The following is a 72,089-nucleotide window of genomic DNA, read 5'->3' as shown; positions in this document are numbered from 1 at the left end:
TGTAAGAAGAAATATTATTAACTCAATACTTAACTTTTCTTCACCTTCTGAAAGAATTTTTAACATTATCCATTAAATCGGGAAACAAAGCGTATACATTGATTAATGCGCATGTTCCCACCAATAAATCCAATCGAAAAAATCCACAAATGATGGAAGACTTCTGGTAATTGCTAGAAAAAACTACAGCCACAATTCCAAAACATCACATAAAAATTCTATTGGGAGATTTTAATGCCAAAATTGGTAGAGAAAAGAAATTCAGGACCATTGTAGGACTATACCCAGCGCACAATAGGACTAGTAAAATGCAGAAAGATTAACTGACTTTTGCAAATATTTTGATCTGAAATTAATGTCAACACATTTCCGAACGCTTCCACACAAGAAAAACTTGGAGATCTCCCAAATTTTCACTTAGCAGAATTTCAAATAGTTTATGTGGCTATTTCCAAGAACAATCAAAAATAAATTATGAATGTTAAAGTTAAAATAGGAATCATTAACTCTGACCACTATCAATCCTTAATCAAGGTAAGATTTCAACCAAAAAGGTCCAAACCAAGAAAAACAAAAAAACTGCGCGTCGATCCGAAATTCCTTAAACAGAACACCAGTACTTTCACTGAAAGTATTTCTACTCACAATCCTTTGAACTGGGTAGAACTCAAAGACATACTTTTGAAGGCTTCTCGAAATGTTGGCACACCACCTGGGGAACGCAAACATAGGTGGTGGAATGAAACCTGTGACAACGCCATAAACTTTAGAAATAAAACCTGACAGAAATGGAATTCTCATGAAACTGAACTAACCTGTCGGGAATTCACCAAAATACAGAAACAAACATCAAAATATCATCAAGTCTGAGAAACGCAAATATGATCAATGCCGATAGGGGCCGATGACCTAGATGTTAGGCCCCTTTAAACAACAAGCATCATCATCATCATAATCATCATCATGATCACTACAGATTGGCAAAAATTGAACAAGATTTTACAAAAACAGTAAGCGTAACTTCTACAAAACTTTCCTAGAAGAATTGTCAAATTGTCAGACACGTGGTCTTTGCTTCAAACGCCCGGATGGAACATTAGAAACGAATAATCAAGAAAACTGCAAACTTCTAGCACTGTATTTCAAGGATATTTTAAACTGTGAATCCCCTAAAGAAATAATCCATGGTCTCAAAAATAGAAAAGCCCTAGGGGAAGAAGGCATAACTGCCGAAATGCTGAAGATAGGAGGTGAGAGCTTAGCCCGGAAAATCCATTCTATTCTTCAAAACATCTGGATCACTGACGAAATCCCTGAAGATCGGAAATGTGTGCTAATCCACCCAATACACAAGAAAGGGGATAGAAAAAACATCAATAATTATAGAGGAATTAGCTTGATACCAGTTGCTTACATTTTTTTCCAAAGCCTTGCTCACTAGACTTCAGAAACAAACAGACCATCTAACAGGTAAATACCAGGCAGGTTTCCGAAAAGGAAGATCTTGTACAGAACACATCCTTAAATCTTAAAACTATCCTACAAATACGCAAAACCAGACAAACTGTTATTATTTTTGTAGATTTCAAAAAAGCATATGACTCTATATACCGTCAAACACTTTTCAATACTATACAGGAATTTCACGTGAATGAAAAACAAGGGCATTAATAAGATAAACATGAACTGGTACTACTTCAAAAGTTAAATTCCTAGGCGAAATATCTGAGACGTTTATTATTAACAACGGAGTCCGTCAAGGAGACGGATTATCTCCGTTACTGTTCAATCTTGTACTTGATAAAGTAATCAGGACCTAGCAGACTACTTAAAGATAGAATTCACTTGCACTGTCTGGCCTTTGCGGATGACATAGCAATACTTTCCAATAAAAGGGAAGGAGCAATTCATTCCATTGAAAAATTACGTGAAATTGCCCTCAAAGCGGGACTTCAAATATCGTATGAGAAAACTCAATACACGGAAGAAGCTGCACGATAATTAGATGGACAACCTATGATAACTAAATTAGGCAAAATCTTTCAGGTGAACCAATTCAAATATTATGGATAAATTTTTCAGCCCTCTGGTTTAAACCGCGAAGCAAATAAATAATTTCCAAATTACTGAAAGCTTACAGGATCATGTGGAACTGGTACATTAAAAATCAATATCTCGAAAAGCAAAACTTGACACTATAACACAAACCTGAAGCGTTATATGCTTCAGAAACCTTAATCATTGGGGACGGGTCTCCAACTAAATACATGGAGAAACAGGAAAGGAAAATTTTAAGAAACATTTTTGGCCCAGTTTGTATAGAGGAAAAATGGAGGAAAACATCATCCCAGGAAATATATTGTCATTCTGAAAATATATCTTACACTTTTCGAAAAATACTATTGAAATTTTGTGGACACATTATCAGAATGAACAGTAAGAGACTAACTAAGATAATTCTCAACCTGGCCCTTTCATCGAAAACCAAGAACAGCTGGCTTCGTGAAATTGAAACAGGTCTCTATAGGAATTCAACATCCCGGAAGACATTGTATAGGGCAGATGTACATTCAGAACCAAAATCGACAATCACCAGTTTGAAGATAAACCCAACACCAGAGCCACTATAACTTGGACAGAACGAAAGAAGAAGCTCAGCGAGAGGATGAAGAGATTTTGGGAGGAGAACAAGGCCAACACATCAGCTAAGCTGGTTCAGTCGAGCTCCTAAGTAGGGCATAACGATGTAAAAATATGTTATATGTTATGTTATGTATAGAGACTAGAATTTGCCTATTTTATTCCTGTGTTCGGAAACGTAAGATTTTGAGATATAAATTTGTTTAGGGTCTTTTTAGCTATATTTCGTTAGTTTTATTGTGTCCATAAATGCCTATATCAGGAGTGTGTGCCTATTTGGAGTTTAATTGCCTATTTGATGCCTTTTGACTGTATTTGAAAAAAGCCGATTTTCTACCAGTGCATTAAGATTGTAGGTAGTGTGCTCGACAGAATTATCTTCTCTTTTATTAATATCTGGGGGCATAATGGGAGTGTGATGCGTCGTTGTAATCCATCTTGCAACAATAACATAAGGACTCGGCAAGTTTGAGTCCTCTAGCCTCTCACACTCCAACTCCAAGCACGTAACCTACAAGAGGTGTCTCCGTTAAGCCGAGCAACCCAGCGGAAGGTTCGGGTAACCAATCCCAGCGGGAAGCTGGGTCGGCGAGCCGATCAGTGCGGGAGGATCACCAATCCGTCAATGAAGCAGGCGTGGTGATTATGCTTCACATCCTTTAAGTCAAAAGACAATGAGTGATATTAAGGTGAAATTCCTACATTCCGGAGGTAAAATATCCCCACAATCGGATCTCCGGGTGGGTGCTACTTTGATGTCCCGTGAAAGAGAAACAACCACAGGAAAAATCCAAACCTACCAGCTCTGCACGTACAACTGTCGTTCTCTATTAAGCAATAACAGATTAGAAGAGCTCGAAGATGAATTTGGAAAGATGAACTGGAGCGTAATCGGTCTATCTGAAGTACGCCGTAAAGGAGAAGGGTGTTACCTTTTGAATTCTGGTAATTTATTCTATTACTGTGGTGAACCAGAAGGAGGGCTTAATGGAGTAGGATTCCTAATCAACCGACATCTCGTAAGCAAGGTCTCTGTATTAGAAGGTACTTCAAGTAGAATTGCGCGATTAGTTCAAAAACTTTCTAAGAAATACGAAATGCACATTGTGCAAGCGTATGCGCCCACATCAAGCCACTCAGACGAGGAGTTAGAATTTTTATGAGAGTCTACATGAAACCTGTGAGAAGGGGAGTGACTGTCACTTTCAAATAGTAATGGGTGACTTCAATGCGAAGGTTGGAACCTGTAAGACTGGTGAAACTGTTATTAGAAACTATGGGATAGACGAGAGAAATGAGAGAGGGGAGAGATTGGTCCAGTTTGCCGAGTACACCAACATGCGTATAATGAACACATTCTTTAAGAAACACTCAGGGCGTAAATGGACATGGAGAAGTCCCAATTTTGAATTCACCAATGAGATCGATTTTGTTCTCTGTAACATCCCTCAAATTATTAAAGATGTATCAGTCCTCAACAGATTCAATACCGGTAGTGACCACCGACTAATAAGGGCTAGAGCCGAGTTAAACATTAGGGAACATCGACTTAAACTAGTGCGGGAGAAAAAGAAACAAATAAATCTTAAACATCTAGAAGAAAATAAAGAGAAATTCCATAAAGCCCTTCAACAAAGCCTACATGACACAACTGGTGAAAATCTGGCAAAAATGCTAATGGATACGGCTGAAGTAATTGGAGGGTTGAAAAAGAATAACACTCGTGATAAGAAACTCAGTGACGATACCAGGAACCTGCTAAAGAGGAGGAGAGAAATGAAAATTCAGTCCGACTGTGACAAAGTACAGTACTCTGAGCTGTGCAAAACCATAAGAAAGAGAATTAAAGCCGACTTAAAGAAATTCAACGAAGATACTCTGAGAACTTGCTTGAAAAAACAAGTTTGAAGTCTGCTAAAAGGAAGCTACAGATCGGAAAGAAGCAATTAATTGCATTAGATGGGGACAACGGACGAATTACTGATAGGGAAGAACTTCTTGAGTTCATCAGGAACTTTTATAGCAAGTTGTACGAGAAGGCTGATGATAACCTGTCCTTGCCTGACTTATCCAACATTTCCCAAGTCCCGGAAGTTCTCCCATCTGAGATCAGACATGCTATAAACAGTATGAAAAAAGAATCAGTCGCAGGTAGCGATAACCTTTCAGTTAGCGTTCTCAAACTTGCTGGTGATGAAACTTTAAGCCACTAGGCAAAAATATTCACGTCTTGTCTACACAATGCATTCATCCCACCATCTTGGAACAGAGCAATGATAATTCTCCTGCACAAAAAAGGGAACATACATGACATCAGAAACTATCGTCCTATTAGCTTGCTTTCTGTCCTTTACGAGGTTTTCACCAAGGTACTGACAAATAGAATCAGTTCAACGCTTGATTTTGCCCAACCAATTGAACAAGCAGGTTTCCGCCGAGGTTTTGGAACAATCGACCATATACTCACCCTTCGTGAAGTTATCAGCAGAAGTAATGAATATCAAATGCCGCTCTGTCTAGCCTTTGCGGACTTTGAAAAGGCTTTTGACTCGGTGAGCCACGCTGCTGTTATGCAAGCCTTAGCTGAACACGGCGTCGATGCTGCCTACATAAGAGTTCTCCAGCATATCTACGAAACCTCTTCAGCCTTCGTGAACATCAATGTGTCAACCACGGATTTTCCCATTCAAAGAGGTGTTAAGCAAGGCGACCCCACATCTCCCAAGCTGTTCTCAGCCGTATTAGAAATGGCCTCAAAAATCAACTGGCAAAGCACAGGAATCAAAATCAATGGGAAAAGGCTGAACAATTTAAGGTTTGCAGACGACATTACACTTTTGGCCAACGACATCGATGAACTACAAACTCTAATACAAGATCTTGTCTCAGCCTGTCAAAAAGTGGGACTATCCATGAACTTTTCTAAAACCAAAGTAATGCTTAACAAATGGGCCCCAGCAGGAAAGCTGCATGTGGGAAACACCACATTACAACAGGTCAATGAATTTGTCTATCTTGGGCAACTTGTAAAACATGAAAGGGGACTTAAGACCGGAAATCTTCCGACGTATCAAACTAGGATGGCAAGCCTACGGAAGAAATTCTTCAATCTTCAAATCCAACATGCCACCCCACCTAAAGAAGATAGTCTTTGACCAGAGTGTTCTCCCCGTACTGACTTACGGTTGTAAAACCTGGACATTGTGCGAGTTTGTTAAGCAAAAACTCAGAACAACCCAAAGAGCTATGGAACGGTTCATGCTAGGCTTGACGAAGAAAGACAGGAAGAGAGCAGATTACATCAGGTCAGTCACAAAGGTCAGTGACATTTTAGAAAGGGTATTTACCCTAAAATGGCAGTGGGTAGGCCATGTTGCTCGGAGAACTGATGGTAGGTGGACAAAGCTTGTGCTTGAGTGGTGTCCGAAAGATCATCTCAGACCAAAGGGAAGACCACCGGACAGATGGGATAAAGACATCCGGAAGATTACTGGGATCAATTGGCAGAACATCGCTCAAGACCGTCCCAGATGGAGAGACCTCATGAAAACCTACCTTGCTTCGGACTTAAAGAGGCCACATCGTAAAAACGATTGAATATGGCTGATAGTGATAGTGATTATTAATAACTGTTTACCGCACGAACAAAAATGGGAATTCTCAGAAGTCACCAGAAATTGTTCTAGAGAAAGTTCCATCGGGAGAAACAAGGAACAATTTGACCTCGAAGCCTTCAACCCCTCCAACCTCCTAAGACATATGCGAGAACCAGTCAACGTCGAATTATGTTGCACAACCCATATGCCCTGTACCTCCCTTTCGATGCGAACTGTTGTACGCGTACGCTTTATGTTCAGAACGTGTTGTGATTTATTGTAAAGTGGAAGATGAAGAAGAAGAAGTGTATTTGGGTCAATGCCCAAAGAAAAGTCTTCGAAGTCCTACTGGCTGAAGCAGTGGATCACAGGGGATCACAATTTCACTACGGATGTAAGGGTAGTCTGTCAAGCTTGCTGTAAGGAGGTAAGTTCGTACGTTCCTTCTTTTTTTTTGTGGTTGAGAACTATGATTGCATTTCATTGTAGCATATATAGGCCTATTAATGCATGTGTTGTGGCAAGTTGTTTTGTATCAATGCTGTATTAGTCGTGAACTTCCAATAATTGATATTGCTAAAATGTAAATAATCATTAAGTTACTGAACGAGGAGTTAGTTCGCCGGTGGTCTCTTGTCACAGAATGGATGAAAATTAAATCGGTATTTTTAACTGTGATTCATTTCCTGTGCAAATAGAGATTTACAAGTGAAATACAATTTTTAAAACTCCCTTTAAAAAATCGTGAATTCTATTACACTTTCGCTAAGCCTTCGCGAAACACAGGTTGCAGATCCAATGTAGCCCGGCTAGGACTATGTTTTACAAGGTTGCCAAGACTATATTTACAAGACCAGGCCAGCGAAAAGACCGTTGGTCTGGATTGGTGAGGTCCGGTTAGAACCGTTGTGCTTGGGGGGTGGCAAAGAGAGTCTGAGGGGCGTAAGCTTCCAGGTTAACAAGCCTCTAGCATCCCCTCTAGAGTCTTGCTAAATTGTGACAAAAATAAGGTTATTGGCGTATGTCACGACAATTTCAATTTACGCGGTTTTTAATTTTCAACGAGGGTTGCGGCCTTGTGGGAACACATGATGCAGGATCTATTCCAGGCAACAGAAAATAGTCTTCATGACACATGACCCGGCTGACCAAAGCCGGCGAATATAAACAAATAAAATGTTCACAAATCTGCGATTTATAATGCCTCCATTTTCATTCTTCCATATAAGTAAGAATACTGCTAGGGACAGCTTGATGGGTCCTTGGCAAGCATAAAGGACGGATCTCTCCTCCACGCTACTCTGGTCTCGTTTCACGTCTTTTTTATCATATTTTTCACCCGGTGAACTCGACACGGTACTGCCAAATTACTGAAAATCCTTGAGGACATATTTCCATGTAAATTACTAATTCCCTTGTTCCTATTTTCAAGTTTTTTACTTCTAGAAACATCATCTCTAATATTCTTTTTCTTTATGAAACAAATGCATGATATATACTAAGCATTATTGCCAATTAGCACAACTGTAGACATTTAAGATATAGGTATAATCTAATTTATGTCAATTTTATTATTTTTCAGATCAAATGTGAGTAAAATACCACATAGATCAACTTAGAAATACTGTGATGCATCTGATGCTAGTACAGAAATCTGTATCAACGCAACCTTCCTACCAGTCCACTTTGGGTAACGACCAACAACCATTTCCTTCAGACATATGCACTGCAATATTAGGAGCTAATATGGCCCTGCATAAACCGGAGCATCTTCAAATTTTAACAAGCTGTCGGGAGCAATCACCAATTTGGAGAAGAGTGGCATATCCCTGGTGGAAGCATTTAGAGTTGTGGAAGATGTCAGGAGAACCTTTGGGAAGGCAGCCGCTGTCAGCGAAATAAAACCAGATGAAGTGACTTCACTGAAGTTTTGTCCAATCACTTCATGTGTTGTTGAGAGATATTTCTCTCAATACAGAAACATTATGCATGAGAGGAGAATAAGATTGTTACCGGAAAACTTTGAAACGTTGTTTGTAAATTCCTTTTATAGAAATTGAGTGTGTTATTAAATTATAAATAATTTTTTCATGCCTATTTTGTTGCCTACTGCACACGTTAGTGCCTATTTAAATGCCTATTTTGGCTCATTTAAGAGCCTTTACCTGCCTATTTTAACTGTTTTCAGTGGCTATAATTCTCGTCTCTAGTTATGTTATGTTATGTTATGTTATGTTATGTTATGTTATGTTATGTTATGTTATGTTATGTTATGTTATGTTATGTTATGTTATGTTATGTTATGTTATGTTATGTTATGTTATGTTATGTTATGTTATGTTATGTTATGTTATGTTATGTTATGTTATGTTATGTTATGTTATGTTATGTTATGTTATGTTATGTTATGTTATGTTATGTTATGTGGGAGTGATGGCCACTTTAAGAAAGCAATAACAACAACGACAATAACGACCATCATTGCCTGTTAACTCTTTATCAAGACGATTGAATGATGTAATTGATTCCATGTCAGCAATGCTCGCCACAGCTCTAAAAGTCTTACTTCGTGTGTATATCTGTTAGCATAGTCCGTACGGTAATATGTATGGGACATTAGTGATCGGAAATTGTAGTTTCTGCAATGTTTGTTATGTGCAATTTTTAGATATAACTGGTATTTCCGGATATATTTGAACTTTTGTGAATAATGTAATAATAATGAATGGCTCCATTATTATTCCTCATATGGTAAAATCGCATCATACATATAAGATCGAAAACTCTATTTCTCTCAACTTTGAATAAGCTATGTATAGTTTATCGATACAGCTTATATAAAAGTAGAAATTTGGCATTTCCTGTTTTGGTCCCTTTAATATTGCTACGCTGATGTATATTTGTTGAATATAGCCTAGTGCACACACCGGCTATTTCTGAATTTAAAAATACTGAGAAATTATATTTAGCCATTCTACCGGTATGTCGCCATAAGTAAACAATAAAAGCAACCAAAAAGAAACACAATTAAACAGAACCTATTTTCGACTTTGTGTACTTAGACGAGATAAAAACAAAGTACGAACAAAGAATTAGAAGTCTACAAACAAAATTATAATTGTATTTATATGTACTGCATAATTTAGTCTATTGTTCGTACAAAAGATAGAAAATGTGTCATAATTGAAAACTGACTTACCTTATACCTAGTCCAAGATTATTCGTGACAGATAGGCCTACTATACTAATACAAACAATAACTGAACAGATTAACATGCATAGATCTACTTTATCTTTTGCAGCGAATATTATGTAGAAATCATTATTTTCACCACCGAATATACATATGAAATATATATGTAATACACATATGTAATATTACACTTGTTACCGTGATAAGTGATAAGTGGGTGTAAACCTAATAACAATGATAACAGATATGATACTCCATTAGAAGTTTGCTATATCAAAGAAGTAAGCTGATTACTTCTTCGACACAGCAAATACCCGATAGATTACAATGTCTATTAATACAGCCCGTGAAACTATATTCTTCTTCTATCTCTTTTCCCACATATGTGGTAGTCAAGGGTGCGAGCTGCGTCGCACATGTTTATTTGGTCCTGTTTTACGTCCGGATGCCCTTCTCAACGCCAACCCTATATGAAGCGATGTAATCATTATTGCGTGTTTCTGTGGTGGTTGGTAGTGTATTGCATGAATATTAAAATCCCCGACCGGGCCGGGAATCTAAGCTGGGGCCCTCTGAAACGAAGGCTTCAACGCTGACCATTCAGCCAATGAGTCAGACAAAAGTATCAATCTAAATTAATTAATTAATTAATTAATTAATTAATTCTTGGGGGTTTTAAAATACTGAGACACCCTCCCTCCAGGGGTTATAAATATGAAGGGCGCTAATATCAACGGTAGTGAAGGCGCAGGGAATGGATCTCGATACGGCGGAACTAGCGGAAGAGACAGCTAAAAGAACAAAATACAGTACATTTCGCGTCTGACTAGTAACAAGCGGCGAAATGGTCAGCGTCAGCGTCAGCGTCTGTTCACCAGAGGTTCGTCTGAAAATATTTCCTCGGAGTTAACACCCTCGAGTAGAATTTTAAAGGGACTTGTTCCCTTAACCCATCAAACAATCAACTATGTATATGCACTTTGTAAGAGAGTTTACCTCAGGGAGTAACCAATCTCCCATTTCCAAGGAAATTAAAAGTGGTCATGCGGATTCTGGGGGCCCAAAACATTGTGCAAAGGATGAGTCGGAGCATCCTAAAACCTGCCTTGAGCAACAATCATACAAAATTAGGCACAGAAACATCAATTACTTGGCTACTTTTAATGTGAACTCACTTTTGAAGACAGGAAAAATTAAAACATTGACAGATATTTCTAAGAATTAAAAACATTTTTGTAAGAGCACTTCAAGAAACAAGAAATACTGATGAAAGTCACTTTGACTCAGATGGATTCAGGATATTTAAGGGAAAACCAGGAAAAAAGAGTTATGAAGAATGTACCTCAATTTGGAACAGGTTTCATTGTAAACAAGAATATACTAGATTCTATAATAGAGTTTAAATCTCATAATGGAAGACTTTCAACGCTAACCTGTAAATCAACGAATAAAATCTACACTATTGTAAATCTACTGTACATGCACCTACAAATGAAAAAATCAAAACCCAGAAACAACAAACAAAAATATTTTGGCAAGAAGTTTCAAACACCTTAGAACAAATCCCATCCAAAAACGGTACACAATAATATTGCTTGGAGATTGTAATACTCAAATCGGCAAAGAACGTTGTCATCGATCTGTAGTAGGTAAATTCCCTGCTCATCGAAGAACAAATGCTAATGGATGAAGACGCATTAGTCTATGCATAGAACATAATATAGTCCTAAAATCTACATTCTTTAGAAAACTTCCATGAAAACAGACTACACTACCCAAATCCAATCTGTGGTGAGAAACAACTTGACCATGTTGTCATAAGTAGAAAGTCTGCACCAGAGATACTTAATGTAAAGGTTGCTAAGAGTGCCAGTTTTGATTCAGACCACTATCTGTCCATCATTCAATTCAAAATTAAACCAATAAGTAGAAGAAAGGATCAATATCAAACCTAGAAAGTCTGACGTACAAAAACTAACCAAAGAAAATATTTTCAAAATACTCTTGGAAAAAAGGACACCTAAAACATGGGTACAACTCCAAAAGGACTTTTACAGACAGCAGAAGAAACTATGTTTCTTAAAAAGAAAAGAAAACATGCTTGGTGGAATAATGAATGTGAACAATTAATTCTAAAATGACAACGAGTTTGGAACATATGGAATGCAAACAAAGATGATAAAAATAGAAGCAGCTTCATAGAAGCCAGGAAGCTTGCATGAAAAGGCCTCAAAAGGATCAAAATACAACTTGGGAAAGACCAACTAACAGCAATGGAATTGGACTTCAAACGGAACAACTAAAAATACTTTTACAAAGCATTTAAAAACAAAACAACGTAAGGAAATGAACACCACCGAGTTTACATTTCTGAGATCAAAAAACGCAGAAAATTGGTTATAATAACACAGAAAATTGTAGGATACTTGAAGAATACTTCGAAGAACTATATAGCAGCGATCCACCAGAAGGGAAATTTAATTTTGATAACACAATAACGATAAAACCAGACTCAAAACCACCAACAAAAGAGGAAATCAATGAAATCATAAGGGAACTTAAAAATAATAAAGCACCTGGGAAATATAATATAGTTGCTGAATTGTGGAAATACTCTAGTGACAGGTAGCAGGTAAGGACCCTCTTCGGAGGCAGCCCTACCCAGGGAGTGACGCCCCTGCCTACGTGAGTTCCAGAGCACACTGACCCGGTGTGTAACATCTGGTATGGGTCCCAGCTCAGGGTTACGAGTGAAGACCTCAACGGCATCTACGGCGGATAAGGCGGACTTCGCTATGGTGGAGATGGCGGAAGGGGTAACACCATAGCGTCTGTACTCCAGAGGAGCAGCTGCGAAAGGCGTCAGTCTCCATGTTAGGGGCGGCCTAATTTTGAACCTGGCAGTAGGTATAAAGTGCCTTTGGGTGTGGCGAGCCCATCGAAACAATAGCCTGTATGGATAAAGCAGACATGGTGCCTCGGAAAAGGTTAGGGCGTCCCCTGTTGTGGAGAGGAACCATATTTGCCCCTACCCACCTACAGCTGGATAAAGGGAAATGATGATGGTGATGACTCTAGTGACAATATGATACAATGTTTAACAGAAATCATCGAAGAAATTTGGATAACAGGCACTTTACCATCAGGATGGACATCAACATTAATATATCCACTACACAAAACGGGGAATAAATCAGACCCTAACAACTATAGGGGAATTTCCCTTTCACTAATTACATATAAGGTTTTATCCAAGGCACTCTTGAAAAGAGCTGAAGAAATACTAGACCCACAATTGGGAGAGTATCAAGCAGGATTTAGAAAGGGAAGGTCATGTTCAGAACAAATCACTTTTGTAGACTTTAAAAAGGCCTATAATTCAATTGATAAAAATACTCTATTTGATATTTTAAAGGAATTTGGACTTGATAATAAAACAATTGAAATAATTAAAGCAACATTAACAAACACAACATCCTAGTCAAATTTTTGGGAGAATTCTCAAAACCATTTGAAATAAGATCAGGTGTACGACAGGGAGATGATTTGTCACCTCTACCTTTCAATAAATTGTGCATTAGAGAAGATAGTTCGAGAATGGAGGAAAGCCATCAATACTAAAGTTGTTCAACTAGCAAGAAATCCAAATTAGAATCATTATTGGTTGTTTAGCTTTCGCAGATGACATGGCGCTAATTACAGACACATTAGTTAATGCTCAAGAACAAATACGAGATTTACAGAAACAAGCGCCCAAAATAGGATTGCAAATATCATTTGAAAAACAAAGTTCATGACAAACATCATTAATGCCCCTCAAAATATCACAATTAACAGTAACATAATATCTCGGACACATTGCTATAAATACCTGGGAGAATGGATAACAAACAACACAAAAGAAGGTAGCTGTTGATACAAGAGTAAACAAAATGGAAAGGATGTTTCATATGGCAATATATATACAATAAGTAATCTCTATCCTGGAACTTGAAATTAAGACATTATCAAACAGTGCCAGACAGAAATTTTATATGTAGCAGAAACTCTTAAACTTACAAGAGCTGGGGATCTTGAAAAATTAGAAAAAGTTGAAAGAAGAACTTTGAGAAAAATACTGGGACCTATAAGAAACAACAATGCTGAATTTAGACTGCGATCAAACAGAGAGCTATATTTAAAATTGGAAAAACTAACAACTGTAATAAGGAAAAGAAGACTCCAGTTTTTTTTGACACATTTATAGAATGAATAATAATAGACTAACTAAACAAATCTTCAACTTATTGAACAGTTATAAATCCAAGCCAACGTGCTTCACTGAAATTGAAAAGGATATGAAAAACGCTTGAATTAAAATAGATACAGTACAATAGAAAATAGAATACGTTTCAGAGAAGTAACACGAAAGGCAGTAAGTTATTTCAGGAGAGAAAGAAATTAACAACTGGAAGAAAATGGACTCAAGAGGAAAAGGAACAACATTCTCAGGAAATGAAGGAAGTTTGGAAATGAAGAAAGTTAAATGCAAAGAAAAGTAAGCAAAGTTGATTTATCGTACCCTAAAAAGGGTTATTCGAATAATAATAATAATAATAATAATAATAATAATAATAATAATAATAATAATAATAATACGTTTTGCGTCCCACTACCTACTTTCACGATTTTAGGGGATGCCGAGATGCTGGAATTTTGCACTGTATAAGTTCATTTATGTGCTGGTAAATCCAACGATCTGGAGGTTGACGTTTTTGAGCACCTTCAAAAACCACAGGCCATGGCTCTATCGTCTGAGCCATTCAGTTCGGTATGTACATAACCCTACAGTATATATCAATATTTCTGTAATGCGAACATTGTACGATAAATTGCCTACATACCAAGGGTAATCATCCCAACTGATCATCGCAGTTATCGTACGTAGCCGCTATTTTTCTCGATCGATAGCGTGCGGGGATTCACAGAGGATAGACTTAGAATCACTTAATTGGGAACTTTGTTACAATCCTTCTTTAGAAGTTCCGGTAACCTATCCTATAATTATGCTCACCTCAGGTCAAATCGATCTGCATATTATGAATGCGAAGTAATCCACCGTAAAACGTTTGTCTTTCTTTGTCAACATAAACCAGTACATATAAGGGAATAATGACGACTGTCATGCTCCATATGCTATGCGATAGAAGTACGGAAGGTACGTATATGCATGACCTTATAAACAAACAAATTATATAACAACATAAATTCGTGTCCTTGACCAGAAGCTCTTTTGAGGCACATCCCCAATGGAGTTGAGCTGCTTGTACCACTTTAATTACATATCAGCCCTGATGTCAATATCAAATATCTCACAGTAAGGAGAATCGAAACCGAGCCTCCAAGGACGGCAGCTAATAACGCTAATCGTTACACTACTGTAACAATAAAGTAGCGATAAATTACTGTGATGTACTTCATTTAAAACTGCAGGTATTTTAATTGTAATAATAATAACAACTACTCTACTGGATGCATTTTGCTGAATGTCAATTAATTTCATGAAGTAAACATCGTTGTGTTTTCAGAAGGAGGTAGTTCCTATTCCATCCAATACATTTGATACTGCATTATGATGTTGTGACGTTCTTAATTCTATGAATAATAATAATAATAATAATAATAATAATAATAATAATAATAATAATAATAATAATAATAATAATAATGGCTTGTGACCTCCAAAGAGGCCTGGTGCAGGTCTTCGAGTTGACACCTTACAAGCGACCAGCCTGTCCGTGAGGTTGGGGACCTGCCTATGATGAATTCTAATCCTGAAGACGGAACACGTACACCCAGCCCACGAGGCATCGGAATTAACCAATGAAGATTAGAATCCCTGGCCCAGCCGTGAATCGAATACGGGATCTCTTGGATCAAAGACCAGCGCGCTAAATATTTAGCCATGAAGCTTGATAGGGGCCCATCGGCAAACTGCGCGTTTGTGAGGACGCGATCCTACCTATAATGAAATCCAGTTAGCCATGGAGCTGGGCATACGAAGCAGCTCCCATCTGACATTGGCAACTGGGAGGGTGCAGCGTCTGATCGGCCAATTTGGTGACGGTCCACACTCAACAGCGACGAAGCCACGAGCTTTATAAAAGAGATCGTAGAAAAGGAGAGAACATCGTCATGTTCTACTACTATTATTACTACCACTACAAAGAGCTCTAATGTGCTAGCATTGCGGCTGAGTTTGTGGTTTTAGAATTGGACTCTTTAGCTACCGGTATCTACGAGCACATAATCGACAACATTGATTCACTTAGTGCACACCATTATAATCGCCAGCGAGTGGATTTTACCTCTATATTATCGATTGCTACTGACGACGTAAAATAAGTAAACTTCCCTACTGAATGAATCTGCCGAGCGGTTGAGGTCACGTAGCTGTGAGCTTTACGGTCGGAAGATAGTGGGTTTCAATCTCACCGTCGGAAGCCCTGAAGATAGTTCTCCACGATTTCCTCATGTTAACACCAAGCAAATAGTGAGACTGTACTAGAATTAAGGTCACAGTAGCTACTCTTCCAATCTCTTCCCCATACTTACGTTGTCGAAACCATCGAAGTTAAATTGCTAGCAAAATAAATTCGAAGGGGGCTGAGCCCGCGTCACGGGCGCAAGTTTTGACGTAGAATACTTACCGGGCGATAGGTATTGTCGAAATAAAGCATGGGTTTTAAATGTTATAATTTGCATTTTATTCCTTACATCTAAACAAATGTGCACACCTTCAAGAGCAGTAGATATGCTCGACTCGGGCACCAGTAGCGCGGAACTTGCCTTACGATGCACGGCCACCTTAACTTTGAGACGTTCCCAATATATATATCTTAGCGGTTTTTCCAGGCGCAACGACGAATTTAGTTACTAGTGTGAGACTCTATTCTTAGAAAACTCATTTTCGCCTGGTAAAAATTACTTTTCTCCCTCGTAACTTAAATAATTTTTAATGCAGAATAGGCCTACAATTTTTCGGAGGATCTACTGGTCAAAAGAGACACACGGGCAGTGTTACCAACAGTCGTATGGCTTATACGTGTAGCACAGGTACTGCGTGGCAGCATAGTGTGCGAGAATTTGAATTCTCTCGATGGAGTTGGAGTTGGAGTTTAGAGGAAACAGACACATATTCTCGTGTACGTAAGTTTTGAAAGTGTAACTCGATTATCTATTAATGGAATGTATATATTATAAGAAAAATAACTCGTCTGTCAAACTGCGGTGAATGATAGTACAAATAACACTTTAAAGAAATTTTGTCAGTGACTTGGTGAAAAAGGAACACAAAATTTATTGTGGCTTTAATAAAGATGCATTTTCATCAATTTTCGTCACCAGTTGTTCCTGCTAAAGATGCCTCGCGTTGTAACTGTAGGACAAAGTGAGGCATGTAACTTTTCTAATCCTGGCTGATTTTGCTTGAGCATACCCTAATGAAAAGTTGTGGCCACACCTATGTAGGCCTATGTATTATACAGTAGTTACCACTACCCATTGTCAAGTATAACTTCAGAATGTGCGAAAAATGGTTGTTTATATACACGTGTTTGGTGTATCTACTTGTGCATTTTAAACACTGTCAGGGCAAATAATACTGCAATTGTCTATTAGAATAAAAATAGTAAAATAATTATCAACACATAGTGAATAGTTACATAATATTAACAAAACAGTAACACCCGAGCATAATCCATTAGCACAGCTAGCGTCAACTCAGAGCGAAACAACTCCGGAGCCAGTTTGCTACCCTCTGTTGAGGAACGAGAGCTGCTGAGAGAGCATGGAGGGGAAGTGCATGACGTGAAACGTGCTGAAGACCAGTAGATATGCACGTAATTGTCACACCACACGACATTCAAGCCTATATTTCCTTTAAAGGCACGAATCTCAAAACTTTAGTTAATCGTGAACATTTTTCTTATGTCGATGAATATTTTTATTGCCCTATCATGGTCTATAGTTGTGTCCTGTACATTCTGCATGATCCATGTTCAAAATTATTATTATTATTATTATTATTATTATTATTATTATTATTATTATTATTATTATTATTATTATTATTATTATTGTAACATTAGGTCCGTGCGGTTGCTGAGAGTATCGCCACGGTATGCAACGCAGCTGTCCGCTGCTCTCTTCTCACGAGGCAGCCAGTCGTCCCGAGCGGAGCAAATAGCGCCTGCTCCCTAGAGCAACTACTCGATGACGTCTGCCTTAGCGGATGACACTTGGGATGAGTGAAAGTTTCTCTAAAAAGAAGTGAGTAAAGTCGAATAAATATAATTATTCTTTTCTTTTTTTCTTAATCCATTTACCCTTCAGGGTTGGTTTTTCCCTTGGACTCAGAGAGGGATCCCACCTCTACCGCCTCAAGGTCAGTGTTCTGGAGCATGAGACTTTGGATCGGGGAATACAACTGGGGTGGAGGAGCAGTACCTCGCCCAGGCTGCCTCACCTGCTATGCCGAACAAGGGCCTTGTAGGGGGATGGGAATATTGGAAGGGGCAGACAAGGAAGAGGGAAGGCCTTAAGTTAGGTACCATCCCGGCATTTGCCTGGAGGCGAAGTGTGAAACCGCGGAAAACCACTTCGAGGATAGCTGAGATGGGAATCGGAACCCCCTCTACTCAGTTGACCTCCCGAGGCTGAGTGGACACCGTTCCAGCCCTCGTACCACTTTTCAAATTTCGTGGCAGAGCCGGGAATCGAATCTGGGCCCCCGGGGGTGGCAGCTAATCACACTAACCACTACACCACAGAGGCGGATTATATACAGTTATATGAAATAAAAATAATTAAATATTTAATTAAATATTTAATGAATACTCATTTTCCACGAATGTGTATCCCTAACCATAATAATAGTTTAAGGGGCAGCCTACCTGAGCTGGCAAAGGCATGCACGGTTCACCCGAAAGGACGTGGCCTTCTTTGCCCATCAGGAAGTCGAAACATTTAGAAAGATGATTTCCAGTTCTAAAGAGATTCATGGTCCTTAAGTTCACTCCCCCTACAACAGAAATGAGCAGCAGGTTGATTACTGGGGCAAAGACAGCTGGGTATAGAGCTAACTACTGTATAGCACTTGGGGTAGTGTTGTGTTTATAGATAGTCGAAGCCTTTAACTTTCACTCCCTCATGGACCTCCATGAGGTGAATGGAGATAACTATGCTTTCTAGTGATGATAATTTAGTAACAAAATCTCAATATTTTAATATAATGCCTGACCATCACTTTTGTAATTCGGTTCTTACATGTACGGTCGCTAATATTTCATACCAAGATAGACACAGGAAGATAAAATCCCATCTGACAATGTGTATACACGTAGGCCTATTATGTAAATAAACAGCATAAACACAAATTGCACAATTTATGAAACAATTGTGCTATTTTAATATGTAGTTATTAATTGGAGTACTCAGAAATTTTGTGGCTGAAAGTTTTCCGAAAGGAAATAAAATGGAAGTCTGGAATATCTACCTATCATTATTCGTTTTACTTCTTGAGCTGAGTTCTGAGTACTCTACAGGCAGAAGGATGCAAGAACTCTGTGTTGGAACAGCCATGAAAAGCCAAGAAAACAGCAGTTGGGGGGGGGGGGGAGGATATAGCCGAGGGGAGTGACAAGGTCGGGCAGTCTAGCGTGTATTGAGTCCAGTGAACGGAATTTTTTTGTGATAATTTTTATATTTGTATTTGTTCATTACACTAATTCATTAAGGTTTTCGGCGGCGCCGCGAGATGAGAAGAGTAGTAGACATTGTTGGAGGGTTTTGACCTCAGCAACTCCTGAATGTTAGATATCTACCTACATAACTCGTGCCGCAGAGCCAAATTGCTCGGTATTATTATTATTATTATTATTATTATTATTATTATTATTATTATTATTATTATTATTAACGAGTGTGATCTCTATCACACATGGTGTCTTGGTCTAGTTTTACGACCGGATGCCCTTCCCGACGCCAACCTTAACCTACTTGTAGGAAGGTATTCAACTATCAGGCCTGCGTGTTTATTAACTAAACTATCTTTACATTGGTCTGTTTTCAGACAAACTTTGCTTTATGGGAGTTAAAATTTTGTGGCTGAAAGTTTTCCGAAAGGAAATAAAATGGAAGTCTGGAATATCTACCTATCATTATTCGTTTTACTTCTTGAGCTGAGTTCTGAGTACTCTACAGGCAGAAGGATGCAAGAACTCTGTGTTGGAACAGCCATGAAAAGCCAAGAAAACAGCAGTTGGGGGGGGGGGGGAGGATATAGCCGAGGGGAGTGACAAGGTCGGGCAGTCTAGCGTGTATTGAGTCCAGTGAACGGAATTTTTTTGTGATAATTTTTATATTTGTATTTGTTCATTACACTAATTCATTAAGGTTTTCGGCGGCGCCGCGAGATGAGAAGAGTAGTAGACATTGTTGGAGGGTTTTGACCTCAGCAACTCCTGAATGTTAGATATCTACCTACATAACTCGTGCCGCAGAGCCAAATTGCTCGGTATTATTATTATTATTATTATTATTATTATTATTATTATTATTATTATTATTATTATTATTATTATTATTATTATTATTATTATTATTATTATTATTATTATTATTATTATTATTATTAACGAGTGTGATCTCTATCACACATGGTGTCTTGGTCTAGTTTTACGACCGGATGCCCTTCCCGACGCCAACCTTAACCTACTTGTAGGAAGGTATTCAACTATCAGGCCTGCGTGTTTATTAACTAAACTATCTTTACATTGGTCTGTTTTCAGACAAACTTTGCTTTATGGGAGTTAAAGCTGGGTGGACTCAGAATATCTTATTCATAAGCTGGAAGTACCAGACATGAAAGTAGCGAGATTGATTGCTGGTACAAACAGATGGGAACAATGGCAGGAGGGTACTCAGAATGAGGAGATAAAGGCTAATTTAGGAATGAACTCGATGGATGAAGCTGTACGCATAACCCAGCTCGGTGGTGGAGTCACGTGAGGCGAATGGAGGAGGATAGATTAACTAGGAAAATATTGGACTCGGTTATGGAGTGGAAGAGGGGTAGAGGGAGACCAAGACGACGATGGTTAGACTCAGTTTCAACGATTTTAAGATAAAAGATATAGAACTAAAGGAGGCCACAGAACGAGTTACAAATAGAGGATTGTGAGTAGTAAATTCACAGAGGCTTGCAGACTGAACATTTAAATGCATAACAGTCTATAATGAAGATATATGTATGTATGTATGTATGTATGTATGTATGTATGTATGTATGTATGTATGTATGAATGTATGTAAGTATGTATGTGTGAATGTATTATTATTATTATTATTATTATTATTATTATTATTATTATTATTATTATTATTATTATTATTATTATTATTATTATTGTTACGGAGATATCCGTGGTAGGTAGAGGTGAAAGAAGGTGCGGGTGTGAATGGGTTTCAAGCTACGAAATTAACGTGCAATGTAAAATTAATTTAAAATTTAACTAGGTTATATTTTCTTTTCAAAAACAAGAGATAACAATCATAACAGGTACAGAGTAGCAAAAATGTAGGTACAATATTACTGGATTCGGGCTCAGTGCCCTTACTTCATAACTCTTGGGCAATCAGCCCCGCCTTACTCCAAAAAAAATTTTAGCCAAGGGGCAGAAAACCCCATTCATGCCCAGGAGCACTGGCTCCAAACATTACACATTAAGCCTGCACGAGGCATACAGAAACAAATTTCAAAGAGCGATCCGCTCTCAAAATTGTAAGCCTATCACAAGGCCACACCAAACTCTACCTTCAAGCTGTCCTCTAAGGACGTATTCACAGGGGTAAAATACCCAACCTACGGAGGTCTATTACATGAAAAGAAGGTTGATTACATGACCTCTAAAATAACAATTTGAGGGGAGGCGAACTTGCACTCCTAATACACTTTGTTTTTAAAACCTAATCTGGCTCTGGGCCACTAACGCAAGGGCTAATCCCATACTACAGAGGTGACTTAGAGAAGAACACTTTACATTACATAAACGAAGAATAGTTTGAGAAAATAAGTTCACCTCAAAACAAATGTGAGTGGGAGCTCGAGAGGGTTAGCACTCTCTATCCCAATATGTAGCTTTACAAGAAAAAGATGAAAAGAGTAATTACATTTTAGGAGAAGGTTACATGATGGAAATGCTTCGAACCCGCCGCGAGTGTTAAACTGCCGACCTAGCAAGAAAGGAAGTTATTAATAGGCCATTACCTGGTGTTGAACGGCTGAAGAAGAAAGAGGCGCTTCCCGCCTCCTGCTATGTACTTAATACACTGAAAGATGGAACAGAAGTGGCCCGGAGACCCCAAAATCAGCAGTTTAAATACTCTCGCGGAAGTTTCTAGGCGTTAGGGGAATGAAAACACCCGCCCACAATGTTTTTATTGGATAGGACCCCGCAACAGATACAAGTTGGGGGAAGATACACCAGATTGGTCAGAAATTACTAAAAGAAATTCGGGATTGGATAAATCTAAAACAAGGGGAAAAAGAGGGGTATACAGCCAACTTAAACAATAACAGAAAGAAATTTAACAAGAAACAAACTTTTGAAATAAAAATTACTCCAACAAAATAGTTCTTTGACTCCGCACTAGGGTGCGCTATTGTTGATCTTCAGTAGTGTCCTCTAGAAGAGAAAGTTCACACTTCTTACTTCAAGCGAAACAAAACCACATCAAAAGTGACACAGTTCAAAAACTCAAAATTTTCCACGTGGTGACATCTTCTGAGAAAGTAGAGAATTAATAGAATAGATAAAGTTCAACCTTCCTCCAGAAGAGGAGTTTCAACTGGCGCAACTTTTAAATAAACGGTGTAGAGGTGTACCGCCCGGTACAGACCACCCCCCCCCCAAAAGTTTCTCCAGGGGTGACACATGAAATCAGTTTGAAACAAAGTCCAAGTAATGATGTTGATACGAAGATAGATAGCAGAAGCATTTACAAGATTTCTTAATTCAGTTTCAAAATGTTGTTGTTGCAGGTGAATGAAAGTCTTTATGTTTGTAGAATTTGAATTTCTGAAGATAAACTTTTAATACTTAAAGGTGAAGAAACATTTTGCAATGTCCACCAAATATTGTTGTTGAATTCCCAAGTGTAGTTATTGCTTATGGTGACTGTCCATGTAGTTGATGTAGATTGAGTCGGATGGCCAGACCGGCCGTTGCAGCTTGCGTCCAACGGAGGCCGCTCGGACCCCTCAAGTACCCTGAGATACCGCTCGCCCGCACCATGAGGGGAGCAGAGGTGTTGAAGTACGCCGCGCCCGCGGTGAACAGATACAGGCTGCGGGCATGTAGCAGGTCGTGCGCCGCACATCAGCCTTGGCCGGGAGGAGAGCTCCGGCTCGCCGTGCACATGTCGTCCTCGCTGGAGAGGAGGGGGCCCATCCCCCTCCCCAGTCGCTGCACGGCGCTGCGCGGCTGCGGGGGCGCTGAAACATTAAAGCTAGGCGGCAGAATTGTGTTGGACTATCATCTTCTTTGAGGGTACAGGCTTGTGGAGAGGTTGAGGGGCCAGCGGCGTGTAGATATCCATGGCATTTACTATTATGAAGCCACAGTGTAAGGTGGAGCAGGAGACGGGAGCGTGGTAATGGCCGTGGCAAGAACAGGATGGCAGTTTAACGGGTCGGGGCAGGTTTTACACAAGGCTTACATCTAAAACCAAAATATTACAGAAGGGGCAGAATGCCTTAAAAGTGAAACTCAAAAAAAAAAAAAAAAAATATATATATATAACCTTCATATCCTTTCAAAATAATATGAAGCAAGTTAACACAGAAATTACACCGGTTTCACCTGGGACAGGTGAACTCTAAATATCCTCTCGGTGGCTGGATTACTTAGCAATAAGGTAACCGGCGTAAGAAAATCGAGAATGATACAAGGCCCATGAAATCTGGGGGCAAGCTTGCCCGCGGGAACAAAATTTTTGACCATAACCTGGTCACCTACCTTCAAAGTGGTGGGTCTCCGTCCACGATCATACCTTTCCCTAACCTTTTCATGAGACACTTTAAGATTGGCTTTAGCCTTCTTCCAAAGATCTTTAATGTTATCCGGATCTATTGTCTCGGGTAGAATGTCATTCAAAGACCAGAGGTTAGAGAGCGGCGAGTTGGGAACAAACTTGAACATCAAAGAAGCTGGAGTAAACTTGTGAGATTCATGAACCGCCGAATTCAAAGCAAAAGCTATCCAATGCAGGGACGTGTCCCACCTGGAAGGATCTTCATGATGATAGGCAATGAGTGCGGACCTGAGATTACGGTTAACCCGTTCAGCCAGAGATGGTTGAGGGTAATAAGCAGAAGTAGTTACATGAGAGATGGACAAGTCAAAACAGAATTTACGAAATAAATTTGATGTGAACGCCTTAGCATTATCAGATACAATATATTGACACGGACCAAAAGAAGCAAAAATAGAATTTAAGCAAGTAATGGTTGACTGAGCGGTAGCCAGCTTAGTCGGAAATAACCAGGAAAATCTTGTAAAACCATCTACACACACAAAGATGAACTTGTTGGCATTGCCCTTTGACTGGGGGAAGGGTCCCACATAATCAATATACAGGCGTTCCATGGGGCGCGACGCTTGATGAGAAGACAAAAGGCCTACTTTAGTGGACATGGTGGGTTTACTGATCAAACAAGATTTACAAGCTTTTACGAGTTCCCGAATTTCACCGTCCATACCTTTCCATATGAACATTTCACGAATCTTTTCACGAGTTTTAAAGATTCCAAGATGCCCCCCCAATGGGGTCTCATGATAGTATTTGAAGATCATAGGTACAAGAACCGCTGGAACAACAACTTTCATCAACTTATCATGCCTCGAAGGGCAACATAGAACACCATTCCTCAGAACATAAGGGACAGCATGTTCCCCAGAAGAAAGGGTTTCCATTATCGGAGCCAGCGTAGGATCTTCACGTTGGTATTTCTCGATATCCCTAAAGAGCATGGGAGCATCGGTTAGGATGGCATTAACCTCGGATAGTATGGACTCGGAAGGTGATGAACTGTCGACCGGTTCATGGGTCTCGACCTCGTTTGAAAACATACGGCTGAGTCCATCAGCCACAACATTTTCGGTACCTCTGATATGCCTGACATCGAATTGGAAGGCGGAAATACGGATGGCCCAACGGGCTATACGACCAGTACGACGCGGTCTACCTAAGACCCAGCTTAAGGCTTGGTTATCTGTCTCCAGGTCGAATTTGACATGTTCCAGATAGAGACGGAACTTTTCTAAGGCGAATAAGACTGCCAACCCTTCGAGCTCATAGATGGAATACTTGGCTTCTTGAGCCGATAGAGTCCTAGATGCATAGGCGATGGGACGCCTCCCTAGTTCAGTCTCTTGAAGAAGGACTGCAGCTACAGCTGACGACGACGCGTCCGTTTGGACGATGAATTTCTTCGAGAAATCAGGCATAGCAAGTACAGGGGCATTACAGAGAGCTAATTTAAGATCTTCGAAAGCGGCTTGTTGAGAAGGTCCCCACTCGAATTTGATGCCTTTCCTACGAAGAAGGTTTAAGGGCGCCGCTCTATTAGCGAAGTTAGGAATAAACTTCCTGAAGAAATTCACCATACCAATGAATCTAGCGATACCTTTGATGTCCTTAGGAGGTTTAAAATCACGGATGGCCTGTGTTCTAGAATGATCGACAGCTACCCCATCGGGTGACACAATATGCCCTAGGAATGACATAGAGGGCTTAGCAAAGGCAACCTTGGACAACTTGACAGTTAACCCAGCCTTACGAAGGCGATTCAGAACTTCTCGCAGATGATCTAGATGTTCTTCAAAAGTCTCGGAAAATACGACGACATCATCCAAGTAGTGATATAAGTACTCAAATTTGATGTCGGAAAAGACCCTATCTAGTAGCCTAGTGAGCACAGCTGCCCCCGTGGGGAGCCCGAAAGGCACGCGGTTGTATTCGTATAAGTTCCAGTCCGTGGCAAACGCTGTAAGATGTTTAGACTCTTCGGCAAGGGGAATTTGATTATAGGCCTGATTCAAGTCCAAGATGGTGAAGAACTTGGCCTTACGAAACCATGAAAAGCAAGAATGAAGGTCGGGAAGGGGCACAGATTGCAACACCACCTTCCGATTGAGAGCCCTGTAATCAATGACAGGCCTGAAGCCTCCTTGGGGTTTCGGGACTAGAAAAATAGGCGAAGAATACGCTGACTTAGAGGGCCTAATAATACCATCCTTCAACATCTGATCGATGATTTCTTTCAGAGCCTTCATTTTAGGTGGAGATAGCCTATACGGTGGAAAACGGACAGGAATCGAATCCGTGACCTCAATTTTGTATTCAATAAGGTCAGTAACACCAAGAGTATCAGAGAACACCTCGGGAAACGACTGACACAGTTTCCGAATACTATCAGCCTGCTCCTCAGGTAGATGTCTAAGGTCTAACAACATCTCATCCTGGGTAGGCGAAATAGATGAACATGATACAGAATTACACTTTAACAAGGGAATTCTACAATTGGACGCAAATTTGAATGTGCACGACCTACTCTGGAGATCGAGCACAAGACCAGTGTGAGAAATGAAGTCCGCTCCCAATATGATGGGGCAAGACAAGTGCTTAGCCACAAACAGTTTGATTTTCCATGTAAATTTAAAAATACGAATTTTGACCAGTACGGAACCTAGAATTTCTAATGGCGATGAATTAGCCGAAACATATTGAATAAGAGCTGAGACATGGTCAGGTAGTTTACAAACAGATTTCAATTTAGAATACCATTCAGCCGAAATAATCGAACAAACACTGCCTGAATCTAAGAGAGCTGTTATAGGCTCGTTATTTAACTCAATCTTAAGAAAAGGAACAGGTGCGGGGGTATCCGCCGCAATCCTAAGACATTCTTTAGGGCATTCACAAGATGAATTTGAAGGCTGATTGTTCTCTGCATTAACAACCTGTTTACTAGGGGCTGAGTCTCGGGAAGATGGATTAGTCGACTCAGCCGATGCCACTAGTCACTTTTTATTATTGGCATAGGTGGAATTTGCACCAGAAGTTGAGCAGGAGGGGGTGCTATTTGAGTTTGGGCAATTTTTGGCGATATGTGAGAAGGCCCCACACTTAAAACAGCCTTGTGATGAACCAGCTCCATTATTTGCCCTACTAGACTTGATCAGAGGACACTTATTGCGCAGATGGTCAGGCGACCCGCAAGCATAACATTTACGAGGGGTGACTGATCGGCGAGGTGGAAGCCGAGTATTACTAAAAGAAGGCGGGGGTTCTTTTGCCACACGCAAGGAATCGGCATACCTAACTCCTTCCGCAGAGACGGCTAATGCTTCCAGTTCAGAGAAGGTTTGCGGGCACGCCGCGAAACACAAATATGACCTGTAGGGTGGTGAAATCCCTTCGATAATAGCTTGCACGATCTGATCCTCAGGGAAGTGGAGAGCAAACACCCTAGTATAAAACTTAATATCTTGGATGAAGTCTGCCAGGTTTTCATCCAAGCGCTGTACCCGATAATAGTATTTCTGAATAAGAGATGACCTCGCGCGGGCAGGAATAAAATTTGCAAGCAGATGTGCATGGAAATCTTCGATAGATGACTGTTCAGCTATGGCTCTTACTATTTTATCTGAGAGAACCCCAATAGCATAAGGATAGATAATTTGCAAAATTTGACATGGGGAAAGAGAAAACACAAGGGCATGATCCTGAAATTCCACTGGAAATCTTAAAAATGAAATTACGTCACTGGTGGTATTAACGGAAAACTTGGATATACCTCTGAGCAACATTGCCAATGGATGAGGCAAGCTGCTAAACCCGGGCGACATAGTAGGTAAAGGTTTCAATGGCAAGGAAGTTAATTCAGCACGTACATTGTTCAACGATGTGCGGCGTTCAGACTCGTTGTCCAATGGGGCAGAGATAGTTTGAGCAGCAACGGTTATCCTATTGCCTTCTCCCTTAGCAGGTTCTTCCTCACTACTTACATTCACTATGGTGGGCTGATCAGATTTGGGAGGAACTTCCCCAGTTAACAATTGAGTGACTTTACTAGACAATTCAGAGATAGTTTCAAGGAGCGTATTAGCTTGCTTCCTCTGAACGTCATTCACCTTCAGAGACAACAGATCATTAACTCTATTTGAAAAGTGATATAATCTGCCTTGCACACGCTTAATTTGGTTAGGAGACGGATCATTTTCATCAAAAAAACTAACTACGGAAGCTAGCCCAGTAATATTCTCCGTGATCGTGGAAAGAGAGTCGTCAATTTCTTTCTCTCCCAAATTGGGGATGGAAATGGGCAAATCAAGGGACTCTCTAAGCTTGTTAGTGTCTATTGCAACCGTGCCTCCAGATTGAACGTTTCTGATAGTTAACTCGTATATCAACTCCTCTTTGCGCAAATAGTTAAGGAGGAGAACATCGCGAGGGCCGGACATGATGACAGAACAATTTTAAAAAAAACTCAAAAAATTCCAGCAACTGAGAAAATTGTTAGAGTTCGAATTAAAGCAATGTTTAGCCGTCAAAAGGGGCTAAATTGAGACCCATTCAACCACGCTCTGCTACCACTTGTTACGGAGATATCCGTGGTAGGTAGAGGTGAAAGAAGGTGCGGGTGTGAATGGGTTTCAAGCTACGAAATTAACGTGCAATGTAAAATTAATTTAAAATTTAACTAGGTTATATTTTCTTTTCAAAAACAAGAGATAACAATCATAACAGGTACAGAGTAGCAAAAATGTAGGTACAATATTACTGGATTCGGGCTCAGTGCCCTTACTTCATAACTCTTGGGCAATCAGCCCCGCCTTACTCCAAAAAAAATTTTAGCCAAGGGGCAGAAAACCCCATTCATGCCCAGGAGCACTGGCTCCAAACATTACACATTAAGCCTGCACGAGGCATACAGAAACAAATTTCAAAGAGCGATCCGCTCTCAAAATTGTAAGCCTATCACAAGGCCACACCAAACTCTACCTTCAAGCTGTCCTCTAAGGACGTATTCACAGGGGTAAAATACCCAACCTACGGAGGTCTATTACATGAAAAGAAGGTTGATTACATGACCTCTAAAATAACAATTTGAGGGGAGGCGAACTTGCACTCCTAATACACTTTGTTTTTAAAACCTAATCTGGCTCTGGGCCACTAACGCAAGGGCTAATCCCATACTACAGAGGTGACTTAGAGAAGAACACTTTACATTACATAAACGAAGAATAGTTTGAGAAAATAAGTTCACCTCAAAACAAATGTGAGTGGGAGCTCGAGAGGGTTAGCACTCTCTATCCCAATATGTAGCTTTACAAGAAAAAGATGAAAAGAGTAATTACATTTTAGGAGAAGGTTACATGATGGAAATGCTTCGAACCCGCCGCGAGTGTTAAACTGCCGACCTAGCAAGAAAGGAAGTTATTAATAGGCCATTACCTGGTGTTGAACGGCTGAAGAAGAAAGAGGCGCTTCCCGCCTCCTGCTATGTACTTAATACACTGAAAGATGGAACAGAAGTGGCCCGGAGACCCCAAAATCAGCAGTTTAAATACTCTCGCGGAAGTTTCTAGGCGTTAGGGGAATGAAAACACCCGCCCACAATGTTTTTATTGGATAGGACCCCGCAACAGATACAAGTTGGGGGAAGATACACCAGATTGGTCAGAAATTACTAAAAGAAATTCGGGATTGGATAAATCTAAAACAAGGGGAAAAAGAGGGGTATACAGCCAACTTAAACAATAACAGAAAGAAATTTAACAAGAAACAAACTTTTGAAATAAAAATTACTCCAACAAAATAGTTCTTTGACTCCGCACTAGGGTGCGCTATTGTTGATCTTCAGTAGTGTCCTCTAGAAGAGAAAGTTCACACTTCTTACTTCAAGCGAAACAAAACCACATCAAAAGTGACACAGTTCAAAAACTCAAAATTTTCCACGTGGTGACATCTTCTGAGAAAGTAGAGAATTAATAGAATAGATAAAGTTCAACCTTCCTCCAGAAGAGGAGTTTCAACTGGCGCAACTTTTAAATAAACGGTGTAGAGGTGTACCGCCCGGTACAGACCACCCCCCCCCCAAAAGTTTCTCCAGGGGTGACACATGAAATCAGTTTGAAACAAAGTCCAAGTAATGATGTTGATACGAAGATAGATAGCAGAAGCATTTACAAGATTTCTTAATTCAGTTTCAAAATGTTGTTGTTGCAGGTGAATGAAAGTCTTTATGTTTGTAGAATTTGAATTTCTGAAGATAAACTTTTAATACTTAAAGGTGAAGAAACATTTTGCAATGTCCACCAAATATTGTTGTTGAATTCCCAAGTGTAGTTATTGCTTATGGTGACTGTCCATGTAGTTGATGTAGATTGAGTCGGATGGCCAGACCGGCCGTTGCAGCTTGCGTCCAACGGAGGCCGCTCGGACCCCTCAAGTACCCTGAGATACCGCTCGCCCGCACCATGAGGGGAGCAGAGGTGTTGAAGTACGCCGCGCCCGCGGTGAACAGATACAGGCTGCGGGCATGTAGCAGGTCGTGCGCCGCACATCAGCCTTGGCCGGGAGGAGAGCTCCGGCTCGCCGTGCACATGTCGTCCTCGCTGGAGAGGAGGGGGCCCATCCCCCTCCCCAGTCGCTGCACGGCGCTGCGCGGCTGCGGGGGCGCTGAAACATTAAAGCTAGGCGGCAGAATTGTGTTGGACTATCATCTTCTTTGAGGGTACAGGCTTGTGGAGAGGTTGAGGGGCCAGCGGCGTGTAGATATCCATGGCATTTACTATTATGAAGCCACAGTGTAAGGTGGAGCAGGAGACGGGAGCGTGGTAATGGCCGTGGCAAGAACAGGATGGCAGTTTAACGGGTCGGGGCAGGTTTTACACAAGGCTTACATCTAAAACCAAAATATTACAGAAGGGGCAGAATGCCTTAAAAGTGAAACTCAAAAAAAAAAAAAAAAATATATATATATAACCTTCATATCCTTTCAAAATAATATGAAGCAAGTTAACACAGAAATTACACCGGTTTCACCTGGGACAGGTGAACTCTAAATATCCTCTCGGTGGCTGGATTACTTAGCAATAAGGTAACCGGCGTAAGAAAATCGAGAATGATACAAGGCCCATGAAATCTGGGGGCAAGCTTGCCCGCGGGAACAAAATTTTTGACCATAACCTGGTCACCTACCTTCAAAGTGGTGGGTCTCCGTCCACGATCATACCTTTCCCTAACCTTTTCATGAGACACTTTAAGATTGGCTTTAGCCTTCTTCCAAAGATCTTTAATGTTATCCGGATCTATTGTCTCGGGTAGAATGTCATTCAAAGACCAGAGGTTAGAGAGCGGCGAGTTGGGAACAAACTTGAACATCAAAGAAGCTGGAGTAAACTTGTGAGATTCATGAACCGCCGAATTCAAAGCAAAAGCTATCCAATGCAGGGACGTGTCCCACCTGGAAGGATCTTCATGATGATAGGCAATGAGTGCGGACCTGAGATTACGGTTAACCCGTTCAGCCAGAGATGGTTGAGGGTAATAAGCAGAAGTAGTTACATGAGAGATGGACAAGTCAAAACAGAATTTACGAAATAAATTTGATGTGAACGCCTTAGCATTATCAGATACAATATATTGACACGGACCAAAAGAAGCAAAAATAGAATTTAAGCAAGTAATGGTTGACTGAGCGGTAGCCAGCTTAGTCGGAAATAACCAGGAAAATCTTGTAAAACCATCTACACACACAAAGATGAACTTGTTGGCATTGCCCTTTGACTGGGGGAAGGGTCCCACATAATCAATATACAGGCGTTCCATGGGGCGCGACGCTTGATGAGAAGACAAAAGGCCTACTTTAGTGGACATGGTGGGTTTACTGATCAAACAAGATTTACAAGCTTTTACGAGTTCCCGAATTTCACCGTCCATACCTTTCCATATGAACATTTCACGAATCTTTTCACGAGTTTTAAAGATTCCAAGATGCCCCCCCAATGGGGTCTCATGATAGTATTTGAAGATCATAGGTACAAGAACCGCTGGAACAACAACTTTCATCAACTTATCATGCCTCGAAGGGCAACATAGAACACCATTCCTCAGAACATAAGGGACAGCATGTTCCCCAGAAGAAAGGGTTTCCATTATCGGAGCCAGCGTAGGATCTTCACGTTGGTATTTCTCGATATCCCTAAAGAGCATGGGAGCATCGGTTAGGATGGCATTAACCTCGGATAGTATGGACTCGGAAGGTGATGAACTGTCGACCGGTTCATGGGTCTCGACCTCGTTTGAAAACATACGGCTGAGTCCATCAGCCACAACATTTTCGGTACCTCTGATATGCCTGACATCGAATTGGAAGGCGGAAATACGGATGGCCCAACGGGCTATACGACCAGTACGACGCGGTCTACCTAAGACCCAGCTTAAGGCTTGGTTATCTGTCTCCAGGTCGAATTTGACATGTTCCAGATAGAGACGGAACTTTTCTAAGGCGAATAAGACTGCCAACCCTTCGAGCTCATAGATGGAATACTTGGCTTCTTGAGCCGATAGAGTCCTAGATGCATAGGCGATGGGACGCCTCCCTAGTTCAGTCTCTTGAAGAAGGACTGCAGCTACAGCTGACGACGACGCGTCCGTTTGGACGATGAATTTCTTCGAGAAATCAGGCATAGCAAGTACAGGGGCATTACAGAGAGCTAATTTAAGATCTTCGAAAGCGGCTTGTTGAGAAGGTCCCCACTCGAATTTGATGCCTTTCCTACGAAGAAGGTTTAAGGGCGCCGCTCTATTAGCGAAGTTAGGAATAAACTTCCTGAAGAAATTCACCATACCAATGAATCTAGCGATACCTTTGATGTCCTTAGGAGGTTTAAAATCACGGATGGCCTGTGTTCTAGAATGATCGACAGCTACCCCATCGGGTGACACAATATGCCCTAGGAATGACATAGAGGGCTTAGCAAAGGCAACCTTGGACAACTTGACAGTTAACCCAGCCTTACGAAGGCGATTCAGAACTTCTCGCAGATGATCTAGATGTTCTTCAAAAGTCTCGGAAAATACGACGACATCATCCAAGTAGTGATATAAGTACTCAAATTTGATGTCGGAAAAGACCCTATCTAGTAGCCTAGTGAGCACAGCTGCCCCCGTGGGGAGCCCGAAAGGCACGCGGTTGTATTCGTATAAGTTCCAGTCCGTGGCAAACGCTGTAAGATGTTTAGACTCTTCGGCAAGGGGAATTTGATTATAGGCCTGATTCAAGTCCAAGATGGTGAAGAACTTGGCCTTACGAAACCATGAAAAGCAAGAATGAAGGTCGGGAAGGGGCACAGATTGCAACACCACCTTCCGATTGAGAGCCCTGTAATCAATGACAGGCCTGAAGCCTCCTTGGGGTTTCGGGACTAGAAAAATAGGCGAAGAATACGCTGACTTAGAGGGCCTAATAATACCATCCTTCAACATCTGATCGATGATTTCTTTCAGAGCCTTCATTTTAGGTGGAGATAGCCTATACGGTGGAAAACGGACAGGAATCGAATCCGTGACCTCAATTTTGTATTCAATAAGGTCAGTAACACCAAGAGTATCAGAGAACACCTCGGGAAACGACTGACACAGTTTCCGAATACTATCAGCCTGCTCCTCAGGTAGATGTCTAAGGTCTAACAACATCTCATCCTGGGTAGGCGAAATAGATGAACATGATACAGAATTACACTTTAACAAGGGAATTCTACAATTGGACGCAAATTTGAATGTGCACGACCTACTCTGGAGATCGAGCACAAGACCAGTGTGAGAAATGAAGTCCGCTCCCAATATGATGGGGCAAGACAAGTGCTTAGCCACAAACAGTTTGATTTTCCATGTAAATTTAAAAATACGAATTTTGACCAGTACGGAACCTAGAATTTCTAATGGCGATGAATTAGCCGAAACATATTGAATAAGAGCTGAGACATGGTCAGGTAGTTTACAAACAGATTTCAATTTAGAATACCATTCAGCCGAAATAATCGAACAAACACTGCCTGAATCTAAGAGAGCTGTTATAGGCTCGTTATTTAACTCAATCTTAAGAAAAGGAACAGGTGCGGGGGTATCCGCCGCAATCCTAAGACATTCTTTAGGGCATTCACAAGATGAATTTGAAGGCTGATTGTTCTCTGCATTAACAACCTGTTTACTAGGGGCTGAGTCTCGGGAAGATGGATTAGTCGACTCAGCCGATGCCACTAGTCACTTTTTATTATTGGCATAGGTGGAATTTGCACCAGAAGTTGAGCAGGAGGGGGTGCTATTTGAGTTTGGGCAATTTTTGGCGATATGTGAGAAGGCCCCACACTTAAAACAGCCTTGTGATGAACCAGCTCCATTATTTGCCCTACTAGACTTGATCAGAGGACACTTATTGCGCAGATGGTCAGGCGACCCGCAAGCATAACATTTACGAGGGGTGACTGATCGGCGAGGTGGAAGCCGAGTATTACTAAAAGAAGGCGGGGGTTCTTTTGCCACACGCAAGGAATCGGCATACCTAACTCCTTCCGCAGAGACGGCTAATGCTTCCAGTTCAGAGAAGGTTTGCGGGCACGCCGCGAAACACAAATATGACCTGTAGGGTGGTGAAATCCCTTCGATAATAGCTTGCACGATCTGATCCTCAGGGAAGTGGAGAGCAAACACCCTAGTATAAAACTTAATATCTTGGATGAAGTCTGCCAGGTTTTCATCCAAGCGCTGTACCCGATAATAGTATTTCTGAATAAGAGATGACCTCGCGCGGGCAGGAATAAAATTTGCAAGCAGATGTGCATGGAAATCTTCGATAGATGACTGTTCAGCTATGGCTCTTACTATTTTATCTGAGAGAACCCCAATAGCATAAGGATAGATAATTTGCAAAATTTGACATGGGGAAAGAGAAAACACAAGGGCATGATCCTGAAATTCCACTAGAAATCTTAAAAATGAAATTACGTCACTGGTGGTATTAACGGAAAACTTGGATATACCTCTGAGCAACATTGCCAATGGATGAGGCAAGCTGCTAAACCCGGGCGACATAGTAGGTAAAGGTTTCAATGGCAAGGAAGTTAATTCAGCACGTACATTGTTCAACGATGTGCGGCGTTCAGACTCGTTGTCCAATGGGGCAGAGATAGTTTGAGCAGCAACGGTTATCCTATTGCCTTCTCCCTTAGCAGGTTCTTCCTCACTACTTACATTCACTATGGTGGGCTGATCAGATTTGGGAGGAACTTCCCCAGTTAACAATTGAGTGACTTTACTAGACAATTCAGAGATAGTTTCAAGGAGCGTATTAGCTTGCTTCCTCTGAACGTCATTCACCTTCAGAGACAACAGATCATTAACTCTATTTGAAAAGTGATATAATCTGCCTTGCACACGCTTAATTTGGTTAGGAGACGGATCATTTTCATCAAAAAAACTAACTACGGAAGCTAGCCCAGTAATATTCTCCGTGATCGTGGAAAGAGAGTCGTCAATTTCTTTCTCTCCCAAATTGGGGATGGAAATGGGCAAATCAAGGGACTCTCTAAGCTTGTTAGTGTCTATTGCAACCGTGCCTCCAGATTGAACGTTTCTGATAGTTAACTCGTATATCAACTCCTCTTTGCGCAAATAGTTAAGGAGGAGAACATCGCGAGGGCCGGACATGATGACAGAACAATTTTAAAAAAAACTCAAAAAATTCCAGCAACTGAGAAAATTGTTAGAGTTCGAATTAAAGCAATGTTTAGCCGTCAAAAGGGGCTAAATTGAGACCCATTCAACCACGCTCTGCTACCACTTGTTACGGAGATATCCGTGGTAGGTAGAGGTGAAAGAAGGTGCGGGTGTGAATGGGTTTCAAGCTACGAAATTAACGTGCAATGTAAAATTAATTTAAAATTTAACTAGGTTATATTTTCTTTTCAAAAACAAGAGATAACAATCATAACAGGTACAGAGTAGCAAAAATGTAGGTACAATATTACTGGATTCGGGCTCAGTGCCCTTACTTCATAACTCTTGGGCAATCAGCCCCGCCTTACTCCAAAAAAAATTTTAGCCAAGGGGCAGAAAACCCCATTCATGCCCAGGAGCACTGGCTCCAAACATTACACATTAAGCCTGCACGAGGCATACAGAAACAAATTTCAAAGAGCGATCCGCTCTCAAAATTGTAAGCCTATCACAAGGCCACACCAAACTCTACCTTCAAGCTGTCCTCTAAGGACGTATTCACAGGGGTAAAATACCCAACCTACGGAGGTCTATTACATGAAAAGAAGGTTGATTACATGACCTCTAAAATAACAATTTGAGGGGAGGCGAACTTGCACTCCTAATACACTTTGTTTTTAAAACCTAATCTGGCTCTGGGCCACTAACGCAAGGGCTAATCCCATACTACAGAGGTGACTTAGAGAAGAACACTTTACATTACATAAACGAAGAATAGTTTGAGAAAATAAGTTCACCTCAAAACAAATGTGAGTGGGAGCTCGAGAGGGTTAGCACTCTCTATCCCAATATGTAGCTTTACAAGAAAAAGATGAAAAGAGTAATTACATTTTAGGAGAAGGTTACATGATGGAAATGCTTCGAACCCGCCGCGAGTGTTAAACTGCCGACCTAGCAAGAAAGGAAGTTATTAATAGGCCATTACCTGGTGTTGAACGGCTGAAGAAGAAAGAGGCGCTTCCCGCCTCCTGCTATGTACTTAATACACTGAAAGATGGAACAGAAGTGGCCCGGAGACCCCAAAATCAGCAGTTTAAATACTCTCGCGGAAGTTTCTAGGCGTTAGGGGAATGAAAACACCCGCCCACAATGTTTTTATTGGATAGGACCCCGCAACAGATACAAGTTGGGGGAAGATACACCAGATTGGTCAGAAATTACTAAAAGAAATTCGGGATTGGATAAATCTAAAACAAGGGGAAAAAGAGGGGTATACAGCCAACTTAAACAATAACAGAAAGAAATTTAACAAGAAACAAACTTTTGAAATAAAAATTACTCCAACAAAATAGTTCTTTGACTCCGCACTAGGGTGCGCTATTGTTGATCTTCAGTAGTGTCCTCTAGAAGAGAAAGTTCACACTTCTTACTTCAAGCGAAACAAAACCACATCAAAAGTGACACAGTTCAAAAACTCAAAATTTTCCACGTGGTGACATCTTCTGAGAAAGTAGAGAATTAATAGAATAGATAAAGTTCAACCTTCCTCCAGAAGAGGAGTTTCAACTGGCGCAACTTTTAAATAAACGGTGTAGAGGTGTACCGCCCAGTACAATTATTATTATTATTATTATTATCTTACAAGCGAATGGACCACTAAGGATCACGCTACAACTTCATTTCTTTCTCTTCGTGCGGAGTTTTCTCTGTGGCAATACTCCTTCATGCGTTCGCTGGCCTGCTTCCGTTGTTCATCTGTCCAGGCTCTTGCTGTCTTCTTAGTTCTTCCTGCTGCTTGAACACCTTCCAAATTTTTTCCTGTATTCCTAAACGTTGTCCTTTCTAACAGCTGGACTTCCGAGATGCTTAACCTTCCCATATCCTTCTTCGTTTCCTTAATCCATGCTGTAGTGGTCTTTTTTCTCCAGAAGTATTCAAATATGTGTTTGGTAAGTTTGTTTGCGTTCATTCTGTGCATATGTCCGAGAAACTCCAGTCTCCTTTCCTTCAAGGTCTCTGAGATTCTTTCCACCTTCTGGTAAACTTCTTTGTTGTTCCGAAGTTTGGACAGCTCCCATAATTTGTCTGAGGATTCTTCTTTCCAGGACCTCCAGCTTCTCCAGCTTGTAGTTCATGGACAGGCATTCTGTTTTGACCACAGTGCTGTAATGTTTCATTTTGGAATTCCAGGATAAGCAAATCTTATTGTAGATGTTTTTGTCATTATTATTATTACTAACATGACTTACATAATATGTTATGAATAGGGGCGGTTGTTGATGACCTAAAAATCACTGAAAATTATAAATAAAATGCACTTAAATTTTAGAAAAATGCTATAAAATAAGTAAAAATTATCAATAAAATACACTTAAATTTTAGAAAATGCTATAAAATAAGTAAAAACGATCAATAAAATACACTTAAATTTTAGAAATTTTAGACATTTTAGAAAAATGCTATAAAATAACTAAAAAATGATCAATAAAATACACTTAAATTTATAGAAAATGCTGTAAAATAAGTAAAAATGATCAATAAAATACACTTAAATTTATAGAAAATGCTATAAAATAAGTAAAAATGATCAATAAAATACACTTAAATTTTAGAAAAATGCTATAAAATAAGTAAAAAATGATCAATAAAATACACTTAAATTTTAGAAAAATGCTATAAAATAACTAAAAAAATGATCAATAAAATACACTTAAATTTATAGAAAATGCTATAAAATAAGTAAAAATTATGAATAAAATGCACTTAGGTTTATAGAAAAATTCTATAATAGTACATTATGCAACAAACCTATAATGGCAATAATTAAGACACGATTATGTTTATAAAACGAGCGAAGCGAAGCTGCGCCAAGAGCTCGTTGTTTTTTTTCGCAAACATAGCTTGCACATAAGTGCACTGCAATTTTCCATTAATTAATTTCTCGGAACCGGTTGAGAATTGCGCCTTACTACTGGCATCTGTTATACTCCTGGTCATGTCCTACACGTGTACCAAAGATGGATCGAATCGGTCACCCAAGAGCCGCCATAGACTCCCCTTGTTAATCTCCAACAACTGCTGGTTTTGCTTGGTCATAAAAGATGCAGTACTGTGTTTAGCAAATTTAGCCATATAGTGCAACTCTTGTACTTTATTAGTCTGACAATAAAGAATAATGCATACATTTTTAAAAAATATATTCTTAAAAGTGCTATATATTGACCTTAAACTTTCTCGAAAGATGAAATAATGACTGATCATCTCAAATCGGAGAAAAATGGCAAAAGATCGCAAAATAAAAACATGTGATTATCGTTTGTTATATCGCAGAATGATTTCTATACTACTGAGCAACGTCCTAATGCAAAGGGAAAAAATATAACAGTTCCACAACATCCGCCCCCTTCTTAATGAGTGTATCAGAATTCATTGCACCCTTTCGGTTGTGAATGTAAATATAAGTTATATGCACTGTCTGGTCAGTTTATTGTTCCGTTGCTCTTCGGGACAAATATTAGAATATTTATTTCAAGTTACGCCATAAAATATGAAATAACAACAGATTTAAAGAAGTATTTTGTTAACAGCAAGGCTACTATTTATCGATATGGGATGGCAAGACGCACAGAAAATCTCGACAGTGAACTGCAGATATCAGATCATTACTAACTTCTGACTAAAAAATCGATTGTTCTTAAAACGAGAAATAAAACTTTTATGAAATACACATCGAGTAAATATTCCTTCAATTGATTGACGTACTTTAGAAATAAGCTCCGACCCACAGGCCATTCTCCAGTTTTATACAAGGACGATGAGTTATCATTTTGATGAAAGGGTTGCCCATTGCAAGTGTTTGAATAAGTGTGACAGTTGAACTCATTTGAAGAGAACTCTAGCTCTTCGGAATAGCTCTTTTTATATACATTTTAATAGGTCGATGAAAAGAGAAAAAAGTTTGTATGTAATATGTCTGTAAGGTTGGAGGACTAATGGAAATGGAGTTTGTCCACGACTGGGGCAGCAGTACGGGATTGGATATGGATAATGTTTTTCTGACTGAAATATTAGAAATGTCATTTCATGAGAATCATAAAGCAAATGTAATATGGCCAGCAAAGTACACATGGGAAGGATAATAACGAGCAGAGAAATATGATACTGGTGCTGTTTGTGGTCAGTCTCGCCCCAGAGCTAAAACCTGCTATTTACTTTCGCGTGTTTTTATAGCTCCCCATAAAACTACTTTCCACTGATAATTCCATATTAGCTATGGCAGCATATCGATTTGCTTATACAGTTTCTGAAGAACAAGTTTCCAAACTTTTCTTTTTTTCGCTATAAAGTCCGGTCTTTTCCCTTCAGTTCAACGCAAATCACTTTCTTCCTAAAATATTTTAAACATCGCAAGTCTTTTATTTATATTTTCATTTCCTCTTTCAGTTGATATCATCTACAAATCTCTTATATTTTTGCAGGATGTTACTTGAGTAATAGAAATCAAATGACAAGAAGAACATTAATGCATTCAGTTCAGACATTCCAATCAAGGGTATTTTGTAAGAAAGAATTGTGTTTGCAGACTGGAGTACTTCACAGATTGATTATGTCAAATATACAGCGTATGCGGCATTGAAACATTTCATATGACATCTACGCAAAATATAACCTAAAGTTTGTAATTAGTGGCACAGATTTGAATTTAATTTGAGGTAAGGCGAAGAAAAAAATCTGTGCCCTTAGTTATCGTTTTTATATTAATTGATACTTGCCGCGCGCTTGGGCATCATTTAGATGTATATAATAACATAACTGACTGATTATTCATCATTGCCGAGCCAAAGAAACATTTTGGGGATACATTTATATTACATGGTAGGTGCTCACTAAGGACGAAATGTTGGATATTCCGTCACTAAGGGGGTAAATTTTTAAAATGAGTGTATCTGTATCTCAAAAGCTTATCAGATTAAAGACGTGAACATTGGTATTTGGATTTCCTTTAAAAATAAAGAAACGCGCATTATTTTGTTTTCAGAAAATCCACTGGGGAGGGGTAGAAATAAGTGAAAAGTGGTTTGTATCCTCTTTATGAGGATGTATATATCTAAAATCTGAAGATGTTACAGACGTGAAAATTAGTATTTGGAATCTTCCTTGAAAATAAAGAAACACGTAGTTGTTTGTTTTCGGAAAATCCATTTAACGGGGTGTGATTATCAGTGAAAACTGGGACGAATTTTTAAAATGAGTACCATTATACCTCAAAAACATTTCTTGTTTATAATATAACTGCAACCACTGTGTACCAATGTATTTTCTCTACTCGACTTGAACGAAATAACATAATTATTTATTTACAAATCTGCCTCCTAATGGAGGTAGCCCTAAAAGACTCAGTATACCCACATGACAATATTAATTAGCATTACAATTATAGGGCCGATGACCTAAATGTTAGCCCCCTTTAAACAACAAGTATCATCACAATTATAATTACACCGAGCTCGACAGCTGCAGTCGCTTAAGTGTGGCCAGTATCCAGTATTCGGGAGATAGTAGGTTCGAACCCCACTATCGGCAGCCCTGAAAATGGTTTTCCGAGGTTTCCCATTTTCACACCAGGCAATAAATAATTAAATAAGAGAGTGTCTTTGCCTAGGACTCGAACATATCACATGTGGAGGTCACCGGGCGAGTTGGCCGTGGGGTTAGCGTCGCGCAGCTGTGAGCTTGCATCCGGGAGGTAGTGGGTTTTAACCCCACTGTCGGCAGCCCTGAAGATCGTTTTCCGTGGTTTACCATTTTCACACCAGGCAAATGCTGGGGCTGTACCTTAATTAAGGCCGCGGCCCCTTACTTCCCACTCCTAGGCCTTTCCTGTCCCATCGTCGCCATAAGACCTATCTGCGTCGGTGCGACGTAAAGCAAATATTTAAAAAATCACATATTTTAGGGACGTCACGGTGCTTTCCCTTTCCGTATCCACTTTTGAAGTTCTCACGTCTGTTCTCACACTTCAGTTCCGTGCAATGAACTCGGTGGTTAAGTGTTCCATGATGATCTTTCAGTGATAGCTATAATCTCGGCTGAAGGGGAGGACAAACAAAAAGGAACAAAAAACAAACGGTGGGTTCAACTTACATGAAAACGCAGATGAGTAGAAGGAGAGTTTTGAGGCCTTGATGAACGAAATAAAATACAAAGAAATGCATTGAGTGCACTGTTGAGGAAGATAGAGCGTTTATTTGCAAAACAAACAAACAAACAAACAAACAAACAAACAAACAAACACAAGCTTTCCGAACCGAAGAAAACCTTGGCATACGGTAGGTAGACTTAAATTACATTAAAATGAAGTAGGTAATTGCATTCGAATGAGTAACATCACGTTCGTGATAAGTTTTTAACGCGACATGGGTGTACACAGTCTGTTTTTCAAAGAAGGTGAAAACGCACATTTTACTAGAAAAACTAGCAAATGTCCTTGTGCTTCGCTACGTTTTCTACCACGTATACGGATTTCTGCGTAAATTACTGTACGCGCAGTGTGTAGGATGTATTAAATGGCATGTCTCTTAGGACTATCCGAGAAACGAAACAGGGAGGACGCCACAGGTTGTTTCAGATGTAAGGTGGACATTGGGGAAGTTTTTATGATAATGGTTTGCACATTACTTACTGCCTTTCACAATCGAGGCCCACTTGCCTACTGTCATTCACAATAGAGATGGAGAGGTTTCATTATAAAGACAGGTCCCTTTCCCTAATGACATTCACAATCGAGTAGGAGAGATATGAATATAATCGAGAAATGCAGCACCATCTGACGTACAAAGAATCGAAATACGACAAAAAGTTACAGGCCCAAAGTTGAAGATCTCTAAAAACTGAACAGTGATTGTGTAATCTGTTCTGCGATATGACTTACCGTTTAGCCACCAGTTGCCTTGAATCGCAGGTCTGGAAACGTCATTAAAATTGCCTCCACTTTTGGATAATTTCCTGGGCCAAAAATGTGTAGCCTACATTTGAACAGCTTGGAATTTTTCCTCAAAGGAAAGAGTATCCAGGTTTTGGGATTAGCACTTGCATACATAGGAAGAAAATAATTTAGTTTAGAAAGTTGAAAATAACATAAAATAGGATTATAAATGAGGACAGCCGGATAGGACAAATATGTAAATACCCAGTGAATGTACTAGGAAATGAAATGTCCGTCACTAAATCGTAAAGATATGAGTTACGGATATAAGAAGGCTGTAACAGAGGAGAAATTTAGGCGCAGGGATTCTTAGGTAAACAGATGAAAAGATGACTTATGGTCTCTTACTTTAACCCTAAAGAGGGAAGGAAGGGGCAAGAAATTGAAACTGAAATAGAAGAGAAATACAAGAACAATTATAGTAAATACCAGAAAAAACCGTATGGTGTGAAATAATGGGCTACACTCCGCGGAACTGTTCAAATATGAACAGCGCCCCTTAGTGCTACTCGAGGATGATTGTAACCTGCAACGGTAATCCGCAAACATCCCGCAGAATGGCACAGCTTGATGTCTGTTTCGCTTTCCATCCAAAAAACAACCACGAGTTTACAGAAATGATGACGAAAATTGCATTCTTTAGTTCCCTGCTGACAAGCAGCCTTAGACGTTGCCATGGTAACCGGTTCTGTTGGTCACTCAATGCAGAGCATGAAAGCCGTAGAAAATTGTAATTTTCTCCGTAATTTGAAGAGTACGTGATATTACGTACATAATAAAAGTTGTTTAAAATGAAGGAACGTTTCACACATAGTCCATGGATTTTACAGAAAAGAAATAGTATAAGAGAAAATGGATGAAAACTGTTGTAGTTTTCCTATAAACCCCCAGTCTATTCAGCGATTTTTAAATCGTATATATATCTAAACCTTCCCTGGAATGCGTATTCTCTAAATATGAAGTTTAGTTGAGATCTACCCAGCCATTTCGCCGTGGTGGTGGAACAAACAGACACGAAAAATAAAAACCAATGATACGGTCTTGAGTTGACCTAAAACGGATAAATATCTTTAAAAAATGTCAAAACAAACGAAAATAACAGACAACGGAACCCCTGAAATTTTATTTATATAGATTAAGAAAACAAGTACCGGTATTTGAAACAACGGGGGAAAATGTCATTGAAATCATCCATGTTCTTAGATGACGAAGTAGTTGTCATGTTACTGAACTGAACCACCACCAAAATTCTGCCAAACGTACAGAGATAACCACAAGAAAATACCATCGGCGATCGAAAATGGTTTGCCGGATCACGGGGAAGCACTGAACGTGACGGTGAATGTCGTCGTCGCAAGTGTTGAAACTCTTCACTTCGTTTACAAGGCGACGACATTTTATTTTACTTTATCGTAAGATGCCACCACGTCACGTCCCGGAGATGTGTGAATCGACCTTAAGACAGGAGAACTGTAGCGTTCGGCTTGCTCTTACCATCTACGCTATACTGTACCGAGGCACAATGTGTGGAGATCACAGTACATGCAGCAGTTCTAACATAGTCGTAGTAATGTCCACTTCGTGTTCCACAGACGTTTCATTTACATACCAGATCATTTATAAAGCGTATTCGTGATTTTTATTATTTAATAATAATAATAATAATAATAATAATAATAATAATAATAATAATAATAATAATAATAATGGCGTATGGCCTCCGGCGAGGCCTGGTGCAGGTCTTTTTCTGGTAAACGACCTGTTAGGCGTCTTGCATCTCTGTGAAGGTGAGGGCCCTACCTAGGATGACTTATAATGTTGAATACGCCACAAACACTCAGCCCCCGAGCCATTGGAATTAACCAATTAAGGCTAAAATCCCCGACCCGGCCGAGAATCGAACCCGGGACCCTTTGAACCGAAGGCCAGCACGCTGACCATTCAGCTAACGATTCGGACAATTATTTAATAATATTGTGACATAATTTTTGTAGGCCGTAAATACAAATATATCAGTTTTACTGGAAGAACAGATGTTTTCAGGACGTACATAAATCTGCGATTTGCACAAAACAATATTGGTAGTGGCAGCTGATTTAGCTGATTTATAAATGCATACAATTGTTACTATAGCGTTTGGATGAAGCGCATCTCCATGGATTGTCATGGTAGAAAACAGGTAATGTTTCCAAATTATCGCGGAGTAGGGGTAGCGTGCCTGCCTCTTGCCCGGAGGCCCCGGGTTCGATTCCCGGCCAGGCCAGGGATTTTTCTCTCGACTTGAGGGCTGGTTCGAGGTCCACTCAGCCTACGTGATTAGAATTGAGGAGCTATCTGACGGTGAGATGGCGGCCCCGGTCTCGAAAGCCCAGAATAACGGCTGAGAGGATGCGTCGTGCTGACCACACGGCCCCTCGTAATCTGCAGGCCTTCGGGCTGAAGAGCGGTCGCTGGGCAGGCCAAAGCCCTTTCAAGGGCGTTAACTGCCGTGGGGTTTAGTTTTAGATAATCTTGGTGCAAATACCACCCGTTCAACAGTTTTCAGTGCACAGCTACGTGCCAGTACATAGCTTCATGTACACGCCCTGGAAGAAAAGAGAAAATGATCATGCTCTATCTAAATTCGAAGAATCCATTTAGGTGAATTCTGACGCCCAAATTACGGACATTTCAGATGTTGAAGTGCGTTTATGTAATAGGTCTACTGATGGGAGTACGAGGTGCTATACCTCGTTTTTTGAGGAATTTCGAAAAAATATCACATTTCAGCTTCCGTACAAGACGAAATAGTTACCATAGTACTAAAGAAGACTTGTCAAATTCTGAATCACCATCTTAATCCACACCTCTGGGTGTTGTTTGAAATTTTACATCATATTATTATATTTTAATATTGTAATTATACAGTATATATAAATATATTGGTAGTTGCTTTACGTCGCACCGACACGGATAGGTCTTATGGTGACGATGGGACAGGAAATAGCTAGGAGTGGGAAGGAAGCGGCCGTGGCCTTAATTAAGGTACAGCCCCAGCATTTGCCTGGTGTGAAAATGGGAAACCACGGAAAACCATCTTCAGGGCTACCGACAGTGGGGTTCAAATCCACTATCTCCTGGATGCAAGCTCACAGCTGCGCGACGCTAACCCCACGGCCAACTCGCCCGGTGACCTCCACATGTGATATGTTCGAGTCCGAGGCAAAGACACTCTCTTATTTATTTATTTATTTATTTATTTATTTATTTATTTATTTATTTATTTATTTATTTATTTATTATAGTTTTACCGCCTTTTAATGAACGTGAAAAATCCTCTTTTATGCACATTTTCAGTGAATGAAAGTGTGTTTGATCCTAGGAAAGCCCGATATGTCATTATGGTCGGGCGAAGCCTGGTTAGGTATCGGAGGGGGGGGGGGTACAGGCGAACCCAACTGCACTAACAGTGTTTAGTTACGTTACCGATAAGAACGTCCCACTAACTACTTCTGAAGGTTTTTGGAGACGCCGAGGCGCCGGAATTTTGTTATGCAGGAGTTCTTTTACGTGTCAATAAATCTACCGACACAGGGGCGTAGCCAGTGGGGGTTAGAACCCTCTCTCCATATAAATTTTACTTAAATAAAATAAACAGAAACTGGCAATAAGCAATGAACTGAATAAACATTCACAGAGATATAACTGTAAAATCAACAGATCTGCTGAATCTATTTTCTAAGATGCCTTGAAAGTTTGATTTTAGATTGTAAACTTAAAATACTATTCGCTGTACAATTGTCGAAATTAATCATACTGTTATTGTTCTGTATTTTAATGTAAGTTTTTGTCCCGTGTTGTAATCTGAATATCAACATAATTCACTTGTACCAATGCAGTCATGCATGCGTGCACTAAACACGAACAAGCACCTTCATTATATTCTATGGTAATTTTGTAACTATACCCCCCTCCCTCCCTCCTCCTCATCGGCCAGTCCTGAGTACGCTACTCCACCGACAGGAGGCTGATGTATTTGAGCACCTTCAAATACTACTGGAATGAGCCAGGATCGAACTTGCCAAGTTGGTGTCAGAAGGCCAGCGCCTCAACCGTCTGAGCCACTCAGCCCGGCTTGGTTACGTTAACAAGTACTCGAAGTGATGACCTGCTTGGTTTATACACACCTGGTCACGCCGCTGAATAGATATTCTTGTAAGCTGTAGCATAGCCGGTGTTATTGATCTGGAGGATTAGGCTATGAGCTGTCGAAGACGCAAACTGTTCGTTTCTAATGCCTCCACAGGAAGCAGGGCCAAGAGACAGATCGTCCTCTTCCTCCCCGTTTTCCTGGACGTGTATTATTCAGGTGGTTATGGTCCAATGTGTTCGAGCTGTATCCTGTTGAAACCACATCGTTGAGCGTTCTCCAAGTGGCACATCCTCCAGTAGACGTGGGAGTTCATCGCGTTGAAAGCGCAGATAACGCGCACCTGTTAAAAGTACGATTCAATTAGGTGATCACCAAAGATTTCATCCTGTACATTCACTCTCCATTGATCTTCATTGGTTGTCTGTCACATCCAGTAGGGACAGTTCTCCAATAGTGGAAGTTGTGGTGGTTGACGGTACAATTATTGTGCAATCACGATTCGTGCGAGAGCATGATTTTCGACAGAAATGCCTTATCATTTTCCAGATTCCTTAACAGTCACTGAAAGAAGTTCATCCCAGTTTCGATATCCCACCTGTGGTGCTCATGGTTTAGTTGTAGATGGTAGGGATGATATTTGTACGCATGCAGTATTCGCAGAACGGAAGACTGCCTGATGTTCACCTATTGTGCAATGACCCGTGTAGTCGTTTGTGGGTTATTGTGACCTGTGTCCAGAACAACCTCCACTTTCTCACCAGATGTTACGGTCTTCTCTTGGAGAGGTTGTATCGTGTGAAGTACCCCTGTTGTTCTTAAACCTCTGTCAACACTGAGGAAAGTCTTTGCAGTCGGATGCCACCTGTCCGGATACCTTGCCTGGTACAGACGTAGTACCAGCAACGAATTCTCTCCAGGTTCGCCGTTGATAACAGCATATCAACGTATTCGTCGCTGGAATACATGGCGAATGACTGAAGCGACTTCATGCCGACCAAATAGCGCAGTGGGCAAAGCGCAAACAAACAATAGCAGCAGTATTTTACTGCTTGGCCAGTGTCACACACTGCCCTGTGCGGTACCATTATTGTGGAGAGCAGGATTTTCTACAGAAATCGTAGTTCATAGAACGGAAGCCTGGTTGATGTTCACCACTGTACAATGACCCTTAAGCTTCATATCGATGTAAACATTTTTGCACAATGTAGGATTCGAACTATTAATACTGCGTTCCGTTAAATGTTAGGCTAGCATCTGACTACATGCGCTACGCCACAGTTCTGAGTGAAAGTTGTATTAAGAATGCCTTAGAGTACGTTACTCCTCCAGTTCGCTGTTTGGCACACTCTCCACGACACTGTATCGTATTATTATTACTTTTTTTTGTAGTTGCTTTACGTCGCACCGACACAGATAGGTCTTATGGAGACGATGGGATAGGAAAGGCCTAGGAGTTTGAAGGAAGCGGCCGTGGCCTTAATTAAGGTACAGCCCCAGCATTTCCCTGGTGTGAAAATGAAAAACCACGGAAAACCATCTTCAGGGCTGCTGACAGTGGGATTCGAACCCACTATATCCCGGATGCAAGCTCACAGCCGCGCGCCTCTAACCGCACGGCCAACTCGTCCGGTGTATCGTAGTTATAAACGTTAATTTCACGTTTTGCTATACCGGTCACTTAGCATGACATCTTAACATAGTTACATGGTAGACTGTCCTACGATAAATTATTGAAAGGAAGTCATATTTTTCGAAAGATCTAAAGGAACAATAATAGTGTTCAGAAACGTTTGCAGGATGTGCTTACAGTGTATTAGTACCACACGGAATACTAGCAGAGAAATATCAACGACACGATGATCTCATAATTTTGTTGGGATGCAGAACAATGTATTGATTCACCTGATAACCCTTCAATAAACAAGCTTAAGACTGGCAAGTTTTCCCCTAACACATTAATATAAATATAGACACAAATAACTAGATGGCACTACGATCTGCTACTATTTGTAGTAATCTTACAAACAACACCGGCGACACACTTCAATTGCATGGCTAACCCTTAATCCCGTTTCCTGATACGGGGTCGGGGATGAGGTGAAATGAAATTATATGGAATGCTTTTTACGGCCGGATGGCCCTCCTGCGGATAACCTCAGTTGAGGAGCAAATGGAGATGAAATGAATGATGGTGAGTGAAAGTGCATAAGGAGGCGAAATGAATCGACTCTGCCCTATGAATAGGAACTGTGCCGGCATTTGCCTGGAAGTGAAAATGGGAAACCAAAGGAAATTATTCTCAGCAGAGCAGGCGGTGGGGTTCGAACCCACCGTCCACACACTTCAATATTTTGTGCAACAGACACAATGCTTAGGGACGGTTCAAACGCAGCGTGGTACCCTGATTCAGATCACGTTTGTTGCACTGTGCGTTTTCAGCTTTCACTAATTTAAACTTAAGTATAATCATACTCTTCACTTTCCGAACACACACGTTGTTTGTTTTTTTCACAAGACTCACCTATGTATGCCTCGAAACCAGGCCGTAGATCAGGGCCTCTCAAACGCCCAAAATCTCATGCGTGCAAACAGCGGCGCAGAGTCCTGTGCACAGTGCATCGGTCCCGCTCGGCTCGGCTCGAACCAACGCTTCGTATCTGGGCTACTCTGCTAAGCTCGGCTCAACTCGGCCCAACTCGGCTCAGCTTTTGGAGCACTACGGAGCAAGTGAGGAAGAGGGAGACAGGGGGAGCGAGCGAGACAGGGAAAGAGAGAGACAGCGCTATTGCTCCAAATCGAGGAGTGGGGGTCTGCATTGTGGTCAACCAAGCGAAGTCGTCTTTTGCACCGTGCACAGTGCATGCACCAGGCGCATGCACCCTAAGAGGCCCTGCCGTAGACTGTAGCAGTTCAACAATCCATACAAGCCAGCATACAGTAACATATAGATACTGGACCTTGGGAAAGACCATAGCATTGTACAACATACAACAAAGATAATAGATCATAGATAAATCGCTGACGGACCCTTGATTATTCATTAAGCCTGAGCTGCGTCAAACACAAGCTGTATATACACCCCAAAAAAGTTTGGAATACTGTGAGATTAGGCATGTTATGTAGTAGGGCGTGTGAAGTCCTGTTGTAAGTGGTAGATTCAATTGCTTGTTTACACTACAACATATGACACTGCCTGCGGTCTGTGTTAAGCCTGAGGTAATCTATGTCATTTCAGGTGAATACTGGTAGTAGTATACAAAGTGCGGTACGAGTTTTTGTTTTTTTAACAAGTTGCTTTACGTCGGACCTATACAGACATACAGTTTGGGATGCCAGAAAAGTGTAACGTTATAGCTATTATGTTAATGCATATATATCTATGCAATTTTCTGTAATGTACGTGACAATGATGGAAGTTAACAATGACTCTCTTTGCAACAATGACTTCCGCGAGACAACGCAGCAGTGTAGTTCATTGTGCAATCACCAGATGTCAGGTGCAGAGGCGGTACAAGTTAGCGCGCGCGCTCAGTGCTCAGTGTTGATACAGAGTTGAGTGAAAATGGTGATTACACCACAACAACACGCTTTGTCGTATGGTATGGCAAATTTTCGAGTGTAGTGGAGACCCAGCGAGCTTCTAGACGTCAGTACTGAACCCTTGAACTTACCATTCCATCGTTGGTCGGCCACGGCTGCTACAGTAGAACAATTTAGAACTATTAAATCATGGGTCGTTGCGGGAATAAATTCGGTCACGATCTTAACCAAACGATGGGGTTCAGAAGAAAGCCTAACTACTTGAAATGAGGAGCAAAAATGTGCTTACTAACTTTTATTAAACTGAAATAGCACGATAACATAATTAATTTGATATGCATTCTTGCGAAAAAAATATAAATTATTGGTTTTGAATGTTCCAAACACAGTCACATTACATAACGTCGATTTGTTTCTTACAATGCCGAAGATTTACTTCAGAGAAGCTATTATGTTAGTGGACAGCGAAACTGAAAAACTGAAAAGGGGAAGACCTGAAAACCGGGCACCTATTATTCCAAACGAGAACTGAGAGTTAATCCACACGATCCGTGGAAAATCTGACTTTCAACAAGTAGAACGCCTGATTTTCTCTCAATTAAGGTTATCCACCAGTCAAATACCCTTCACGGATACGGAACATCCGCCGAATGGACCCTTAATCGAACCAAACTGACTATCAGTTGCTTTGGATAGGTTGCGAAATATTACGGGAAAGCATGGTGTTCGCTACAAGTTAACAGCATCATTCACTATTGAAATAAAATTCCACCATGTATTTGTCATTCATGACACCCTTAAGTGATAAGATAATCCCGATGCTAACTGTGCATCACCCCAAACAGCTGTTCGGAAGGAACCAACAACAACAGGATCCGGGAGGATCTTACGTTAGATCGTTCTAAAGGAACAAAACTGCGAAATGCAGGAAACAATTACTAATCATGCATTTAGAAGAAATGCCAAACACTAAAGTTAATCAAAAAGTGAAAAGTCACTTGAAAATATTATTATTGAACCGATTTTCAGGTTAGAAATGGGTTCATTATGCTTAATAAATTTACCAGTCCACGCTAAAATTTACTACAATTTTAAGGAATTCCTTCCCTTGAAAACAATGCTACCAGTACAGATCTCTCTATTTACTGTCTGTCCCAACACACTACTATAAAGTGATTACTTACTTACGTTAACTATGAATAAGAATGAAAATACGACAAGATTAAAAATAAAATACAATACTGGCTGACGAATCGAAACCGCATTCGCAACTCAAGTCTCACACTAATACACTGAGTGTCAATATGCACACTACCAAACGAGAACGGACGTCAAAACGAGGAAACAATAAAGTCCGTAAAAATAAATTAACATCTCGAAGTCATTAACGCTTAACACGCACGAAGAATTACAGTAAAAACATTTAATCTATGTCGAGCCGATATCCAACACTTGGACAGCCCTCATTTGTCAACAGCAGTCCCGTTATCTCAAGGAGAGCTTCGCACAGACCCTCTACAATAAATCATATCGTACTGTAACTGCTACCTTCCACCAGGTCGCTTCAAGAAACAAAACAAAAGAAATATCTAAACTGAGGCTTGAGTGTGTACAGCTACCATCCCAGACCTATCGTCGGGCTCACTTGAAATCTGTACACCCTAACCCTAATCATTATGTACATGATGCCTTCCAAATTCTATCGTCGGGCGTGACCTAGGACGTCTCATCATCAGTGACTCCAAGAATAACACGTGACGTCCTAAATCTATCGTCGGGCGTCAAAGTGGGTCGTACTACACCTCTCTTAACTTATCAGGCGAACTCGCAATTCAAACAAACTCTGATATTAACACAAAATCTGGTCAGACAAATACCACACGACGGAACCAACGTCTCTATTATCAAAGGAATGCAAGTCGAAATACAGTAAGTGCCTACCTCTCGAAAAATACAGTAAGTGTCTACCTCATTATAATATGTGAATTCAAAAATAAATAGACGTGACGAACGATTCTCCACCTCGAGCACAATCTCAGCCTGTGCACTGAAGTGTTAGGAAAGCAAAAGAAAATTCCCAACACACGTTTACCCTTTTAGTGGATGCCTTCAAAATAATAATCATCACCACCGCATTCGAAATTCTCAGATCGCCTATCATCAATTCCAACCATCTTATCAATGACTTCTCCAGTGAACAAATTCAATATAACCCAACCGTGTGTCCAAAGTGCTCGTTAATCCTTGAGGCCGCTCATTATCTTATCAAAAATCACTGGATGTTAACTACCCAGACTTTAACATTTACTAGAGTCGTTTTCACTTGGAATCGTTCTATAAATTTACAAGGCTTCACACCATAGTCGTCTCAAATTCGGATTGATTGCGGAAAACAATACAGCCTGCCTCACACAGCCTGTTCAATAAATACTTCCTCTACAAAATACAGCTTATCTCAACACACTTTCTCATCGCTTTATTCCAGCGGTACCGCTTCTCTCTCATCTCCACGTACATATAAATCCATCGCTCTCAATCCCTTTTCCTTCACGACCCTTTTTCATACTTCGATCCCCTGGTGAAAACGACAACCATTATTAAACACATCTCTTACTTTACTATTATTACGATTTTCGAACTTCAAGAGTCCAAGAGCACACATCGACCTTTCGCAACACTGGTATACACGATGTTTCAAAATTTTCTTCCCATTAATAACTGTGACTCTAACACATTTTATTGACATTATCTAAATATGCTTACGATCCTTGTAAATATAACTGGTTAAATGCAATTTAACAGAGAAGAATTTCCTTATCCCGCGGTAAACATTATTATTATTATTATTATTATTATTATTATTATTATTATTATTATTATTATTATTATTATCGACAAACATTTATGAATGCAACTGACACCTGAAATTACGATATTCGCCACGACAAATTTACACTTATAACGTTCACAAATCCGCACTTTGAATGATATCTCATCTCAACACAAAATTTTAAGCGTCGCATTTTTCCGTTCTTGACATGAATTTTACACACTGAAATTTTCACACGCTGACCAAAATTTACAACGCCTTTCGCCTGATAAATACGAATATCAACCCGACAAGCATCTGGAAAATTTGTTTAGGACAGACAGTAACTAACTAACTACAACATAATATAAATTAGACAGACCTGCACAATGGTGACATTCTCAGCATTCTGGTCACATCCTCACCAGCAACCTCGTACTTAGCCACTCATTTTTACAGATAACATTTTCATCTTCAAAATATCACTCATCCAAACACTACCCTTCACACACACGATATTAAAATTACCATGTAAATAATGCACTTTCTCTGTAACTTGCACCACGAACTTCCCTCGTCCTGCAGTCGACTACAACTGTCTGATGCTTTCTCAGAGTGGTTTCTCTCTCCGTTGTTTCAATAAGAACAGGTGTTCAACCGATAAAGGGAGCAGAACTCCTCTGCGTAGCTTCCCCCAGACCCTCTTCACTTACAAGAGTACATGAAATGATAAAATATAAAATCTGCTGTGTATATTCCAACCAGCCTACACCTTCCCAGTTCGTCTGCAAACGTTCAGAACTTTCCCAATCGCTTTTCTTCTTAACCAAATTTATGGACCTTAGCCACGAACATGTATTTAATTATTGTCGGTCAATCTGGCGCGAATTTCCCAAGATGACGGGCACAAGCTCCCGCGGCTCCAAGTTCCAGATCGACACTGAAAAATCTACGGTGGGGGGTTTCTTTTATAATTTCCGGAAGGACGCTATCCCCTCTATGAGGCTCAGTTGTGTACTCTGCCAAATTTGCTTCTAATAAACCGATTTTGATAAGACTTGTCCCAGGACTCCGGACAGACTTGCACTTATGTTAGGTGTTAAATTTATAATTTTCCTACACTCACAACACGGGGAATAAATTGTTTCTGCCCGTGCGTTTCGCGCGTTTTCTTCTGCCCATGACCTTGGCACGTGTAGCTGGCTCGCTGGTCTCACGCTACCATGTACTTGGGCTTAACTGCACTTTAAAGTTTTCCCTGGTGTCACTACCTTCACAGAGGGTGTATGAATTATTTTGCTTATTAATTTCTTCATTTACTATATTGTCAAAATCCCTCGTTGTGCAGAATTCCATTAATTTAAAGAATGGTCGGGCACTCGAGTCCCACCGAGGTGTCCCGGCAATTCACGAGCTCGCCGTGAGGAAGAACCTTACCACGCGACATCGGGGCTCGTAGGAGCGCAAAATGGCTGCCCTCAAACATACAGTAGTTTCTGAATACCAAATAAATATTTGAGAAAAATGAAAATTTTTTTCTCACCGTAGAATTATGGGTTCAGTACAACGTTAGGCATGTCCCATCACATCGGGACATTGTTAAATGGTACAACATGTTTTTGGAAAATGGATTGCAGATGCCTCACACAGGTGGAAGGCGGTGTGATAGCAACAAGGAGGAGGATATTCGACAAGCCATGACACAGATTCCACGAAAGTCACTCAGCCGCTTATCAGCAGAGCAGAATACACCATACACAACATGTCACAGGATTGTTAGACATTATCTTCACATGCATCCATACCGTATGCAGCGCATACAAGGATTGACACAACTGAATTACGGGCTATCATAGTGAGAGAACAATTAAACCTTATATTCAACGATCGCTGGTGCGGCCGTGGTGGACCTATCCCATAGCCTCCTAATAGCCCTGACCTAACCCATCCAGATGTTTTTATATGGGGCTGCATCAAGTCGACAATGTACGCACGAAGACCACAGAATCTGGCTGACCTACGGAGGGAGATTACAGCGGCCTTTCAGCAAATCACTCCAGAAATGCTGCGTGCAACGTGGCGCAACATGGATTCGAGGTATCGTTTGTGGCGCACGCGCGATGGTGGATATTTTGAGTGCTAATGTGCTGTGACGTGGCGCAACATGGATTCGAGGTATCGTTTGTGGCGCACGCGCGATGGTGGACATGTTGAGTGCCAATGTGCTGTGACACAAACTCCAGACTCTCCTTAACATGTATGTACCGTTAATCTATCTATATAAATAAAATTGTTTCTGTTTGTCTGTTTGTCTGTCTGTTTGTCTGTTCCACCATCACGTCGAAACGGCTGGATAGATCTCAACCAAACTTCATATTTAGAGTATACTGACCCCGGGGAAGGTTTCGATATGCATATCATTTTAAAATCTTTGAAAAGACGGGGGTTTTATAGGAAAAACGGTTTTCCTCCATTTTCTCTTATACTATTATAGGCAAAATATCGAATTTGTCGTATAAGGACGAGACAAAGCTCAATTTAATCCTCTTGACGCAAAGAACAAAACTCGGTAAGCCCTACGGGCCCGAAAACCATGTTTTAAGGCCCTAAAACCAACCGTTACGGAGATATTGGCACCACACTACCCCTGCTCTAGGAATCGGATAAAGAAATGAACTGGCGTAACCATGGCAACGTCAGCTCCAGGATTCTAGAGCAGTGAGATTATGCATGTACGTTTGGGCATAGCTGTCAACCAAAATAGGTACAAATAAGACTTAATATCTGGGAAAAAATATACTGTTGTGTAAGGCACTCATAGGACTCCTTTGGGCGGGGATGGAAAGGGGGTGAAGAACGAGTGTAAAAATCTTACTATATATAGAAATGGAAGTGTGTGTGTAAATGACACATCTCCAACTAAACCACTGGAGCAATTTCAACCAAACTTGGTACACGAATCACTTACTATCGGGAGACGATCACTGTGGGGGGTAAGCCATCCCTAGCGCCCTTAAGGGAGAGGGTCAGGGGGGTGGTAGTTACAATAATAATCGAGAATAGTGTCGAATTCATAGTTTTCGGGGTCGCTGAGTTGAAAAGTGATACTCTAGAATTTTTTTAAAATCCAGCCCCCTTTTAGGTTGGGAGCAAAGGGTGAGGGGGTGGGGTGAGATATAGAAATAATTAAAAACAGTTTCGAATCCATAGATTTCAGGGTCTCTGAGATGAATAGTATTACTCCGGATTTTTTGCAAATCCAAGTGGGGAGCGAAGAGGGTGAGATATAAAATTAATCGAAAAACTACATATAAAAATATTATCTTCTTCTTCTTACTATATATAAAAATTGATGCATGTGTGTGCGTGGGTGTGTGGGTGTGGGTGTGTATATGACACATCTCCTCCTAAACCACTGGAGCAATTTCACCAAACGTGGTACACTTATCAATTAGTATCAGGAGACAAACCGCGTGAGGGTAAGACACCCCTAGCACCCTTTTGGCAGGGGGCGAGGGGAGTGGTATAAAAATAATCTTATAAATAAAGTTGTTCGTTTCTGTTTGTCTGTTTGTTTGTTTGTTTGTTTGTTTGTTTGTTTGTTTGTTTGTTTGGCTTAAGTGCGGCCAATATCCAGTATTCGGGAGATAGTAGGTTCGAACCCCACTGTCGGCAGCTCTGAAAATGGTTTTCCGTGGTTTCCCATTTTCACACCAGGCAAATGCTGGGGCTGTACCTTAATTAAGGCCACGGCCGATTCCTTCCAACTCCTATCCCTTCCCTGTCCCATCGTCGCCATAAGACCTATCTGTGTCGGTGCGACGTAAAGCAACTAGCAAAATAAAAAGAATAAAAATGTTTGTTTGTTCCACCATCACGTCGAAAGGGCTGGATAGATCTCAACCAAACTTCATATTTAGAGTATACTCACCCCGGGGAAGGTTTCGATATGCATATCATTTTAAAATCTTTGAAAAGACGGGGGTCTATAGGAAAACCACAACGGTCTTCCTCCATTTTCTCTTATACTACTGATTTTCTGCAAACTCTGTGGACCGTATGTGAAAGGTCTCTTCATCACAAACAACTTTCGTTGTGTTCATAATTTACCTTACTCTTCAAATGACGGAGAAATTTACTATTTTCTGCCGATACCATGCTCGGCATTGAGGGACCGACAGAGCGATAACGAATATATGGGTTACCATGGCAACGTCTCTGACTGCTTGCCAGCAGGGAAGTAACGTATTGTCATTTTCCTCATCATTCCTTTAAATTCGTGGTTGTTCCTTGGGTAGAAAGCAAGAGAGTCGTCAATCGGCCATTCTGCGGGATATTGGCGGAATATCATTGGAGGTTATAACCGTCCTCGAATAGCATAAGTAATAACACAAATATTCATCTTCTTATCTGATTACCTAAGAATCCCTGCGCCTAAATTTCTCTCCGATTACCGCTTTCTTATATCCATAACTCACTCCGGCATAATTTATTGAGGAGCATTTGATTTTCCAATACATTCACTTGGTATTTATATATTTGTCGTCATCCGGATGTCCTCTGTTATAATCTATTTTCTATTAATTTCAACTTACTAAACTGTATTACTTTCTTCCTTAATTACCACGTATGTATGCGAGTGCTAATCCCGAATGCTGTACACTCTTTCCTTTGAGGAAATATTCTAAGCTATGCAAATGTATAACTTCTGGCCCAGGAAAATTCCGAAATATGGATGCAATTTTAACGGCGGTGCAGACCTTCGTTTCGGGGTAATTGGTGGCTAATCAGTAAGTCGTATCAAAAGTCACAAAGCAAATTGCGTTTAATTTTGGAGAGATCTACAACTTTTGTCCTGTGACTTTTCGTCGTATTTCTATCCCTAATACATTAAACACAAGTTGATTTTGTACTTTTACACGTATATGTTATCATTTGGCACACTTATAGGAAAGGTAGAATCATGACATTCGGCACGCACATTGACATGACCATTGGCAATGTTATAGCCAAATTTTATGATTCTAGCTGTCACATGAGAATCAAAAATATAAAGTAGCATTCAAAAACTGTACAAGATTTCACCCCATTCAATGACTCTAACTCAATCTAACCCATAAATAAAGGAGATACGAGAAGATGTCATAGGACCAACCATGTAGAGCACTGAAAGGGGCGTCTGATGGTGAAGTCCGTTTGTAGATACGTCGTACAGTTGCAAAGCAGTAACTATCGAAATAAAGGTCTACACTTCTAGAGTATGTCTGTACATTGACAATTTTGGCGAAATTTCCGTACAGTTATCCGTTTCAGGTGTAATAATGACCATCTGCATATATTCTGTTTTGGTGTCTGTCTGTTTGTTTGTTTGTCTGTTTGTCTAAAACTTGGAAACTACTGGATATATTTCCACCAAACTTGATATTTAGAATCCATCTGTCTTTGGTAGGTTTTAGGGCAAGTATTGTTTCTGAATCCCTGAATTGACTGGGGGATTATACGAAACCGAAACCGTCATTTTGCAACCAAACTTAATGTAAATTTAGCTGCCGTAATGGAAATTCATTTCTAGGCCTTTTTCCTCATGTGCATCATTTCAATACGAGGATTAATAAGGGAGATATCATTAACGGACCGTTTTCCGGTACAAGTCCCACCGGACTTAACTCAAGAGCGGGTGCGTGTAAAGCGTATGTTTTACAACTTGAAAACTACTGAAGATATTTGAGTCAAACTTTATATTAACATCCACCTGTCCAACGGTAGGTGTTAATCGTCAATAACATTTCATGTTCCCGGAATGGACTGGCGGTTTATAGGGAACCGAAATGGTGATTTTACTCTTCCAGAATATATACAGTACAAGACCAACCTGACTGGAAATCGACCAAACATGATGGAATTCCATCTCTAAAACTTTTTTTCATGTGCATTTTTTCGACAGGAGGATTAATAAGGGAGATATCATAAACGGTCCGTTTTTCCGGTTAAGTCCAGCGGATATAGCCCAAAAGGTGTTGTACGTGGAGCAGGTTCCTTATTTATCTATGTAAATAAAATCGTAACTACTGTGTGCCTGTACATAGACTATTTTGTCGAAATTTTCGTACAGCTACACGCTTAAGGGGTAATAATGATCATCTGCATATTTTTTGGTTTAGTATCTTGAAAGTTCTACTTTTTACACTTCTCACTGAAAACCCAGATTGCGGCATAATCTGCCAGTCGAGAAAGAAAACTGAAATTTGGCAAAATTTTACGACTTAGCCTGTAACGGGCGGAAAACTTCCAAGAGCTTTAAATTTTTCCCTTTCTATCCCGAAGAATATCGAAATATGGAGGCAATTTTAATGATGGTGCAGACCTTCGGGAAGTATCATCACATAACGGATGGCACAATCCCCGTTCAATTTGGAGTGATCTACAACCTTGGTCGTACGACTTTTTGTCGTATTTATATCCATTTTACGTTTGACTTTTCTCTATTTCTCGATCTTAAGTAAAGTAGTACTTTTCACATACATAATTCATACCTTCCATCACTTAGAGGAAAGATAGAATCATCATACTCTACACGAAAATTGGTCCACCCAGTAGCCATATGTGAGCCAAATGCTATGTATGTAGCTGTCACTTAATTATCCGAAAAGCAATGCAATGTGAGATAATCTTACACAAATTTTACCCAAGTTTCTAACTCAATCTGACCCATGAATAGATGAGATATCATATGACCAGCAATTTAGGCCGCTAAATCCGGCGTCTTATGGTACAATCTTTTCTCGATATGATGTACCGTTTAGAAGCAGTTAATCTGTAAATGAAGGTCTGCAATATTGTAAACAAGCACATACTTTCGTATGTCGAACTATATATATTCACTGATGTCGATTTTGTAGCGATCGAGAAAGGGTGTGTCTGCTATTCTAATCAGTACTCCGCACACCGACTATGACTGGCAGTAGGAATGGAGTCCTTCTCCAATTCCTGTGTAACTGGCATTAATGAGGCAGGCCTACCATTGTAATGAATAATTCACTTCTCGATTTGACTTTCAGAAGGCAAGGGAGCATGCAGCATACAGTCTTTGGCTGTAGGCAAGCGTTCCCGCAGTTATAAACAGATGTACCCATCTAAAATGTGACTGGCATTAGGCATACTGGCCTGCTATTTTGATGGAAACTCATCAACTTGGTGTGACTGGCAGGAAGCTGGCTGGCAGTTGGAAAAGGGGCCTATCATTATAATGATAACTGCACAACTCAATTTTGACTGGTTGTAGGGAAGTTTCCTGCCATTATAATAAAAACTCTTCAATTTGTAATATGTCTGGAGGTAGGAAAGGGGGCCTGCAATTGTAACGGAAACTCCCCAAATAGATTGTGACCGCGCAGTAGGCAATGGGGCCTGCAATTATAATGTAAACTTCCCAACTCGATTGTGAATCGCAGTAGGGAAGTGAGCCTGTCGTTATCATCACAAATCCGTAACAAGCACTTTACACTGGAAACAACGTATGGGGACCTCTGCATATTGTTTCTCGGATAACGCTAAGAGACATGCTATTTTAAAACAATCTTATTTACTGCATGTACAGTATTTACTTCAATATTCGTATACAATGCAGAATACCGTAGCGAAGCACGGGTACATTTGCTAGTCTATCTATATAAATAAAATTGTTTCTGTTTGTCTGTTTGTCTGTCTGTTTGTCTGTTCCACCATCACGTCGAAACGGCTGGATAGATCTCAACCAAACTTCATATTTAGAGTATACTGATCCCGGGGAAGGTTTCGATATGCATATCATTTTAAAATCTTTGAAAAGACGGGGGTTTTATAGGAAAAACGGTTTTCCTCCATTTTCTCTTATACTATTATAGGCAAAATATCGAATTTGTCGTATAAGGACGAGACAAAGCTCAATTTAATCCTCTTGACGCAAAGAACAAAACTCGGTAAGCCCTACGGGCCCGAAAACCATGTTTTAAGGCCCTAAAACCAACCGTTACGGAGATATTGGCACCACACTACCCCTGCTCTAGGAATCGGATAAAGAAATGAACTGCCGTAACCATGGCAACGTCAGCTCCAGGATTCTAGAGCAGTGAGATTATGCATGTACGTTTGGGCATAGCTGTCAACCAAAATAGGTACAAATAAGACTTAATATCTGGGAAAAAAATATACTGTTGTGTAAGGCACTCATAGGACTCCTTTGGGCGGGGATGGAAAGGGGGTGAAGAACGAGTGTAAAAATCTTACTATATATAGAAATGGAAGTGTGTGTGTAAATGACACATCTCCAACTAAACCACTGGAGCAATTTCAACCAAACTTGGTACACGAATCACTTACTATCGGGAGACGATCACTGTGGGGGGTAAGCCATCCCTAGCGCCCTTAAGGGAGAGGGTCAGGGGGGTGGTAGTTACAATAATAATCGAGAATAGTGTCGAATTCATAGTTTTCGGGGTCGCTGAGTTGAAAAGTGATACTCTAGAATTTTTTTTAAATCCAGCCCCCTTTTAGGTTGGGAGCAAAGGGTGGGGGGGTGGGGTGAGATATAGAAATAATTAAAAACAGTTTCGAATCCATAGATTTCAGGGTCTCTGAGATGAATAGTATTACTCCGGATTTTTTGCAAATCCAAGTGGGGAGCGAAGGGGGTGAAATATAAAATTAATCGAAAAACTACATATAAAAATATTATCTTCTTCTTCTTACTATATATAAAAATTGATGTATGTGTGTGCGTGGGTGTGTGGGTGTGGGTGTGTATATGACACATCTCCTCCTAAACCACTGGAGCAATTTCACAAAACGTGGTACACTTATCAATTAGTATCAGGAGACAAACCGCGTGAGGGTAAGACACCCCTAGCACCCTTTTGGCAGGGGGCGAGGGGAGTGGTATAAAAATAATCTTCTTATAAATAAAGTTGTTCGTGTCTGTTTGTCTGTTTGTCTGTTCCACCATCACGTCGAAACGGCTGGATAGATCTCAACCAAACTTCATATTTAGAGTATACTGACCCCGGGGAAGGTTTCGATATGCATATCATTTTAAAATCTTTGAAAAGACGGGGGTTTTATAGAAAAAACGGTTTTCCTCCATTTTCTCTTATACTATTATAGGCAAAATATCGAATTTGTCGTACAAGGACGAGACAAACCTCAATTTAATCCTCTTGACGCAAAGAACAAAACTCGATAAGCCCTACGGGCCCGAAAACCATGTTTTAAGGCCCTAAAACCAACCGTTACGGAGATATTGGCACCACACTACCCCTGCTCTAAGAATCGAATATAGAAATGAACTGCCGTAACCATAGCAACGTCAGCTCCAGGATTCTAGAGCAGTGAGATTATGCATGTGCGTTTGGGCATAGCTGCCAACCAAAATTGGTACAAATAAGACTTAATATCTGGAAAAAAAATATACTGTTGTGTAAGGCACTCATAGGACTCCTTTGGGCGGGAATGGAAAGGGGGTGAAGTACGAGTGTAAAAATCTTACTATATATAGAAATGGAAGTGTGTGTGTAAATGACACATCTCCAACTAAACCACTGAAGCAATTTCAACCAAACTTGGTACACGTATCACTTACTATCAGGAGACGAGCACTGTGGGGGTTAAGCCATCCCTAGCGCCCTTAAGGGAGAGGGTCAGGGGGAGGGGTAGTTACAATAATAATCGAGAATAGTGTCGAATTCATAGTTTTCGGGGTCGCTGAGTTGAAAAGTAATACTCTAGAATTTTTTAAAGTCCAGCCCCCTTTTAGGTGGGGAGCAAAGGGTGGGGGTGGGGGGTGAGATATAGAAATATAGAGGGGGGTGGTATAAAATAATCTTATAAATACAGTTGTTCGTTTCTGTTTGTCTGTTTGTTTGTTTGGCTTCAGTGCGGCCAGTATCCAGTATTCGGGAGATAGTAGGTTCGAACCCCACTGTCGGCAGCCCTGAAAATGGTTTTCCGTGGTTTCCCATTTTCACACCAGGCAAATGCTGGGGCTGTACCTTCATTAAGGCCACGGCCGATTCCTTCCAACTCCTATCCCTTCCCTGTCCCATCGTCGCCATAAGACCTATCTGTGTCGGTGCGACGTAAAGCAAGTAGCAAAATATTAAAAAAATGTTTGTTTGTTCCACCATCACGTCGAAAGGGCTAGATAGATCTCAACCAAACTTCATATTTAGAGTATACTCGCCCCGGGGAAGGTATCGATATGCATATCATTTTAAAATCTTTGAAAAGACGGGGGTTTTATAGGAAAACCACAACGGTTTTCCTCCATTTTCTCTTATACTATTGATTTTCTGCATTCTCTGTGGACCGTATGTGAAAGGTCTCTTCATCATAAACAACTTTCGTTATGTTCATAATTTACCTTACTCTTCAAATGACGGAGAAATTTACTATTTTCTGCCGATACCATGCTCGGCATTGAGTGACCGACAGAGCGATAACGAATATATGGGTTACCATGGCAACGTCTCTGGCTGCTTGCCAGCAGGGAAGTAACGTATTGCAATTTTCCTCATCATTCCTTTAAATTCGTGGTTGTTCCTTGGGTAGAAAGCAAGAGAGTCGTCAATCGGCCATTCTGCGGGATATTGGCGGAATATCATTGGAGGTTATAACCGTCCTCGAATAGCTTAAGTAATAACACAAATATTCATCTTCTTATCTGATTTCCTAAGAATCCCTGCGCCTAAATTTCTCTCCGATTACCGCTTTCTTATATCCATAACTCACACCGGCATAATTTATTGAGGAGCATTTGATTTTCCAATACATTCACTTGGTATTTATATATTTGTCGTCATCCGGATGTCCTCAGTTATAATCCATTTTCTATTAATTTCAACTTACTAAACTGTATTATTTTCTTCCTTAATTACCACGTATGTATGCGAGTGCTAATCCCGAATGCTGTACACTCTTTCCTTTGAGGAAAGCTATGCAAATGTATAACTTTTGGCCCAGGAAAATTCCGAAATATGGGTGCAATTTTAATGGCGGTGCAGACCTTCGTTTCGGGGTAATTGGTGGCTAATCAGTAAGTCGTATCACAAGTCACAAAGCAAATGGCGTTTCATTTTGGAGAGATCTACAACTTTTGTCCTATGACTTTTTGTCGTATTTCTATCCCTAATACATTAAATACAAGTTGATTTTGTACTTTTACACGTATATGTTATCATTTGGCACACTTATAGGAAAGGTAGAATCATGACATTCGGCACGCACATTGACATGACCATTGGCAATGTTATAGCCAAATTTTATGATTCTAGCTGTCACATGAGTATCGAAAATATAAAGTAGTATGAGAAAACTACAAGACACATGGAGGAAAACCGTTGTGGTTTTCCTATAAAACCCCCGTCTTTTCAAAGATAGTAAGATAGTAAGATACTCTGCCTTTAACATCTTCCTAATCTTCTTATAAATAAAGTTGTTCGTGTCTGTTTGTCTGTTTGTCTGTTCCACCATCACGTCGAAACGGCTGGTTAGATCTCAACCAAACTTCATATTTAGAGTATACTGACCGCGGGGAAGGTTTCGATATGCATATCATTCACCCCCTTTCCATTCCCGCCCAAAGGAGTCCTATGAGTGCCTTACACAACAGTATATGTTTGTTTGTTCCACCATCACGTCGAAAGGGCTGGATAGATCTCAACCAAACTTCATATTTAGAGTATACTCACCCCGGGGAAGGTATCGATATGCATATCATTTTAAAATCTTTGAAAAGACTTAATATCTGGAAAAAAATATACTGTTGTGTAAGGCACTCATAGGACTCCTTTGGGCGGGAATGGAAAGGGGGTGAATGATATGCATATCGAAACTTTCCCCGGGGTCAGTATACTCTAAATATGAAGTTTGGTTGAGATCTATCCAGCCGAATCGACGTGATGGTGGAACAGACAAACAGACAAACAAAAAATATATATACTGTTCAATGACTCTCAATCTAACCCATGAATATAGGAGATAAAGAGCGGGTGCGTGTAAAGCGTATGTTTTACAACTTGAAAACTACTGAAGATATTTGAGTCAAACTTTACATTAACATCCACCTGTCAAACGCTACGTGTTAATCGTCAATAACATTTCATGTTCCCGGAATGGACTGGCGGTTTATAGGGAACCGAAATGTTGATTTTACTCTTACACAATATATACAGTACAAGACCAACCTGACTGGAAATCGACCAAACGTGACGGAATTCCATCTCTAAAACTTTTTTCATGTGCATTTTTTCGACAGGAGGATTAATAAGGGAGATATCATAAACGGTCCGTTTTTCAGGTTAAGTCCAGCGGATATAGCCCATAAGGTGTTGTACGTGGAGCAGGTTCCTTATTTATCTATGTAAATAAAATCGTAACTACTGTGTGCCTGTACATTGACTATTTTGTCGAAATTTTCGTACAGCTACACGCTTAAGGGGTAATAATGATCATCTGCATATTTTTTGGTTTAGTTTCTTGAAAGTCCTACTTTTTACACTTCTCACCGAAAACCCAGATTGCGGCATAATCTGCCAGTCGAGAAAGAAAACTGAAATTTGGCAAAATTTTACGTTTTAGCCTGTAACGGGCGGAAAACTTCCAAGAGCTTTAAATTTTTCCCTTTCTATCCCGAAGAATATCGAAATATGGAGGCAATTTTAATGATGGTGCAGAAGTATTATCACATAACGGATGGAACAATCCCCGTTCAATTTGGAGTGATCTACAACCTTGGTCTTACGACTTTTTGTCGTATTTATATCCATTTTACGTTTGATTTTTCTCTATTTCTCGATGTTAAGTAAAGTTGTACTTTTCACATACATAATTCATACCTTCCATCACTTAGAGGAAAGATAGAATCATCATACTCTACACGAAAATTGGTCCACCCAGTAGCCATATGTGAGCCAAATGCTATGTATGTAGCTGTCACTTAATTATCCGAAAAGCAATGCAATGTGAGATAATCTTACACAAATTTTACCCTATTCCAAGTTTCTAACTCAATCTGACCCATGAATAGATGAGATATCATAAGACCAGCAATTTAGGCCGCTAAATCCGGCGTCTTATAGTACAATCCTTTCTCGATATGATGTACCGTTTAGAAGCAGTTAATCTGTAAATGAAGGTCTGCAATATTGTAAACAAACACATACTTTCGTATGTCGAACTATATATATTCACTGATGTCGATTTCGTAGCGATCGAGAAAGGGTGTGTCTGCTATTGTAATCAGTACTCCGCACACCGACTATGACTGGCATTTGGAATGGAGTCCTTCTCCAATTCCTGTGTAACTGGCATTAATGAGGCAGGCCTACCATTGTAATGAATAATTCACTTCTCGATTTGACTTTCAGAAGGCAAGGGAGCATGCAGCATACAGTCTTTGGCTGTAGGCAAGCGTTCCCGCAGTTATAAACAGATGCACCCATCTAAAATTTGACTGGCATTAGGCATACTGGCCTGCTATTTTGATGGAACTTGGTGTGACTGGCAGGAAGCTGGCTGGCAGTTGGAAAAGGGGCCTATCATTATAATGATAACTGCACAACTCAATTTTGACTGGTTGTAGGGAAGTTTCCTGCCATTATAATAAAAACTCCTCAATTTGTAATATGTCTGGAAGTAGGAAAGGGGGGGGTGCCATTGTAACGGAAACTCCCCAAATAGATTGTGACCGCGCAGTAGGCAATGGGGCCTGCAATTATAATGTAAATTTCCCAACTCGATTGTGAATGGCAGTAGGCAAGTGAGCCTGTCGTTATCATCACAAATCCGTAACAAGCACTTTACACTGGAAACAACGTATGGGGACCTCTCCATATTGTTTCTCGGATAACGCTAAGAGACATGCTATTTTAAAACAATCTTATTTACTGCATGTACAGTATTTATTTCAATATTCGTATACAATGCAGAATACCGTAGCGAAGGACGGGTACATTTGCTAGTCTTATAAATAAAGTTGTTCGTTTCTGTTTGTCTGTTTGTCTGTTTGTCTGTTTGTCTGTTCCACCATCACGTCGAAACGGCTGGATAGATCTCAACCAAACTTCATATTTAGAGTATACTCATCCCGGGGAAGGTTTAGATACGCATATCATTTTAAAATCTTTGAATACACGGGGGGTTTATAAGAAAACCAGAATGGTTTTTCCACCATCACGTCGAAACGGCTGGATAGATCTCAAGCAAACTTCATATTTAGAGTATACTCCTCCCGGGGAAGGTTTCGATATGCATATCATTTTAAAATATTTGAATACACGGGGGGTTTATAGGAAAACCAGAATGGTTTTTCCACCATCACGTCGAAACGGCTGGATAGATCTCAACCAAACTTCATACTTAGAGTATACTCCTCCCGGGGAAGGATTAGATATGCATATCATTTTAAAATCTTTGAATACACGGGGGGGGGGGTTATAGGAAAACCAGAATGGTATTTCCACCATCACGTCGAAACGGCTGGATAGATCTCAACCAAATTTCATATTTAGAGTATACTCATCCCGAGGAAGGTTTCGATATGCATATCATTTTAAAATCATTGAATACACGGGGGTTTATAGGAAAATCAGAACGGTTTTTCCACCATCACGTCGAAACGACTGGATAGATCTCAACCAAACTCCATATTTAGAGTATACTCATCCCGGGGAAGGTTTCGATATGCATATTATTTTAAAATCTTTGAATACACGGGGGGTTTATAGGAAAACCAGAATGGTTTTTCCACCATCACGTCGAAGCGGCTGGGTAGATCTCAACCAAACTTCATATTTAGAGTATACTCCTCCCGGGGAAGGTTTCGATACGCATATCATTTTAAAATCATTGAATACACGGGGGGTTTATAGGAAAACCAGAATGGTTTTTCCACCATCACGTCGAAACGGCTGGATAGATCTCAACAAAATTTCATATTTAGAGTATACTCATCTCGGGGAAGGTTTCGATATGCATATCATTTTAAAATCTTTGATTACACGGGAGTTGATAAGAAAACCAGAATGGTTTTTCCACCATCACGTCGAAACAGCTGGATAGATCTCAACCAAACTTCATATTTAGAGTATACTCCTCCCGGGGAAGGTTTCGATATGCATATCATTTTAAAATCTTTGAATACACGGGGGTTTATAGGAAAACCAGAATAGTTTATCCACCATCACGTCGAAACGGCTGGATAGATCTCAACCAAACTTCATATGTAGAGTATACTCCTCCCGGGGAAGGTTTTGATATGCATATCATTTTAAAATCTTTGAATACACGGGGGGTTTATAGGAAAACCAGAATGGTTTTTCCACCATCACGTCGAAACGGCTGGATAGATCTCAACCAAACTTCATACTTAGAGTATACTCCTCCCGGGGAAGGTTTCGATATGCATATCATTTTAAAATCTTTGATTACACGGAGGTTTATAAGAAAACCAGAATGGTTTTTCCACCATCACGTAGAAACGGCTGGATGGATCTCAACCAAATTTCATATTTAGAGTATACTCATCCCGGGGAAGGTTTCGATATGCATATTATTTAAAAAAAATTGAATACACGGGGTGTTTATAGGAAAACCAGAATGGTTTTTCCACCATCACGTCGAAACGGCTGGATATATCTCAACCAATCTTCATATTTAGAGTATACTCCTCCCGGGGAAGGTTTCGATATGCATATCATTTTAAAATCTTTGAATACACGGGGGGTTTATAGGAAAACCAGAATGGTTTTTCCACCATCACGTCGAAACGGCTGGATAGATCTCAACCAAATTTCATATTTAGAGTATACTCATCCCGGGGAAGGTTTCGATATGCATATCATTTTAAAACCTTTGAGTACACGGGGGGTTTATAAGAAAACCAGAATGGTTTTTCCACCATCACGTCGAAACGGCTGGATAGATCTCAACCAAATTTCATATTTAGAGTATACTCATCCCGGGGAAGGTTTCGATATGCATATCATTTTATAATCTTTGAATACACGGGGGTTTATAGGAAAACCAGAATAGTTTATCCACCATCACGTCGAAACGGCTGGATAGATCTCAACCAAATTTCATATTTAGAGTATACTCCTCCCGGGGAAGGTTTCGATATGCATATTATTTTAAAATCTTTGAATACACGGGGCGTTTATAGGAAAACCAGAATGGTTTTTCCACCATCACGTCGAAACGGCTGGATATATCTCAACCAAACTTCATATTTAGAGTATACTCATCCCGGGGAAGGTTTCGATATGCATATCATTTTAAAATCCTTGAATACACGGGGGGGTTTATAGGAAAACCAGAATGGTTTTTCCACCATCACGTCGAAACGGCTGGATGGATCTCAACCAAATTTCATATTTAGAGTATACTCATCCCGGGGAAGGTTTCGATATGCATATCATTTTAAAATCTTTAATACACGGGGGGGTTTATAGGAAAACCAGAATGGTTTTTCCACTATCACGTCGAAACGGCTGGATAGATCTCAACCAATCTTCACATTTAGAGCATACTCCTCCCGGGGAAGGTTTCGATATGCATATCATTTTAAAATCTTTGAATAGACGGGGTGTTTATTGGAAAACCAGAATGGTTTTCCTCCATTTTCTCTTATACTATTGATTTTCTGTAAACTTCGTTTACCGTACGTGAAACGTCTCTTCATTATAAACAACTTTCGTTATGTTTATAATTTACCTTACTCTTTACATGACGGAGAAATTTACAATTTTCTGCTGGTACCATGCTCTGCATTGAGTGACCGACAGACCGACAACGAACCTACAGGTTACCATGGCAACGTCTCTGACTGCATGCCAGCAGGGAAGTAACGTATTGCCATTTTCCTCATTATGCTTTTAAATTCTTGGTTGTTTCTTGGGTAGAATGCAAGAAAGGCGTCAATCGGCCTATCTGCGGGATATTGGCGGAATATCGTTGGATGTTATAACCGCCTTCGAATAGATTAAATAATAACACCATTAGTCATCTTCTTATTATTTGTTTACCTAGGAATCAATGGACCTAAATTGCTCCTCTGTTACCGTTTTATTATATCCATAACTCACACTAGCATAATTTATGGAGGGGCATTTGTTTTTCCAATACATTAACTTGGCATTTACATATTTGTCGTTTTCCGGCTGTCCTCAGTTATAATCCATTTTCTATTACTTTCAACTATCTTAACTGTATTATTTTCTTCCTTAATTACGCCGTATGTACGCGAGTGCTACAAACTACTGGATGTATTTCCACCAATACTCATATTTAGAATACACCTGTCCTTGATAGATTTTAGGGCAAATATTGTTTCTAAATCCCTGAACTGACTGGGGGTTTATACGAAACCGAAACAGTGATTTTGCACTTCCACAAAATATACACAACCAACGTTAATTTAAATCTACCTGCCTTGGTAGAAATTAATTTCTAAACCTTTTTTCTCATGTGCATCATTTCGATACGAGGATTAATAAGGGAGATATCATTAACGGACCGTTTTTTTGTACAAGTCCCATCGGACTTAACTCACGAGCGGGTGCGTGTAAAGCGTATTCCTTACAACTTGAAAACTACTGAAGACATTCGAACCAAAATTCATATTTAGCATCCACCTGTCCAAAGGTAGGTTTTAAACGTAAATAACATTTCATATTCCGGAATGGACTGGCGGTTTATAGGGAACCGAAATGGTGATTTTACTCTTGCACAATATATAGAGAACAAGACCAACCTGACTGGAAATCGACCAAACGTGATGGAATTCCACCTCTAAACCTTTTCTTCATGTGCATTTTTTCGTCAGGAGGATTAATAAGGGAGATATCATGAATGGTCAGTTTTGCAGGTTAAGTCCAGCGGCCATAACCAAAAAGGTGTTTTACATGGAGCAGATTCCTTATCTATATAAATCAAATCGTAACGACTGTGTGCCTCTACACTGACTATTTTGGCGAAATTTTCGTACAGCTTTCCGTTTAAGGGGTAATAATGACCATCTGCATAATTTTTGGTTTAGTTTCTGAAAGTCCTAATTTTTACCCGCCTCGCCGAAAATCCAGATTGCGGCATAATCTGCCAGAAGAAAAAGAAGATAATTGAAATTTGACAAAATTATACGTTTTAGCCTGTAACGAACGGAAAACATCCAAGATCATTAAATTCTTCACTTTTTATCCCCGAAGAATATCGAAATATGCAGGCAATTTTAATGATGGTGCAGACCTTCGGAAATTCCTATCACATAACGGATTGCACAATCTCCGTTCAATTTGGAATGGTCTACAACCTTGGTCTTATGACTTTTTGCCGTATCTGTATCCCTTTTACGCTTGATTTTTCTCTATTAATCGATGTTAAGTCTGTTTGGAATTTTCACAAGCATAATTCATACTTTCGATTACTTATATGAAATACAGAATCATCAAACTCTTCACGAAAATTGGCCCACCCAGTAGCCATCTGTGAGCCAAATTCTATGTATGTAGCTGTCACATAATTATCCGAAAAGTAATGTAATGTGAGATAATCTTACAAGAACGTTACTCTGTTCCACGTTTCTAACTCAATCTGACCCAAGAATAGATTACATATCATAGGACCAGCCATTTAGGCCACTAAATCCGGCGTGTCTTATGGTATAATCCTTTGTCGATATGACGTACGTTTAGTAGCAGTTAATCTGTAAATGAAGGTCTTCAGTATTGTAAACACGCATATAGTTTCGTATGTCGATCTATATATATTCACTGATGTCGATTTGTAGCGATCGAGAAAGGGTGGGTCTGCTATTGTAATCAGTACTCCCCACACCGACTTTGACTGGCAGTATGAAAGGGTTCCTTCTCCAACTCCTGTGTAACTGTCATTAGTAAGGAAGGTCTACAATTGTAATGAATAGTTCACTTCTCGATTTGACTTGCAGAAGGCAAGTGAGCATGCAGTTTTGTTTAAAACTCCCCTACCCGATTGTGTTTGGCAGTAGGCAAGGGTGCCCGCCATTATAAAGAAATGTCCTCATCTAAAATGTGACTGGCATTAGGCATAGTGGCCTGCTATTTTGATGGAAACTCACCAACTTGGTGTGACTGGCAGTAAGCTGGCTGAAAGTAGGAAAATGGGCCTGACATTATAATGATAACTGCACAACTTAATTTCGAGTGGTAGTAGGGTAATTGCATGCCATTATAATAAAAACTCTAATCTGTCTGGAAGTAGGAAAGGGGGGCTGCCATTTTAACGAAAACTCCCCAAATCGATTCTGTCCGCATAGTAGGCAATGGGGCCTGCAATTATAACGTAAACTTCCCAACTCGATT

The sequence above is a fragment of the Anabrus simplex genome, chromosome 3 (assembly GCF_040414725.1).
Source record: "Anabrus simplex isolate iqAnaSimp1 chromosome 3, ASM4041472v1, whole genome shotgun sequence".
NCBI classification, from domain to species: Eukaryota; Metazoa; Arthropoda; class Insecta; order Orthoptera; family Tettigoniidae; genus Anabrus; species Anabrus simplex.
This window is presented reverse-complemented; position numbering follows the sequence as displayed.